General features: G+C 27.3%; 1 protein-coding gene and 2 long non-coding RNA genes across 4 annotated transcripts; 2 read left to right on the top strand and 1 right to left on the bottom strand.

Annotated features, from left to right (window-relative positions):
- The first annotated feature begins 7,410 nt into the window (after window positions 1–7,410).
- On the top strand, window positions 7,411–9,411 carry LOC132927566 (uncharacterized). The gene is made up of 3 exons (XR_009661763.1): window positions 7,411–7,954; window positions 8,050–8,503; window positions 8,897–9,411. It is a non-coding gene; the product is annotated as an uncharacterized LOC132927566 (long non-coding RNA).
- Window positions 9,412–12,106: 2,695 nt separating this feature from the next.
- Window positions 12,107–12,716, bottom strand: LOC132927721 (uncharacterized). Its single transcript, XR_009661814.1, has 2 exons — window positions 12,581–12,716; window positions 12,107–12,443 (listed from the first exon to the last, which is right to left on the bottom strand). It is a non-coding gene; the product is annotated as an uncharacterized LOC132927721 (long non-coding RNA).
- Window positions 12,717–21,337: 8,621 nt separating this feature from the next.
- Window positions 21,338–63,224, top strand: LOC132926559 (alpha-tocopherol transfer protein). Of its 2 annotated transcripts, none has more exons than XM_060990928.1 (8): window positions 21,338–21,499; window positions 54,903–55,085; window positions 58,386–58,480; window positions 58,580–58,733; window positions 59,624–59,817; window positions 60,706–60,816; window positions 62,092–62,242; window positions 62,847–63,224. In XM_060990928.1, the coding sequence occupies exons 1-8, from the start codon at window positions 21,472–21,474 to the stop codon at window positions 62,873–62,875; spliced, it is 945 nt and encodes a 314-aa protein (XP_060846911.1). In that variant the 5' UTR covers window positions 21,338–21,471; the 3' UTR covers window positions 62,876–63,224. The 2 variants fall into 2 exon arrangements, with proteins under 2 accessions (XP_060846911.1, XP_060846912.1); XM_060990929.1 differs by lacking the exon at window positions 21,338–21,499 and adding an exon at window positions 42,334–42,523.
- The last annotated feature ends 334 nt before the right edge of the window (window positions 63,225–63,558 follow it).

The following is a 63,558-nucleotide window of genomic DNA, read 5'->3' as shown; positions in this document are numbered from 1 at the left end:
ATCTTGTTGTTGAAGATCATCGTTGCTTCAACATTATTCCATTACTGCATTAGCATTATCAATCACCGTATGATATCGTATGTATGCTACACCGGCGAGTTTAATTTTTGCTACCGTTCCAATCAAAATATCTTACCTGCGTACCAGAATTCAATTAATATGTTATGTATAAGTTGTGTTTGATAAGGTCAAAAACAGGTCATATAACCTACTCGTGTCCCAAAAATCGGTTATTTAAATCCACAATCGACAGCGACGTCGCTAAGTCTGTACATGTAACTACAATTAAATAAATTGATTTTTCAAGTTCATATAATATATTATTCACGGTTGTTCACACAAATTCATCATTTTTAAAAACCAATAAGTATTTAAAGTAGGTATTATAATTTATATTTTTATTATTTTTTATGGTATTTATATATTTTATCTTAATATGTTAATGGCTCATTATTTATTACAATTTTAACTCTACAGTAACACTATAAGATTACTTAGTATAGGTATACCTATTTATTTTTATGTGTAATGATATAAATTTTATAAAATGTATAGGTAGATTTTTTTCTACCTGAATTAGTGTAAACTGTCCGCGGTTCATTTTTTTAAATGACCGTACAAAGTGTTCTACGGCGACTACAATTATTAAATTTACCTTAATTACAGTGCATCCCAGTCGACTCCCAAGTACAGGTGTTAATCACAGGTAGTATACTAAGTGGGTCCATGATTTTTTTAAATATTTTTTTAATCAGTGCTTCTCAAACTTTTTTGTCATGGCTTTTTTGTCCTCCTAAATTTAATGTCAAGGCTCCCTTAATCAAAATCATTAATTATTTTACGGTTCACCTGTATTACGTTGTGTATAATTTATATTATATTATATATTTCACAAAATTGGTAATTAGTGCTATTAATTATTATTTATTAATAAAATATTAATAATAATTTTTATACTCGTGTATATATATACCCGACCCAGCGAAAAAATACTGCGGCATCCAACGAAAATCGGTTCCTCTGCGTAATCCTACCAGACACTCTGCCACCGCTTTTCGTTGGACAAAATTGAAAACATCTAATCTATTCTGTAGTTTTATTTTCGAAAATGAAAACAATAAGAATATCCACTATAATAGCTTAAAAATATTTTTTTTATTTAATTGTAAGTTGTTGTTTTAAATTGAAATAAAATACAAAACATAGTTTTATCAAGTTATCTATTAGAGGCAGTCAAAATGTTTGCCCCCACCCCCACCACTCTATTTAAAACTGGAGCGACGCCACTCCGCACCGTCTAGCTATCACCACTAGATGCACTAATTAATGGTATAAATAATTATACGCTTTTTCATAAATTCCCTTTAAGTTCTTTGAATCTTACGAATTCATGAATTTAAAATGTAAGTAATAAACTAATAAACAACCGATAAAGTGATAATTTTATTATGTTATGATGGAAACTGGTTTTATAAAATCAATAGAGTATTATAAGTATTAATTTCCAAATATTTTAGAAAAATAAATACAATTCTCAAAAATTGATTTCAACAAAACATAGAAATCATTTTCACATTTCCAACAGTAATTACTTTTGTGTGAATATTTATTTAAAACTTTTGAACGTAACATTTGAAAAACAAACGCTCTATTTTGTTACAAAAATAGTTGTGAAGTCTAATTAATTTCTTATGGACGTTTGAAAATCAAATTGTGACGTAAGTTATTAGATTAGTATTTATAAGAAAAATAATGACTCGTTATTAACATATTATTTGTATATGCTTCTCCGGTCTCCGTATGCAGTATGCTGAAAAAAGAACTTTAAAAAAAAATGTATTAAAAATGTATCTTTATACGACATATGTGTACGGCGCGCGGTATCGTATATGTTATCATATGCGTAAAAGTTGATAATGTAAGGACAGTCTTATTTGCCATTAATGATTAATCATTATAATTATATTTTAAAATTTATCGTGTATGTATTTGCGTTCATCTCTAGGTATATACGTTAATATTATGTTGTTCAGTATTGTAACATAATAATATTACCGTACCCAGCAGTTAAAATCGAGTGCATAAACTCGGTTGCAGGATATTTTGTATTTTGTGTTGGTGAATTTCTAAAGAATTGCAGATGGTTTTACAGAGAACAAGAAAACGTCAATTTATCATTTCAGTTTTAGACTTTGAGTACGGTCATATTTTTTTCACCTGTTCTAAGTATTGTTACTCTGTATCCTGTTTAATTCAATGAATTGATTTCTTATCCTTTTTGTTCACAACAACATATTTTCAACTGGTCACATTTATCGTTTTACCTAACTTAACTCAGTCCGATAGAAACCTATATTATTTCTGCACCATCAATCATGCATTCGTGCAGCTGTTGGGAATCAGGAATTTGTTTTCTTATATTTTTCCATACGGCATATGCAATCACCTTGAACAAGCAACAGCGTTAAAAAAAATACTTTTAATATAAAGGGATTTAAATAATAATAACTTATATGAACTTAAATCATTTTTAAATAAAATATTATTTAAATTGATAGTAACAAAATATTATCCAAAAACAACTATTTATAGTAAAGTATTTGAAATAATTTTCTAGTATAAAAAATATATAATATTTATTTCTGAAATAGCGGTAACTTTTGTGATAAAAAAAAATGTGTTTATTATAATTAAAAAAGATCTATAGAATCAATTATAATTGAATAAAAAAAATGAATGAAAATAAAATATAAAAGACTTCATATTCGTGAAGATTATTGTACATAAACAAACTCAACGATTAACACTAAACAAGATGCGGTCAACGAAAATGAATATTACTCGCGAATCGCAATAAATAATAGTATAAGTAATATGTGCGATGTGTCACATAGAAATATTCGATTACGATTTACACATAATGACATAATGTCGATAATATAGATTTATATAAAAGCGAGTAAAAGTGATCATTATCTAAAAAAAAACAGTTAAAATTAGGTTCATCTAAACTCTGCCACTAAAAAAAAATCATGTCAAACTGAATTCATATAGACGCGGCCAGTGAAGAAAATCAAGTAGTAATATAAAATTAATATGATATATAATTTAAAAAAAATTATAATATAATAATATAATATCATATCGTTCACATTAAATATTTAAAACAGTGAAAAAATCATAATAAATAATCGTTATACCTAATAATCCAAAAATATATAGTTATGTCATGTATGTAAACTAAAATGATGTGATACAATTTGTAAATATTCTAAGTCTTGTATTACTCTATTAATGCACCTATTTATAGCATCCTGTAACACTGTCATTTTCTTTTTTTATATCGAATTTTTTTGATTTGATGGAGTTTAAATATACCCTTTTCAAGAAAGAAAAAAACTGGCGGAGTTTACAATCGCCCATGGTATTATGGTATATATATTAGGTATGCAGTATATAAGTCTGGTCACTGGTCAGCAACGTCTCTCCACCTTTGTTCATCTCGCCCACTTTCTAATAACCTTAAGCACACCTTGCCAAGCAGAATTCAACGGCGATGTCCATATCATGTATATAATTATGTTTTTATTAATTGTAAAAAAATATAATGTCAGATTGGTTGCATACAGTTCTTAAAATAGGATAGGTTACTATACTAAAATTAATTGATTTCGCAAAATAAGATATTACATACATTTTCATTGAAATTTATAAGTGGGTTGAGTGGGTAGACGGTTGTCTCCTATGATGCTTCACCACTGTTAGTATTTATGTATAAAGGTGACCGATACACCTGCAGGGTGTTGTTGTATTGATTCCCGTTTAAAATTGAAACAACCCTGATATGATTGTTCGGTGCGGCTGTTCCTAGGTACCTAAAGTATTCAAGTATCTACGCACATCCTGTAAATAATATTTTAATACTTATATACTCGTATAGGGCCCGTAAGTTCAAGCATTTGCATGTTTTTACTGAATAGACCAAAAATATGGTAGATCAGCTACTATTTGAATTATATATACAAATACAAGTAAAAAATTTTATTTTGCATTTAATTTATTGAATTTATTCATATGTTTTTCAAATTGTTCGTTGTTAACTGCATATTTTAATCAAATATTACATAATATGTAATAGTCAAAATAAATTACTTCTATAGACTAAATGACTAACGATAAATACAATATTAAATTTGCTTAAAAATTATGTTTGAAGGCGCGTCGCCAATCAAAGTATTTGATTGTGAATAACAATATTTAAAAAAACATGTTAGTTTTTATTATAATTTTCTATTCAAATCAATTATAGCTATTTTTATTGATTGACTATGTATTTGATTATTAGATAAATTATATGCAAAATATATTGTATATTTTTAAACATAAGCATACATGAATATTATATTAATTTATATGATTAATTATGTAGGTACATTACACTGGCCTCTCTCACTGAACTTATTTAAAAAAACTAGGTCACTAAATAGTATGGATTTATACGGCTAATTTTGGAAATTGCACGACCCATTTTTACAAGTAATTTATAAAAAACCCCGGGGGGCTGGCATAACGTTACATCAGCCCCTACAAGTGATCACTTTTTAACCTAAATAATTTTTTTTGCCAAACATTAGCACGCTATTAGTATGTATTTGCACGACTATTGCCGCGAAGTCAGCATTTCACGACTTTCCCGGGAAAACTGTTTTTTTTTTTTAATAGTCGTTAAAATAATTCAAAGTTCATTTTTAATCATTCTACAGAGTTTTAAATATTCATGCACTTAAGTTATTGGACCATAAAAAATGTGAGAAATATCTAAAGGGCGTCTGAGTTTAAAAAGATTCTACCTATTCGTAAATAAAGTTTGTGTATATTCCAAAAATCGGTGACAGCCGTGTAAATAAAAGGGGTATTGTTGAATGAATTAAATTCGTTTAAATTTAAACGATGATAAATAAATAATATTATGATTATCGACAATGATATGGCATAAACAATAATAATAGCATTATTATTTTATTTTGTAACTTTTTCTGTTTGTTAATTTGATTTTTATTGTGAAAGTAAAACTATATAAATTAGTGAAAATAATTTTTGTGCTATAGAGTATTTATAGACAATTCTTATTTTTTAACTTGCTGATATTTGTTATTATTTTGTATTTACATATTTTCTACAAATTAAAAAAAGATTTACAAATGTATTAAATATCAAAAATACTTCTTCATACGATATACATTTACTGCGTGAGATAATACATAGAGCGAGATGGGTAAAAAAGTATATATTTTTTATCTTAAATACTCGATCATGGTTATTTGTTAATTTGTTATACATATATCATGCTTGTGTTCCATTGACAAATTTGAAATTTTTATGAAGTTGAACTGTGTATCATTCTTTTCTAAAACTAATAATATTTTGTATTTTTGTACGATAATCCTAATTTTGAATTTTACTAGGGGACCTTAGTTACGTATATTATTGACGTACCTAGAGGCGTATAGCATGGTTGATTTTTTTGAGGGGGCTATAGCCTTTTTTCCTCGAAAAATCAATGATGCTACTAGAACTTCTTGTGAATTATTTCGGCGAAGGGGCTATGTCTATAGTTAGGGTACAAACATATATAGGTACTAAAAATTTAACTAAAGAAAAATTTAAAGGAATAAAATATAAAAAGAACTAAATAAGCATATATTAAAGTTTAATATAAATAAATAAAATACCATATATCATATTATCAAATATTGTTATTTAAAAATTATTATTATTTATAGACATATATTTTATAATTGAATTAAGTGTAACAAAAACATTTAAAATAGGAAATTATTACCTATAATATCAAGTTTAAACGTCTACTTTTTTTTCGCAAATATATTAAGAACATCTTCAGAATTAATAATATTAGCTAAGTCCCTTTCAATACGAAGTAATGATAGGTTTTCAAATCTATCATTAGTCATAGAATTTCTAAGCCATGTTTTTATTCGCCGCATTACTGAAAACGATCTTTCGCATGACGCAGAACTTACTGGAATAGTAAGTGGTACTTGTAATATTTTATATAAATTTGGAAAAACTATTTTGTTAATTTCTAATACAATAGAATCTATATCGAAATTATCTTTATCAATACAATTCTTCATAATTAGCATTTCAGCTTTAAGTTGGTCCTTATCAATACATAAAGCTTTCTAAAAATAAAACCTTATATTAACATAAATAATAAATATTATAATATAACAAAAATTATTATTGCTAATGATATCGATGTGATATAATATATAAATAACTGAATAATTTAAAATTTGAATTATCAAATAAAATATTCTTTGGAAATAAAAATAAAAATAAAACAATTCTTCAGTTCTCATAGTACATGGACCATGGACGTATAAAATAGTACATTTTTACACAAGGGGCTAAGAAGAATTTTAGGAGGGCTTAACAAAATTCTGGGGGGGCTATAGCCCCCTTAGAACCCCCCCCATTCTACGCCTATGGTATCTAGTAAAATTATATTTATTATCTGATTGTTGATTTATACTTACAATAACTTCCGGAGAACCATGTGTTCGGTGACAGCTTTAAATAAAGAGTTGTCGGCACAAACAACTTCATTTATTGATTTTCCATAAACTTTCCACTAGTACCAATAGAACCTATAATTATTAGTTTACTTATTGTCTAAATGACAAAACAAAAATGTAAATCATTCTGTTTTTATAATAATCATATAATCGTTTGAAATATTCACCAATTTTATTTAATTGTAGAGTTCTTTAATTATCTATACATAATAAGGTGAAAATGCATGATATTATTATGGCTACCTACCTACCATTAAATTCAAAATTGTCAAGATTCTTTTAGAAATATCGATACAACTAAAAAAAATCGTAAATATTATAACATTTTAGAACTAAATTGGATTGTTTGAATTTATCATCTATAAATTGACAAGTATTTTAAACGATTAAAAAAATATATACAGCAACGTTAACTGTAAAACGAAAATGTATATTAAATTATATGAGTGTCGTTATTATTATTTATTATTATTATTTTTTTTTTTTTGGTAACAAATCTTTTATAATTATTTATAATATCTACAGTTTATATTCTTAAAACATGTAAATAAAATGCCTAAAATCCTGCAATCCGAAACGGAAATAATATCTCATGGGCGGCACACGATAAAATTGACGTCCGTCAACGCGACGGGAAAGAGGTAAGTATTGATTTTCGGCGGGTTAGGTCGTCGGTGGGGTGCCGCGACACCTGCACCACCGCGCTATTTCGACGTGTCAGTAAATCACCCCGTCAAGTCCTATACTGACTATACGTCGGTTTGGGGACCAGCCGATCCAATGAGCACGTGGACGGTGGAGCAAACCGTCCGTCACCCAAGCCACCCGACGCGTCTTTGTGCGCGCCCCACGGTGGCGATTGGTATCGCAAAGATCCGACCGCAATTCAGCATCCTTCATTTCTTCCCGTGTCGTGCCATCGTGTGTAAGTGTCCGATATTGCAGCCGATTGACGCTCCGTCTCCGCACGTCAGCGTTTCTTTGTTAGATTAAGTAGGCATTATTTTATTGGGCCGGTCCTCCGCCGATATCTGTAATATTTTTATTGTATGATCGAATTTTACCGCTAAACGTGCTTTCGGTGATCGGATTGTATTTGCCCGATAATACTCATCGCATCATTAGTGTATTAGAAATGCAGCTATTTCAATTCACGCGTATTTCGGGGTAGCAAACAGAATTGAACACGGGGCAAACTCTCATCGGTTGCGTGAAGTACTTTGACCGGGAAAACGTGTCGCCGCCCATATCGTGGAAGTCGTTGACAACCTCGATCTCGTCTTCGCTTCGGCCATCATGGCGTCGATAGCGTCATAGCGACACAGACGACCTCAACCCGGGCAATTAAAAAGCAGGTCAGTATATCAACGATACAACTATTTCAATGTTGTCATGTTCGATATTTATGAATATATTTTTTTAGTTATTATAAATATTTGTCAATTTATAGACGATACATATTTTACACAATTCAATCCAACTTCCCTGTTGAAGACTTCCGGGGTCCTTGAAAATTCACTAGCCGATCGATTCTACCTGCTATGGATGAAAAACGTGAATCAAGACGACTGCAGGTCCAATACACCTATGGTTCGATGAACATCATCGATCACGTATAATCTGATTGTCGGATACGCGTTAAACGGTTCCAAAATCGATTGGACGATGAAGACAATTACAAATATTGGATTAATGAAGTAGTGAATACACACTCTAACAGAACACTCGCGTGCGGAGTTACGTGTCGTTGATTTGCTACAATATCGGACACGAATATGCGATGGCGCGGCGCGGGAGGAATAAACAAACGTCAGTCCGGTCGATGCGGCACCATTCAGGGTGGCTGGCGACCGTACAGCCTATCATTACAATTGACTACTACACAGATTTTATTGGAATATTTGGTAATATATATTTGAATTACTTTATTTTTCTTATTAAATTTTTAATGATTCATTTTATTTTATTGTGCGTTATTAGTTAAGGTTTTGTTGTCTAATTATTTTATCATGACTAATAAGTAATAGCCAATAAGATAAGCCAACTCATTTAAAAATAATTAACTAGTCGTAGCCACAGTTAAGTAATACATATAGGTACAAATTATTTTAACTTAACCTATTATTTTTCAAATTAACTGGGAAAAGCTAAATTATGACAATGGATAAAAACTTTAACTAGTCAAAAAATTAACTAACTTTAAACTGTTTAATACCCTTGCTAATGTTGTTATGGTTAAATAAATATTAGAAATTTTTAGATTCCTAATGAAAATTGATTAATTAATTTATTTATAGCTATGAGTCAAATGAAAAAGAAAAACATCATCTTCCTACTATTCAGTTTTGTTTTTCAAAATGAACCATGTCAACATAATCTACAAAATATTATGTTTGATAATAAATTTAAAATAGAAGAATTACGGAGTCCATGTTATGCGATGAAATAATTTTATTCCACATCCAATGGCATAACGACAAGTACAGCAGTAAAATTTTATTTATTTATTTATTAAGTTAAAACTATTTATCAACTAAACCTACAATAAATTAATGGTCAATGATTAAATAAGTACATGCCTAATGTGGTCATACCTTTATATTTAAGTATTGAAATATGAAAAACTTTTTTTTTATTATCTATTATAAAACATTTTTCATTAACTGTGTTTAAGATAAGAATGTATTTTGGTGACATTCAATTAAATCCATTTATAAACTAATAGGACTACATTACATTTTCTCATCTTCAGTTTGTGAATATTATTAATTTACTGATTGTTGTCAAAAAAAGTCTGTAACTACAAAAAATATATGTTTATGCTAAGATAAGATAAATATTATGCTATTAATAATAAATGTAATCTCCATTTTTTTTTTTTTTACAAAATTGAAAATATAATCTGAATTATTTTTATCAATAGTTGTGTTTTTCCTAATATTTATTTTGTCTATGATTATTAACAGTACTGCAGGTAATAGTAAGTAGCTAAGGTAACTTAAAAGTAGTAAAAAAATGCATATTTTTATATACATGTATGAATATGATCAAATAACCAATTCCATTAATTTTTTTAGTTGAAAATAGGTGAGTACATAAGCTTCTAACCAAAATTTTAAAATTAATAATAAATCTGTATTGGCTTTTTTTCAATTGCGTGTACTAGCACTATTATTTATTTTCATCAATGCCAGGTATGTAATATGTTTTATGAATTGTATATTTTATTGAGAAACGAACAATTTATTTTTTCATAACTAATAACTAATAACAATCAATTATTTTATAGTCATTATTTTCATTGCTAAACGTTATATTTTACTTCATTCATATTTTTAAATAAAAGCAGTTATAAATATTAAAAAGATGGGTATATAGGTACTGGTTTGCTATAAAGTAGGTAGCGCACTGCATGTAAATAAATAAGTAAATAAAAATAGAAAAATACAGTTTATGGTGGTAAAGATTATTAAGATTATTTACATTGTGTAAGAAATGAAAATGTGCATAAAAGAAATTATGATAAATAACTTATGACTTGAGGAATTTTATAATACATTTTCAAGCTATAAATATAAAAGTTGCACATTTAATCAATTGTCAAATGTTTATTAAAATAAATTGTACACATGTATTTTAAATATTTTTATAGATGTATATGATCAATTTTTGAGAAACATTATGTTACATTTTTGAATAATTTTACCCAACAAAAATTTAATCTATCTATTAAAAAACTAAAAATTTAAAGTATATAAATAACTCAAAAAAGTTAAAATATTTTAAAAATTGTATTAAATATAGAAAATGATTATAGAAATGTGTGGTAAAAATGTCAAGTATCTCGAGCGGTTCTTCTTGTATTATAACAAAATATCATTATTAAAATTATTAAATATGTCCCATCAAAGATACAACATAAAAAATATAAAAATATAAAGGTTTAATAAAAAATAAATAATTTTGGTTTTAATAGCTAAATATTATATAATTTAATCGAATTATGTAAAAAAAAAAAGTGAATCATAATTCGATAATAATTTTAAAATAAGTATGTTTTAAACAAATTAATATTTAAAATATTTTATTATAAATTGTGAACTCAACGGTACTTGCACTATCTAGTTTTAGGATCCATAAATGGGCGGATAGGCCATTTTTGGCCTACCGGGAAATTTAAAAAAGGGGCCCCCATGAAAAAAAAAGTCTAAAAAGGGCCCTATTACCGAAATACGAAGGGAGGGCCCACCAGGAAATGCCCGGTTTCCCGATAGGCCTATCCGCCCAGGGATCCATTACCTTATTAAAAAATAAATAAATTTTCAAATATCAATTATCATAGACAATACAACTTTATTGTTTAATAACAGAATATAAATTAATATAATATTGATATTGACAAGCAAAACATTACAAAAACATTACATTACAAAAATTATCATAGATTTTTTTTATTAAGGCACTATAATAACAATAATAATAATATAAATATCATATCATGTTTGTTGAATTTATTCTACATATTAAGATATTAAGAAATTAATCATCGACCAATTAATTTTGAATATAAGCAAATATTCAAAATAATTGATTATGAATTAAGATGTATTAGCAGTTAAAAAAATTGAGTTTTTATTTATTACGAATAGATTAAATCTATACATGGTGAATCAATTAATTATTTAAAATTAATTAGAATCATATTTTGAAAAAATTCATGTTATGGTTCTGCATGCAAAATTAACTAAATTCAAAATAATTTAATATGAACATTTAGTGTTACTGCACAATTTTTATAAATCTTCATCAAAAATTCTAACTCGATTAATTTAGATTCAAAGAAATATTTAATGCTATATGAAAAACATATATAATATAAAATTAAAAATAAATTAATTAAATAAAAAGTAATTTTAACTTCAATCTACACAATTTTTATAGTTTTTTTGTTATATCTTTTCATTGATTTTAAGATTCTATAATAGCTAGTTATAATGTTATTTAATAAAAAGCAATTATAATTTAAACTTCAATTGAAAAAATATTAAGTATATAATAATTTAATACAACTTTACATTTTGTTTAAATCCAATGATTAATCCTCCTGATAAGAAATAATAAGTATGACAAATAATAAATTATTGAGTACATAATATTATGAAAAAATATTTTTTTTTCAAATCTATATAATTTAAATTAAATTGCTATAACATATTTAATTACTTTTATGAACGATTGAAATAAATCAGTATTTTTATTTTAACTCTACCACCAATATTTTGTAAGATGTCTTCTAGTTTTATTAGTATATATTTTCATGTGTAAATGCAATGAAAATAGACATGGCAAATCTTTCAAGTTTTTCATATTGATTTTTAAACATTTAAAAAAATATCAATCCTGGTAATATTTTCACTTTTTTTGTGACACAAAAATTTATATTGTTTACTAGTATCAAGTATCATTGAAAGATTGGGCGGCAAGGGAAATCATTAACTTCATAAAAATAATGTACAGAAGTAATATATTTTGTTATAATTTTTTCTTCCAATAATAGATATTTTTTATTTAATTCACTCACTTTGGCATTGGATTTTAGTAATTTAAGTATGTATTAATAGCTTGAGTGTATGCTGCACTTGAAACCCTATTCAAATAGTCAAATCAAAGATCAATATTTGTACTCATGCCCAAAGATATGCTAATGGCATTCAATACACTTTACTGGTTGAATGATGGTGAATTCTAATCGGTTACTCCTTTCAAAATACTTCATAAAATAATAAATTGCTTCATCCAAATGTATCAAGGGAAGTAGCTAATTCAAATTATTCTTGGTTGATTCTAAACAAAAATTAACATCAAGTTATTAACAATATAAAATAATATCTAAGTGCTGTACTTAAAATTCGATAAGATGATTAAATGGCACCTATTTATAACAATATTATAGATTTATAAAATTACTACAAAAAACCTACAAAGGTCCAAATGCTTGAAACAGTGATAAAATCAGTTGTGTACTGTATTTGTAGTAGATACTCTTGTACCTGTCCGTTGTTGTCGTCTGTCGATGATTTATATTTTTTGTTTAGGTATTAGTTAATTTTTTTAATTTTTGTCTATAGCACGTTATCATGACTCGTATCAGCACGGGTATAACAACAACGACAAAATATGATAATAAGGTTATGATAAGTTCTGGCGGAATTTAAATTTCGCGTTCAGACGGACACAACTTTGAGCTAATTAAAAAAAAAAAAAAAAAATTCAACAAGCAATAATGAAGTATGATAAAGTTATCGTCGTGGTATTTCAGTATTTGTATAATTAATACACAAATAATAAGCAAACATGTTACATGATTAATAAATATTATAGCAGATGTATACTTACCGCTAAGCTGCTTAGGAGTAATACAAGTACACGGTACACGAAAAAACAATTTCTCATCTTGGCAATAAAATAATCTCATCTAACTTCTAAATAGGTAAGTAAGATTATTTACAAATTCTATTGGGCTGGCCGAGGCTGTGGACACAGAATAATATAACATATAGGTAGGTACAAAAAATGTACAATACGTAGGAAGTGTTAAAAATAGTAACTATATAAAAAAAATATGTACCTAATATAAATAATATAATCTACCTTATAGACAAATTTATAATTGTAAATTTAGGGCATGGATTTAAATGCCCTAAGAACTGACATAAAATGCTTTTAAAAAATAGCAGAAAATGCATTGCAACTGAAATAATGTAGGTACACAATGAACCAATTTTAATTTTTTTATTTTTACAAAAAAATGTAATGGATGAGTTATTCATTTTAAGTAATTAAGTTGAATTAAGTTTATGTTAAACTATTTTACAGATATTTACGAATTTTGAGTAATGCGCATTGAATGATATAATCATACAATTTATTGATCGACAAATGACAAATTTTTGGAACAAAAATACTCGAGCTAACATTTTAAATTACCAATTAAATTTTATCTAAAAATTTATATGATGTATAAATATGCATTTAAAATTAATAAAATTACTTAAAAATTACAAAAAATGCAGAATAAATCTTTAAGTTTTCAATTATCTAATGAAAAGCATTGCCTGAGACTTTTCAAAAAATAATGCATTTTTCATTCAAATCTGGGTTGGCTCTATATTGATAAAATGATAACTGATATGGTTATGTAAATTATTATATTTTAAAATGTTTATAACCGGCCTACAAATTTAAATATTGTAAAAACCAATATGTATCTATAATTACAGAACATTTTCATAACTTTAAGTTTAATAATAGGTATATTCTCTATAATATTAAAGCTAACTGAAACTCAATGTATGATCATCTTAACGCAAATTTGCTATACCTATAAATAATAACAATATTAATAATTCAAATCTGACGATACGACTACCTATTAATTGTTGTCAAGAAAAACAATAATTATACGTTAGGTACTAATTAATAGTCCAGTATTATGCGTAGATACGTGTATAATAAACCATGTGTCTACAAACTATAATAAACGTATATAATAGTAAATAGTTAAATAATTAGTATTGGCATTAGGCTAGTATAGGTATAACCAGTAACCACGCGTATACCTATGTCAAGTAAACTTTCGTAATATAGCCTTTGAGTAATATATATTATATGTATTTATATAATTTATTTATCTATATACATATTATACAAATAGTTATATACTTATATTATATATTCGATATATAATAAAATTTATTATAGTTAGATACTTATACTTTCAAGGGCGCTCGCAGGGGGTGGCTGGGGAGGCATGCTCCCCCGCTATTTTAGTTAATAATTAAATATTAATTGTTTTATTACATAAAACATTATTGTTTTCTTGCATGGCTTAAGTAATTATATTTTTGACTTTGCCCCCCCCATTTGGTTTATATTTCTGTGGGTGCCCTTGTATATACTTTATATAGGTACATGGTATTGATATATAATATTATACATACTATTGTTAACTATTGATTTGATAAATACCAGTTTACTTCCAAGGTGTTTACAAGCGTTCGCTATGTAAAGGCAGGTAGGTACATCCAATTATTAGTCGCACTACTCACTTTTATTCTATTTCAGATGGTTTTTCGTACGTATATACATCATACGTGTAAGTATATATGTATTTATTTTATAACCATAAAAGTGCGTCATTCTCTTCATCACATAATCTCTCCCACTGCCTGTGATGTTAACACATCGTGACTTACTGGACTTACCATTATTATATTGCACAACATAAAAATAATAATATTACGATGTACCTATCGTGTGATTCATGTTGTATATAATGCTGTATCATGATAACAATAATTATAAAATTGATTCAAGGTCACGTTCAGCGGAGTCGGATTTGTGGTTTAATATGAATATAAATGGTCATATCCGGAAAGTCAAAGTGATCAAAATTATGTAACATTCCCAATTTCTGGTTTCTCGTAAAAGTTTTGTCAGATATAATAACATATTCTTGCGATGACTGATGAGCATCTTTTAATCGTAGAATTTATGCAGCTGGGTGTTTGAGTGTAAACTTAATGATACTGCTGAAATATAAGTAGGTACTACTGGCACCAGGGACCTACTATTTATCTACCATAACAATATAAACGAATTTAATATAACTGCTGTATATTAGATATGATAAACATGACATAAATAATTAACTTGGTAAATCAACGTCTTTATCACATCAAATTATCTTATAGTCTACTTAGTACCTATATTAGTATTAAATAGTTCTAAGTTCTATTATACGTAAATATTTTAAATTGATGAAAATATTACCTAATTATGCCTTTGAAGTTCTTTATATTGAATTCATAATTATTATACGTACCTAATTAATATGGTACTGGTTTGAAAATCCAATTGAATAAAAAACGTGTGATGTGTATTACGTTTAATTTCAAAATATGTAGGATGTACCGTTCAAATATACAATGCATGTGAAAACGTTTAACACGATAATATTTAGAATACGAATATAATATTATGTAATATTTGAGTAAATTACTCAACATGTGCCAAAAATAAATAAATACAAAACATATACCCACAAAAATTCGTGTTTTCAAAAGTGGGCCTCACACTTATACTTAAGAAACATAGTATATCCGAACAGTAAAACAATATGTAACTAACGCCTTATTATATAAGAACTACAGGTTGTATATACCTACATTGGTTGATTTTAATTTGCATAGGTAATACACTTATGACTTATACTCGTGCGTATTTGTGTTTTCTAAAACATTATTTCCTACAGGTTCTTAACCAGTTATAGGTAGGCTATTCTAAATATTTAAATAAAATTACTTAGTAATCAATTCAACTTAACATCGTGTAAGTCATTAAACTTTATTTCTAAAATCAAAACTTTTCTCTTCAAATTAAATGCATTTTTGAATTTTGTGCGTATACTACGTAGTATGGCCTAAAATACAATAGACATGTAATCAAATTAAAATTAAATACCTAAAGAATAAAACACGAATATCAATAAGTTACGGGGTAGCAGTTTAGTATTTTAAGTTTAACCATAAAGAGGTATAAACATATAAAATATGCAATCACGTCCTTTAAGTAGGTAAAATAATAAATAAACTTTGAACATTTCGATTCCGGTGTTAAGAAATAAGGCCGTATTCACCATTTCATAAATATCGTTAATACGGTAACTATATATAGTCATCACGGGATAGACCAAGCGTGAATACCTAAACTTACTAATAAACTATATAATAAAAAATAAAATTTAAAGTCGGGAAACTTACTTCGACTACGTATAGTATTGTTTTAGTACCTCATCATTGAGTATAGAAGATCACTATACTAAATATTTAAATATTTAAAGGAAGAACAGCTATAAATGGCGTGTGTGTGGGTGGGGGAGGTTGATCATCCTCTAGAAATGTACTTATAATTTAAGTCATTTAAGGTCAAGAAGCATATTTTTTCTATAAACTAAATAGATATTCATTTTAAGAGGGCGTCACACTTGCATGTGTTGTCTCCGTCTTACTACGAGTACGTAACAGCAAATGTACGCTCAGCAGATCACGTTTAGCTCCATCAGTTTAAAAATTAGAGTGAATCGACCTATTATGAAACTCGATGGTAAGAAAATTATCTGTGTTTGTATGTTGGTTTTTTACGATAGTTAAATTTTTTAGCAAGTTATGCGTATATAACATAGCGTAAATTAAAAATGCTCATAACTCACTTAAAAACTTAATAATCGTAAAAAAACCAACATACAAACACAGATAATGTTCTTACCATTAAGTTTCATAATAGGTGGATTCACTCTAATTTTTAAAGTGATGGAGCTAAACGTGATCTGCTGAGCGTAAATTTGCTATGTTACGTACTTGTAAGACGGAGACAACACATGCGGGTGTTGCGGCCTCTTAAAGCCACAGATTAACTGTTTCATCAAGATACCCTAGAAAACATTTATAGTTGTGCTCCACTATGTGTTAAATGTGAATTTAAATAAATCGTTCTAAAAGAAAAATAATTCTAATCGTAAACAGTGTGACGGCTTCTATTTCAAAGTATATTTTATAATATTATTATATTTACATAACTATAAAAAAATTATTTTCTCTTAAAAATAGGTAGGTTACTCAATCTAATATTTTATTATAAATTACCATATTATACGTATAATATGTAATATTGTATATTATTGTTATTAATAACATAGAATATGTCAATTATTAATAAGTTCGTGATATAAATAAATTAAAGTTAATGGTGTAAATATTTTGAAATATTTGAAAATAATAATATTTGTAACAATGAAAAGTTTCAAGCTTCTACAATTAATATTTTTTGAATTTCAATAAAATAATTTTTTTTCATATTATTTATTACGAGTATATTATATTCAATTATATACATTATAATTTGATTTGCAAATACATAAAAAAATTAATGTGACTTCACACTATTTTTTTTTATTGAGAGGACGCTATACCCGCATGTGTTGTCTCTGTCTTATACACGCGTAACATAGCTAAAAACTGTTTTGCGCGGGACAACTTTACTCCCTCGATATTTTAATCAAAACAACCAAAATTATAAATCCCATTGGGAAGAACTTTACCTGTGACGTAGCGTTTTAATTGTTTTGATAACATGAATGCAATTAAAGTTATCGGTTTGAGAACTTTAGGTTTTTTTCATTTAATTATTAAAAACTATTGGTTACCACTATCAAAAAAATTATAACGCTACAACACAGGTAAAGTTCTTCTCAATGCGATTTAAAATTTTCGTAATTTTGATATAAATATCAAGGGAGTAAAGTTGTCCCGCGCAAAACAGTTTTTAACTATGTTAATAAGACAGATACAACACATGCGGGTATATCGTCCTCTTAAGTATAAAAACTCTATGAGAAACATATTGTATTAAATTTATTCGTTTCTTGAATTTAAAGAAAAATTAATATCAACAATATAAATTATAAATTTTATTACTCGAAAAAAGGCGAAAGTTTCAAATGACTATATTACTCAAAAATGAGAGTCTAAATATTTTTACAATTATATAAAAATGTATAAAAAAAAAAAATACTATGATATAAATATTATTTAAATATTTCAAGTTCTATAGTTCATAATTTTTGATTTACAATAACAACAAAAAAAAACAAAATTAAATTTGTCACAAACTGATGTTGCATATATTTTCCAAAATTTATTTTTAGTTTTTCCAGATTTATTTTAAGTGTTGGGATTTTTACTTTAGGCCTCATAAAGTATTAACTAGATCTAATTCTCTACCAGATACCACTCACAAAATTCAATAATTTTTCTTGTTCCTAAACGTTTAGACAGAAAAAAAATTAAATGAAAAAAATATATATAAATATATAATCCTAAATCATAATAAAATAAATAATATATTACTTAGTTTAAAATCTAAAATTTAAAAAAGGAAAAAAGTCGACATAATAAAAATATATTATATTTGCTAAAATTTTTTTGAAAAGTATTCTTTATAAGACTATAGTGTGTAATGTGTATACAGTATACACATAAAGTAATGACCATTTAATTTTTGCACGTACATTTAATTTAAAAATGCCAAAAGAAACAAGTAATTCGTTCATTTGAACTATTTGAAGGATAATTGTAAAATAAGAAAAAGAATAACGTGAACTAATAATAAAATACCGGTACCTACATAATAATATAGTATATACCAATATACCTATATATGTCCACTAGTCGTCATGTACTCATGTGTACATCGACTGACTCGATTGACCAGTATAATATGAGCCGTTCGATCTACATCTGATTGCAACTCGAAAAATGAGAAAATTATTGTAATTTTTTCCGATATTATGATTATGATAAAATTAGGTAGGTACTAGATAGTATAAGAACATATAATTTAAAACGCACAATATGACTGGACGACTCTTAAAATTTATTTTTGGATATTCTCGAGGTAGACTGCAAGATTAGTAGGTAGTTATTAGGGTGATAAATTAATTTTGCATCCACAGAATTGATTTTCTTCGGGCACCTCTTCTTCCACTTCCCTGTATGATATATTATGTACTTTACACGGGACACAGGTAACTACTTTTTTGTTTTGTTTTTATCTAGAGTGGTAGAGAACGTACTATATTGTCAACAAGTGAAAACTACCTATGACTATACATTTACAGCGTGCAACAGGTGTATTATTTATATTTATAAAACAGGCGAGTGCATCAATGGCGTCATTAGGAATATGTGCAGAGATGCATTGGCGAGCATTTACAGTGCATTCTTTAAACACTTATATCTATAGCTTATAATATAATATTAAATTGCATACAAATACGTGGGTACCTATCGTTAATTTATGACGAATTAACGACCAGTCATGGCATCAGAAAATTATATATTTGTACCTCAATATCTCACGGAATAACGTGAAATCACGCCACTGCATAGTGGCTATAAAAATTCATTGTCCTGCATCTATACATGCATCGAGTTCGACCCTTCCACCCCGGTGCGGACGTCATCGTGCACATGCTCATAAGTCATAATAATATATACATCGTTATTATACACGAGTGCCAAGTGGTGACACGGCGCGGTGTGATGTATAATCGCGGTATAATATGTATTATATACCTATACCGAGAGCTCGGTATAAACATATAATACAGCGGCTGCGGTGCAGTACACGCGTCATTACGAACAGGAAATAACTGACACGAAACACGCATATTATACGACTTCCATTATCATATAATTATATACATATATGTGTTATTATGCGGTGTATGATATGTATATAATAGGTACACGAGTACACGTCCATTAATATTTATAGTATATAATGTTACTATCGACATTATCGCGTATATATTATATATATAGGTACTAGGTAGGTATACCTATAAAAATAGTCAAATCGTATAGCCGCCGCCGCGCTTATATTTAATAATATAATAAACGATATTCGCAGTCATAGCCGCGTCACTTATATACACATATACCTATATACGTATACCTATATCATTATATACACGTGTCAACGCGCGACCAGAGACCTGTGGAACTCGACTGCAGCGCGCATATTATTATTATATGTTGTATGATAATATTAATAGTACAATTACCTAATAAAGATAGTAATTATATTAGGTATACGATCGTTTTTTCAATTTAAGGTGTAAATATATATATCTATATTGTCTTGGCGGTTTTTTTTTTATGCATTTCTCATTATTATTTTTTCAGTCGTCATTCGACCTTCCCTTTCGCTTTCCCTATATATATACCGTCACATCGTACAATGTAGTTCGACTGTGATATTTAATAATTTATTCATTATTGTGTCATCACCGTCGGACGGATAATATTATTAAAATATATTCTATATTATATCACTAAAATAAAATCGTCACTCTTCAGTTCCGACAAAATGGATATAATTTAAACGTAGTGCCTACATCGCTGTACAGTAATATAATATTACAATTATTATGTAGGCACCGCAAGTATTCTACGCATCATGGACGTGAAACTCTATGATGGTTGCTGGTATGATGCGAAACGATTGATACCAGAGAGTGTGTTGGACGTTAAGTAACAACCTCCGGTCACTCGTTATTATACAAAAGATTTAATATGTTACATATTATTATGATTCATATGTTATGCAAACTATGATGTATACACGCCATACACTCATACGGTTCTATTATTTATATTTGATATTATTATTAAGATCGCAGAAAGCGGAAAACGTGTGAGCGCTCCTCCCCCCACCAGGTGATATTAAATAAGTACTAAATTAAAACGCGTCCTTAAAAAAAAAAAATCCTGGCTACGCGCCTGCACTCCGAAACAAAATTAATACAGAGCGCGAGATCGCGGACGATAAAAATTCTAAAAATTTTTCAAACTATTTAGCGAGCCCGCGAGGCGTATAGATTAATAGATGTTGATTTTGGGCGCTGAGGAGGTAATGTGTGTGTGGGGGGGAGAAGCTAGAAATACCCCTCCCCGCACGTCTTCACAAGCGAGCAACGTCGAGATGCGTCGTCGCGTGCAGCGTTTACTCACTATTTTTTTTTTGTCTGTTGTTTCATTCCCTCTCGTCGTCGTTTGCGTCATTCCTCTCTTTCGTTCTGTCGCGGCGGCGGCGGCAACGCGCGGCGCGAAAACGCGCGCGCCCACCCGCGGTCGAGCGCGCAAAACGCTACGCACACGCGAACAGATACGCGAGGCATACGCGCACCGCCTGGACGCACCGCACGTCTTCGCTCTCCGACCGAGTGGCCCGCAAACACGTGCAGCGCGCGATGATTTCACTGGAAAAGATACCGCCGGGTAAGTACCTACACACCACTGCACGCGTATATTATTATCGTAATATATTAATTATTAAGCGCCGTTTGTAATACGCCCAACGGGCCGTTGTCAGAGAATATCTATATATATCATAGTATTATCATAGGTAGTGTGTTTGTGGGAAATTTCCGTTTTAGAAATTTCAAAAACGGAAATACCGCCGTTACGAGACAACCTTTTAATGATTATTTTATGTTTTTATAAGTTTCATCGATATTTACGATTGATTAAAGGATATACCTATACGGTCGATTTCAAAAGATTAAAATATATAGATTTATAATATGAGAGACACTATATAATAGGCACTTAATATATAATATTAAATTATTTATAAGATTTATTTAAGATTAATAATAAATTCATCAAATTAATGAAATTGGTATATTTCTGAAATTAATTTTAAAATATTTCAAGTACCAATGGTCTAATATAAGGCTGTAGTTAAAATAAAGAATTAAATGATATATACATTCCGGAAATGTCTAGAGCTTTTTGAAGCTTAATATTTTTGTGTAAAAGCCATCATTAATTAGTTATCACGCTCAAATATTGTCAATAATTGCAATACTATTAAGTAGGAATATCCGTATATAATGCCTGTATAATATGATTATATATATATTATACTAAGCTACTATATAAAATATACATTTTACGTATATACAATGATTTATTACATCTACAGTGTATTAAAAAAATATTAGGTTCCCGGTTTTTAGCTGTATATATGAAATACGTCAGTCAATTCTTGTCATAACAAATCTCAAAGGGTATAGAAAAAATTTAAATAATTCAAAACTCATTTCTATTATACTTAAAATACTAATATTGATATACACGCCTATGAATTACAATATTTAAAAAATTATTTTTTTTTTTTAAACATCCGTCATTAATGTTTATTTTTTATTGCTTTTTTTCAATGATGTTTTCCAAATTGTATAATACAGAAAAAGCGTTATCTTCTATCATATATTTGTAGTAATCTCAAACGAACTTTATCTAAAATTTTAAGGACGTATTTTAATTTACCTAGGATTATTATTTTCCATTTCATTTTACCGGATATACTGAACAATTTTTTTTTATCGTAATACAAATGTTATTTGTATTGGCACCTATTTGTGATAAAAACGAAAATTTGTTTTTTCTACAAAAAATGATAAATTTTATATCGAGTTATTAAGAGTACCTAAAATGCTATTGAGCTTGAGTGTAATGGTAGTTCCAAGTGGATTAGTAGTTCAAAATTACTAATAATTCGAGATAGTGACGTTCGGCATAAGAAGTATCTACTTAATATAATCTATATGTACCCATACTGGTCCGGATAAAATCATTCATAGTGGGTACTTGGGCGGGCGTTATTAGGAGTTGGGCGCCGGTAAATTTCTAAGAACTGTATGTTTGAAAAATGAAAACAATTTCAGCAATAAAACGTGAAAAGAATCAAAGGAACTAATTTATAGGTACCTACTGCACAATTTATGTAAATATATGTTTTACTACGCTGTAATTTTTTTTTTTATTATTATTCATGGGCTCGAATCTTATTAACTATCGTATATATATAGTGTTTACATTCTTTATACTGTATATCTAATACCAGATACTTACTTAGTAAGTACGGGTATAGGTTCTGCAGCGGTGTTTTTTCGTAGATCCTGGATGTGACTAATGATTAATCCAGCTCTAAATAAAAAATAATAATATATGTATCGACTGCATGTGAGTATAGGCATAAAAGCTTTGTGGTAGATACCTAATTTCTGGCTTTATTATAAATTTCTAGCGCGCTGTATGCGCACTATAGTGAACTGAAATTGAACAGTATAAAAACAATAATGTTGTTGTTGACTTATATTTATTATTATATATTATTCTTTTGATTTTCAATTTTTAAAATTCTTATTCCACAGACAATATTGTCAAAACATTAATTTTAGTGTGTGACATCAGTAACATCTTGCTTTGGGCAATAGGGTAACATATTTAGAATCAAAATGCCTTATGAGGCCTTTAAGGCTTTAAACTAAACATAATATGTTATAGTTTACATTATTATACAGTTTAAGGGGTAGTAATTATTGCTTTCTCTGTCGCTGTCGGTCCCTATATACAACGAATTTACGTGATATATACATATAATTATATAAACATCATTAATTGATTATGTTGAAAAATATTATAAATATAAAACATGTATGCAGTTAGTACATAATATATATATATAATTATATGATACGGTACTACAGCTACTTCGGTGATTTCAATATATTTTTATTATATAGGTATATGCATTATAATTTTTGACTGGAAACGCTGAATTAATTATCTCGTGAAATACGATGACTGATTTCTAGTATATTTTTTGTTTTAATATAAATTTGACGTGTCAAATTGAATTATATGATTCATGTAGCCCGATAATATTCAACTATTATCGCTTAAAAAATTGAAGTATATTTCTACATTTTGAGCTTAGGAGGCTTGTATTACCTTATTCGATTTGTTTGTTTTGTATGACTTAAAACTATTTCTGATAACAATAAATAACTATAAACTAATATTTTATATAATTTATAAGTATACTATAAATAATAACTGCTTAATATTATATATTATTATTATTATATTGCTACAAAATCAAAGTACATATGAATACAATATGAACATTATTATTCTAACTAGCAGCAGCTATTATTAAAACATAAGTAGATATTATGCACAGACGCGTAGTGCGTATAATATAATATTATTTATTTATTGTGCCGCTCAAATCGTACCTATGTGTCATGTCTGTTTATTTCTATAATAGGTATGCAACTATAATTGTCTATAATATTCAAAAACAATAGCATATATTTTTAGCACCTATCGCATTAATCAAGGGCAATTTCTATAAAAATTGATTGTTAAATAGGTATACATTAACAAACGCTGAACTACCTATATCAATGTTATATTATTATAACCTGCAACTTGTGGTATTTTTATATAATGTCAAACAGTGTTATACCTAAGCCTAAAAATTCATTAAGATACCTAAGCACAAAAATCTAACTTATGTGTTGTTAATTGGAAATGTATATGATTCAATAAAAATTTAAACTAATTTTATTAGTAGTATTGATTATTCTATATTGCGTTTTAAAATAGGCAACAGCTTTTTTTTTTGTCAAGGACAAAAAGTGAGAAGTTTCAGTATCTATTAACATAATGTACATAACACATTACTTAAAAAAAAATATCACTATATATTATGTCAATAGTATTTTGATTTAGTTTATACTTCACATTTACATTTGTCATTTGTGTGATATAAAATTATGTTACCGTCAATAATGTGAGTTTCCACAATCAGTTACGATAAGCCATAAGCCCACAAGTATCTATGTTTGGTATACATAATATAGAATACTATGTCTGTGTCTGTGTCCAGTATCAAAAGTGTCATATTATAATGATTAACATATTTTGATAATAAATAGTACACAAATAATATTATAAAATATCTTGTACGATTTGTACTATATAAAAATAATGTTTTTATATCATCTATTTGGTATTTATTAGAATACATTTTGTGATTCGCGTTAATTAGAAATTAATGTTGTTCTATATAAAATATACTTAAATACGTAAATCGGGACAGGGACATTATGTTGAACTATAAAATAATATTAGATACTTAGACGAATAAGAAAAATATTGTTGATAATAGGAAATATAATGGTTTATAAAATTAGTTTTTGATATGTAGGTACTTATGTTACGTTAAAACCAATTTAATTTATTTTTAAATTGACTGTTCACATTTCAACCCGCTTATAGTAAAAAAAATATATAGCATTACTGAAAATGATATAGGTAAGTATACTTAATACATTTTATTGGCGTATACATTACAGTAAAATTAATGGTTATTATTAATCATTTGTAGGTAATAATAATAGGTATTATATATTTTCACGAAAAATATACTACATCAAAAATTATATTTACTGAGCTAACAGGAAGCATTCAAAAATACAATACTTAATGCAGGGAAATATGATCCTAACTATTCTTTAGATCACTATTAATTACTGCTGATAGTATATTGAAACACAAGTTATGATACTAATGTTACACTACAAATCGTGGTTGAATATAATATATAAACCAACGTGTATTTTAGCCTTTAGGAGTTTAGGACTATAACTGAACCGGAATACAAAATTTAAGTGAATGACTGAATGACTATAGTTAGTAGATAGTTACCTACCATTCATTTATTTGAAAACGAAATGAACCTTAAGAGGACGCTACACCCGCATATTATGTTGTCACCATATTATTACATACCCATAACATGGCATTGTGTGTTCTAAATAATCCATTCAACTCTGTTATAGTATTAAAGTGAATTGACTTATTATCATATTTAAACGTAAGAATATTATCTCGTGTGGCTATTTTTTTTTATATTTTAATTAAAAGAGTTATAAGCATTTTAAAGCCAACAAACAATTTACAATTTTGTAATTCTCGTACAACTTTAACATATAATAATATATAGATATACTTACGCGACTCACTTGATAATATTCTTACTTTTAAATTTAATAATCGGTCAATTTACACGAATATTAAACGTAATAGAATTTAAATGGATTATTCAGAACGTATAATTTACAATGTTTGCGTTTAATACATGAAAACGCATTCCAGTGTATCATCCTAATGGTATTTCAATATTTGACATCAATTTAAACTATAGGTTGTTATAATTTATTTTATATTCTAATATTATTAATATAATAATATAATAATATAATAATATAATATTACTAATCCAAGATTTTAGAATTATAAATTGAATATAACATAATATCATATAATATTAAATCACTGATTTGAAATCAGAATGCCTTGATGATATTTTAATTTTAGGTATACCTAGGTGGCTAGGTAATAAATAATAATATAATTTTGTTTATAAAATTTAAAAAAAAGTCCAAATTCTTTTTAAATTCTTACAAATATAAAATATTATACTTCGTAGATTATAAAGAATAGCCTATTTATATTTTCGGTAATATTGAATTTTAAGTAATGATAAATAAAATAATTAAAATAAATTTTATTTCAAACAATGTTGTTGTATATTATTTGTTTTTTCGTAGTGTTTTCCTGAAGTGTATGCCGATTTGTCTAAAAAATAATAACGGGGTATTCAAAATTTTAAAATATTAAAATTTGATCGAGGTGTTATTGGAAAATTTGATTCATTATATTTTCATAAAGAATGTTTTCGGAAAAAAAATTCATTGTAAAACCATTATTTAAAAATTTTTTTAGCACCGTTTATCTATAATATCTTAATTATTTGTTGGTCTTCTAAGCTCTCAAAACATTTCCTTTATATTTTTTTTTGTCATCAGTTATTGTATTTTCAAAGAGTTAATATCGAATAAAAAAGTCGTAAAATGTCATTGCCTATTTTTATTTCATCAAAACTTTAATTAAAAGTCATGTTATAACATCACATTATTATATGAGTAATATACAAGCATTTAGACTGACAATGATACATAAAGTCGACGAAACCCTTTACTTTTACTTTCCCGTGGGTATTACAAATATTATGGCGTTGCTTTGATTTTATTGTACAATAAAAATACTGATTCAATATAATTTATGAACAATTAAAGAAGGTGGTCATAAGGCAAAATCCATCAAAACAAGAATTGCAACAACAATTAATTATTAATCTCTGTAATTGATATAGTCGATGTAAAACATAATATTCGAATTGTGTAAATGCTATAAAAAGTATCTATTATTTTATATGGCTCATAAATATTTTACAAGTCTATTATTATAAAAATATTTTAATAAATAAAATATTTTTTTTTTTTAAACAATGAAAGATTTCTACTTTATGATTTATGAAATTATGAAACATTTAATTATGACACGGATCGTTAATTACGTTCTTCAGATGCTCAATTCAAATGAATATAATAACTTGGTTTCTAAATAGAAATGTTTATAAACTAAGATAGGTGCCATTTGTTCAAGCATTGATAAGTATTTGAGATATAACAGTTGACAATAGCAACAGTGTACAATTATTAAAACAAATTCTAAACACCGACAAATAATAAAAAAAAATTACATCACAGGATATAAACGAGTTGAAAATCAGGCATTGTCTTACGCACTAGAATAATTGGCCAGCTTATTGTCAATAATTAGCTTTTTTTAAATAAAAATATGTATTTGACATTTTTACTGTACATATTAAAATGTCTAGATAACAATAATTATAAATAGCTTCATGCCAATATGAATGCATTTTGTGCTTATATTTATATAATTGTACAAAGAAACAATTCCAATGGAAAAGATATTTACGTGAAATTTTATAAAATGTTTAAATTTATCAGCTATTATTCTCAAAGTCAACTATGTACCAAATAACAACAAATTTGTTATGATGATAATATTAATATATAGTAATAGTAATTTAGTAAATTAGGTTTAACGATATTATGTTAACTACACATTTTGTTATTGTTTCGATTTAAATAATACTTATACAGTGCGTATACTCAATATTTATAGAATACCTATTCGAATATATTATAGTTATACCTATACCTTCAACCTACTTTTTATTTTTATTATTCGTTAATATTCGTTAATATTCAAATTAGAAACATGATGTTCAATAACGTTTTGATAAATTATGTAAAATTAATTCAATTCTGATTATTATATAACTAAATAAGCTATAGGTTGGTTGATAGAAAAATGTTGATAATTGTTCACGAAGAAAAAAACTATCACAGTTTATGCTGTTTAGGTTTCAAGTATATACTTTGTCATTCATTACAGGTTATTTTATTAGATGTGTTAAATTTGAATTTGAAATTTTAAAACTAGTTTTGTGTAAATTCCTGATTCATAATGAATACTAAGACTTACAGTTCTTACAATAGTCTATAAATATATAAATACATTTTTTATTCAATCATAATACATAAAAAATCTAATTTGCTACCTACCAAAAATCATTGTCAAAGTAGATTTAAGTATTTTTATTGCCATTAAATGTGACGTAAGATAAAAAAATAAAATAAAAATACCCATCATTTCAAAGTCAATCAATTTACTTCTTAAATAAGTACGGCGACTAATTTGTATAGTGTTATACTGTTGTTGATATATTAAAAAGGGAAGAATTTTTAAAGACTAATGTAAGACAATTTATAAAATAAAATATTTATAAATAGGTATATAGGTACAATAGGTACCTACAACATGTATCTTATAATTATTATGATAAAAACTAAAAATTGAATGTCGTAATATAAATAATAATAAGAAACATAAACAAATAGGTATAAAAAGCTTTTATTATTGATATATTATGAATACCTGCTAAGAAAATAAACCGTGAATGTCAACAAGTTTCGCATACGAAAATAACAAATATATATGCACGTCTTAACGTTTACAATATCTGCCGCGACACGATTACGCTCGTTTGATTTTTTTACACGAAAAAACGCAACAGAATTGCGTTGCATGGTCTTTTATAATTTTTCTTTCCAATTCAGTTTATGACATTATTACTTTATTTGTACATACAAATGCACAATTTAATAATATTAATATATAAAATCTATATACGTATTTTATATTATAAAATACCTGATTATTATAATATTATATGACTTATAGCTTACACGATATCTGCCTTAGACATTTCAAATTTGATGTCTTTATTCTATATATTGGGAAAATACAAATGTTTATTATATCATGTATTGATATATTTTTTAAACTGTGGATTAATAATATATTTGTTAAAAATACAAAACCTAACCTATATTTTATGAACCGCAATTATGTTGCGTTTTTTCAAAGTAAAAATATAAAACGGGCACAATCGTGTTACAGCCCTGCAATATTATTATACTCCTACGACATAGTTCTGCTGAGTCAGAGGTCAAGATAAGTTTATTTATTAAAATGTACCGTAGGTACATTGCAACTGTGGTCAGTGCGTAATTTCAAAATACGTGTTTTATAGCAAAAAAAAATGTATATCTTACACAATAAAAATGTATACACAGATGAACAAGAATCAAATATAATATGTTACTATGATTATTACAAATTAACTAAATTATTTATTATTTATATAATTGAAGAAAAACTACAGTTGATAACATTTTATTCATTACTTAATTAATATTTGTTAGCAATCTATAAAGGTACGTATGTCTGATAAAAAAAATACTAATATAGAATAATCATTACACTGTGGGTATTGGGTAAATGTATTTATTTACAATACCATTAAATTTTCAAATGGGTATTACCTATGTATTCATAGTTATATATAATTATTATTTTAATAAATGTATGTACATATAAAAAATTGATACCAATCAAGAATTATTATATAAGTTCACGATGCATGTACTATGTATTAGTTATTAGTAATACATTATTGCCTTAAATCTGATACGGTTCAATAGGTTAGCAGCATATCTATACATTATGACATCTGTTTATTTTATTAGAAGTACCTATTCTTTGGATTTATATACCTAGCTATCTTTATTGCTCAATTAGATATTAGTGATATTACTAAATAGTACAAATAATTATAATAACACTTATAATATTATGAACTGTTTGAACCGTGTAATTTATAGGAGCTACCGTCAACCTAAATATTATTGTTTAGAAAATATCCAGTAAATTAATTGTAGCTATCTGTGACTATGTGAATGTAACCATACCACAACATGCAAATCTGATGAAAATCATTGCTATTTTCAACACAATTTATATATAGGTATACATATTCATAACGTCATAACAAAATTTAACATAATATTTTGTTTACAGAAATCACAATTCATTTAAAATCAATAAAACGATTTAATATCTTCTAACTGATTTATAACTATTTATAATTGAACCAATAACATTTTTTTTTTAATTATCCAAAAAAAGTGTATTATTTTTTGTATTTTGTTATTGTATGTATACAATCGATACAACCAACATGTTGGTTTACTTAAAATGAAATATACTTATTTATTTATGTATTTGCTTATTATGTATTAAAAAAAAAAAACTATTCATAATTTCTAATATTTATGGCTAGTCTGTTAAATAGCTAAGATTTTTATCAAATAGCTATAAGAATTAAGCTATAGTGATATGAGTATAGTACTCCGAGTACTCGTAATACAAAATATATGTAATTATAATACCTATTTGTTTAACTACGCGTATTTTGTTCGGTATTTAAATTAAAAAGATTAAAAAGATAAAATAACGTAAAATATTATAATTTTGACATTGTATTAACTATTATGTATAACATAGGTTAGGTATACGCAGATTTTTTTATATAATACTACCGGTTGTGTATAGGGTATATTATGTAGTAGGTATCTACGTAGATGTTAATAGTTGGCAAATATTTATTAATTATTATTATTTTTTGTTGGTTAACACGATCACAAATCATTTGAAAAACACAATACAATTGATATACTGAATACACAAATATAAAATACAGTGTTAACCACAACAGAATAGTTTCGAAATCATAATTTGGTAACTTAGATATTTAGCTAATTAACTATGTAATTATACAGTCACATTTAATAGAACCATATTTGATTACATGTACTTATTATTTTAGACTGCATTATTGTAAGCGACAAAAACATATATAATAATAATACACGCATAATAAATACATGTAAATAATTGTGGTAAGTGGCAATATTTTCCCATCGACTCTAAAATAAATGAAAGGCACCAAATTATTTTAGTGCGCAAGATAGCAGAGTGATGATTAAATCTGGCACTTATTCGTTGATCTCGAAATAATAATATATTATTATAACCACATAAATATGAAATAAAAAATGTACCAAATCAAAATGTGTGTATTTATAAGGACGAGTTTATACGCAATAACGAACTAAAGATGTATCGTTCGTCTATGTATAAATCGTTAAAATACTTAGCTTTAATCGATATACAAAGATATTTGGTATATATTGACGATTTCTTAACTTCCCGATATGGAAATTCCCGACGGGTAATTAACACTAAATATATTAGTTGTCGTGTTGCCAAACGGAAAATATTGTATTTATTGTTTTTACAAATATATTATATACAGAGTGATTCTTTTAACATTAAACACTCATGATCTTTAATATAAAGTTTTTGGGAAATATTTTTTTACACGATTTAAAATCATTACCGCAAATAATATTTTTAATTTATTATTCTAAAGCAGAATAGTTTTTGAGAATTTTAATAAACTTATAAAAATCGAATTTTGAGAGTATAGTTAATTAGTAAAAGTTCAAGAATCAAAAGTAATTAGAGTTTAAATGGTGGAGTGGAATGACACAAGTGTACCTATATACGTAGCTAAATATTGATCTATTTTAAGCTCATAAAAACCTTAAAAACGTATAATTTATAACTCGTTCAAATTTGATTTTCATATTAGTATAATAATATACCAGCAATTCTTTGTAATTTCAAATTCAAAATGTATTATGTATATTGTATTTAAAAAAGTAAAAATCTTAAATAAATTATATTGTAAATGTATATTATATAAATACTTTATCTAATTAATATTATTATTACAATTTTTATTAATTTAATTTTAATTTAATTTTAATAGTATGTATTAAATAATAATATTTAAAATGTTTGAATTTGAATTTCTAATAACTATAAATATTAAATCATGTATTTTATATATAGGTATAATCCTTATAAATTCCAGTTTATACTTATTGAATACTACCTATTGCCAAATTTATTTAATTTAATTGGATTTTATTTCCGTGAATAAAGATTATTATTAAACAAAAAAAAAAATTTCATTAATGTTGTTTTGTAATTATTTATTTAAATGATGGGGACAAAATGTTTTTAAAAAGATTTTGTAAATAATATCATAAATTGGTTCAAAATTAAAATATCAAAAGAAAAGCATATATCTACTTTGGGATAATGTTCTTAACTTATTTACTATAAATATAATATTATACAAGCAATTTTTAAATTATATTGTATTTTTTAAATAGGTACTAAAAATAACAGTTTAAATAGGATTTTTTTAAAGTTTGATATTATAATACTATTTAATATTTTGTATATTTTATCAATGTAACTACTACTAAAAGAATCACCCGATATTGTTATTTTTACTATACCGTGTTATGAATATTGATAACCTAAAGGCTGTAATAATAATTTTCAAGTAAATTATCATTCCTCTAAGGTGTGCCCAACCTTTTTAAACTTATGGGCCACATTCAAAATTTATATTTACTTCATGGGTTTTTTTTGTTCATTCTAATTAAATACAATATAAATATAATATTATCTTTCTTCATTTATCAAATTTATGACCTTTGCGATTGGTTAAAGAAAAACAAACACCTGTTTTACACTAATTTAAGTCAATTAAATATTCTAAAATCTAAAATATTATTTTTTTGATATTCAAATTAAAAATTATTATAAGATATTTTGCAATTCTTAAAAGTTTATTATAATAACATTTTAGATTTCAAACGAAGCGATAAATGTATTGATTTTATAATAAAGTGTATTTTTTTATGTCCTTATACACAATAAGTTGTCGATAAAATGCTTTAATTTTCAATTTGAAAGTGGATAGTAATCTGGTTCTATGTCGTATTTTAGAGAAGTTAAAAATAAAAATTCCCAGTACATTTTTTTATAACCGCAAAAACAAACAAAAAATTAAGGAAAAACGTTATTATTGTTCAAATAATTGTCTTGTAACTATGGTTTCCAAAATTTAGACAATCTTCCCATGCACAGTAGAGCGGTACCCATTTTTTTTTATCTTTTTCTTTTAAATTATAATTATAATTTTTATTTATAATTTACAAATTTCCAATTTTATGATAATTATGTTGACATGGCTGGTTGGAAATTTGGAACGCGGGCTGCAGGTTGGGTACACCTTCTCTGAAGGATAAAATAATTTTTCGATTTTTAATTAATTATGTTATAATGATATATAATTATTATATAATATGTAGTATGTACCGCGCAATATCTATAAGGCTATAATGGACGAATTTCTCGTGATGAAAGGTTCCGTTTAGTATAGGCAACTAAAATTACAACATGATAATTACATACGTAAAACCCCTTATTAGCTGTCAGTTATGAATTATGATCCACAATATTATAATATTATTATTATTATATTTTCAATGATATAAATTTAATATATAATACCTACATATACTTATTATTTTTTCTTGGAATGTTTAATTAATATAAAAAAATTGTTTAGATTATGAAAAGCCATTATAATGATACGCTCACAATAAATAAGGTAAATAACTAAATATTATGCGTATAGTTAATGCATAAAACGTTTTCGAATAAATAATGACGGAATTAATCATGTCCTTCGAAATGTTTAATAATAGGAATTATTTTTTTATCAATTAAGTTAAATGCTTATTTTGTATAAATGCCGATTTAATATTTAATTATAGATACTGTAATTTTGAAATAATTCAATGATCGATGTAGAGCGATTCTAAATTTTATATTTAAATAATTTATTATTCTACGCATTCGGTGAATTCATACGTAGACGTAGTAATATATGTTATTATTTTCCATTTATTTTACACGTCGATTTTTACCTTAGTTTTTCTAATAATATTTTTTTTGAAGATTATTTATTTTTATAGGTGACTATGTCCGTGTTTTTTTTATTTGTTGGTGATTGAAATTAAAAATATCTAAAATTGTTTTCCACATGTTTCTATAAATGTATTATCTCATCGGAGCAATGCTGCATTTTTTTTATATATAAAACTATAACTATAACTACTTTAACTACACTATTATAATGGAATGCTATTTTCAATGTATTAATCAACATTTGGATATTTTTATGAACATTTGACATTTGATTTGTCTTTTGAATATATTTAAACGTATACTTACTCTATAAATTGAATTGTTTTGTACTGTATATGATCATTAAAATCTATTTATCTTCATTTATATAATTTTACAAATGCAACTATTTTATAAATCTGATTTTATTCAAAAGTGAATTACTATTAAATTACAAAATATAAATGTTTTAACAACTTTTTCAAAAATTATAGTTATTTTGTTTTTTCTATAATATTTGGTTTTTGATATCAATTAACGAATTTATAAGTGATGGGACAACAAATGCATATTGTACAGGGTTAACCATTAAGTTATTTAACAATCTATTTTATTGGGTACGTAAAAATTATATACACTTTGTAACATATACATTAAACCTTTTTGGTGTTTAATTATTATTAATGTTTGAAATCCATTAACATATTTTACGAATATTGTATATTAGATTCATAACTAGAATAAATATTTATTTCTAGCACTCTAATTATTGTGTATAACGTATTGGCGCTAATTACATAATTCTATAAAAGCGTATACTTTAGCTTTAAAACGTTTTGAATATGTCATTAAAATGTCAGTTTTCATAATTATTATTGTTAATGTAATTAGAATAATATTACTATAATCAAGACTTAAAAACCTTGGGTAATTGAACTAAGAATTTCATTTTGTTTCCAGTGAATAATGAAAAATGAAAAGTAATCTTGCAATAATATGTTTGAAATCGTATATTTACCTACTTATTGTTTAACTATATGAATACGTATTTTATTAATTGAATGTTGTCTGCTGTGGCGTATAGCGTATTATAGATACTAATATTATATACTTATGGGTTTATAATTCATAGGTGGTATATATGAAGATATTTTAATAATCGTGAAGCTTAGAATATGTATTTAATACTATTTTTAGGTAAAAAACTATTTAACTATTTTCTCTCTCGACTGAGTCATAAAAATGTAGTTTATGTCTTCGTTTGGCTATAAATATATTATAATTTAAAAATATAATATATTTTTAATAATGATAATTCATCATCTTATTGAGTATAATATGTATATTATTTTAATATAATGTACTCGAGTACCCATGTAAGTATGGTATGAATTTTTTAAAATTTCATAATTTATTCACAGTCCACATTATATGACTATACACAGTATACGGTTCACGCAATTTTTATTTGCGACAGATTACAGTCCGGCCGTCCGGGTACGCTCAACCTTCCGACGACTACAATATTATACACTAGTCGTTGTTTTAATTTTCTATTTAAATCAATTGAGTATTTGAGTGTATACACTGTTGTGTGTGTTCGTGTATATTATTTTATATGTTACCGCGCGCGATGAGGACAATTCAGGAAATAATTACATTCCTTAGGTAATGTTTGAAGTGTCAAGAATTTTTAATCAATACAGTAATTATGCAGTTTAAAGTTTTCGTCTAAACGATGGCAGACAAAGTTATATAGGTAGTAAGTTTTATGCGCTTACATCTCTATGCAATTGTCGTACTACTATACATTTATAATCTTCAATAAGCTACAGTCTGGACTCGACCGGGTTGTCAGACCGCCTTATGTCTACTCGTATTAATGTATTATGCAATTCGTTCGGTACAAAAGGAGATAGCTAGGTCTGCGGAAATCGGTGAGTTTGAAAGTGTCGCTGGACTTTAATAATCCAGCTGAATTTAAACATCAGATAGAGCATATCATATTTACATAATATATTTGGCGTTATGGCACCTAACATAACAAACAGTGATTTAATGTCGTTACACGACGGGCATTTATTTGATGTGCGCCTATTTAATAGTTATCGCCAGTAAATATATAATAATATGTGCATGGTTGTGTCTCTATTATGTGTACATTGTACGTACTAGTGACTTCTCACATTGATAGATCATTTTATCGTTTTTAATTTGATAAACATTGAACATTCATGTTCTTCATTTTAAATTAAATATTTTTTAAATTATTCATGTTATACTGGGTGATTCTTTTATCGAACAACACTCATTATTTCATAATCTACCAACGTTATTGAAAATATTTTTTGTTTCCATAGTTTCCAGTCAAAAGAAGCATGTAAAAATCAGTATCCTCCTTGTGCATTGGTACTTGAAATAATATAGGCACCTTTCAATAGGTACTCAATAAAGTGTATAGTATAAAGAACTTTTTCTTTTGAAATATTGACATAATTAAAAAAATATTACAATTTATATACGTTAGTATATATCAAGGGCGGACAAACGGTCGATCGCGAGCAATTACAAAGTCGATCATGTTAGAATTCATTTTAGTAATTATAAATTAGTTTATTATACTTGTTGTATGCAATAATTATAGTTATTTAATAGTAAAACAATTTTCTACGGAAATCGATCCTCAAAGGTGAAGTATATTTTTAGTAGATCGTGATTCGTGACCAAAACAAGTTTGGTCACCCCTGGTATATATTATTATGTTTACACAGTCCATTGTCCATCTTAAGTTTTAATGTCTAAGCTTCTTTCTGAATTGATTTTTTTAAATAACTTTTAATCAAGTTGATTAATATTTACAATCACACTGTGAGATTCTTTTTATTCCGACACCAATAAAGTAAATTGTGTAAGGTATATTTGTTTTGGCACTCTTCGATAAACTAATAAAACCTACAAGACTTGTAACAGGTTTAAAATATATACAATTTTTACTATGTCTACCTGGTTTTTTTTTTAATTTAGCAAAGTTGAATCTACAATTTACAAGACTGTATAGACTTGTAGTGTAACATATTATGCACAGTGCATTATACCAGTACTGAGGCATGTACAGTATCAACGTAGGTATTACTACCTCATTTAAATATTTTTAAACCAGAATTATTGATTTCCTACGTATTCTCCTTAATGTTTCGTTTTAAGAGTATTGCTAGAATTTTGATTCCATCCCACCTATACTAAATTTGTTTGTTTTGTTGTAAACTATATTTTATATTAATTTTAACAAAATGTTGATTGACTTTCAAAACTCAAAGAGTTTAAAAACATAGTTAATATCATGACAACTAAAATTTCAAATGTGGCGATCGTTTTATAAATGTATGGTAATTGGTGATTTATTAAGAACGTTGTTTAAAAGCTATCAGATTCTAGATAAATTAGGCATGTTTTCTTAATAACAGGTCTTCATGTATCAAGGATAAATATACGTGTTCGCAAACATTATTTAATTAGGTAATCTTGACCTAATTAATGTAAACTTGTATACATTTAATGTGAACTTTAGTAGGTACAAAAATCATCTGTGTTAGGTAATTGCTTTTATTATTTAAATGTATCAGGCCACCCACGTTTTGGCCTGTGTAAACTATAAGATACTAAAATATACATGGACTTTCCTGATAAAAATCATATTAGAAATTGATTGAACAGTTACAAGAATATACAATTTCGTTCTCTAAAAAATGTAAAACTATTCATATTTTTCTATTAATAGTCATACATTTGAACAAAAATTAACATATATTTATATTTAACTAAGCGTATAGTGCCGTAACCCGTATGCAGTACTAACTTAAATTGAGTATCACATTGTTCATAGTATACCTACAACCTACTATAATAATTACTTTAACCATATAATATAATATTATCATATATTCATATTTCATAATATATATATGTTTATCAACCAAATCCGTCATACAATTTTCACAGATCCCACTGATATTATTCTTTTTGAAACTATTTCCGGTATTATACCTGTAACAACAATACTACATATGTGTGTACCATGGAATATTAAATTATTTAAAAATGTGTATTCTGTAAGTACAAATTATGCATTTTTCCATGTATATATATTGTGGTGCACAACAAAGAGCCTATAATTATATTGCCTAAAATAAATTTCGAAAAAGTATAAATAATATTATTGTTTTGCAAAATATAATATTATGAGGTCCAGATTTTTATCGGTTTCCTTATTATAGACACCTATATAATGATGTATTTTATTAATGTTACTGCATTAATATGTTTATCGAAAATATCTTCCGTGTCTGCGGCCTTCTCACAAATAGAATATTGCTAAAGTGTCTAAAAAAAAATTGTATATAATTTGTAAAAAAATTAATGTTAAATTTTCAGTTCGCCATTGATGTAGTGGCGTAATATAGGGATCAAAGAGTGTTGTCACATTCAAGTCCGAACGTTTAGGTGGCCGGAAACGTACAGCTTTTTTTATACATAATTTATTTTATTTTAATATAATTCTATGTATTATATATATATATATTTTTAATAATTCAATACGGACAATTGTATATTTTAATTTTAATTCCATGAACCGATTGTATAAAATGTTTTGTGTAGTAGCTCTGATGAGTACAATATTGTCTCGTGTACGGTGAACGATCTATACATTTTATGATATCCAGTCTTCCAGAAATTCGAAAGTTTTACGAAAAATTTACGAAAAACTTAAAAGTATTTATACGTACTTTGCAAATAACATTAAAAGATAGCCACACTTAAAATCCGTGAATTCTTTATCATTTTTCTTCAAAATATTATGACCATCTCTCGTTGGTCTTCTATTCTTCACAAAACAATATATTAATTTTATTTTAAATGCCTAAATATAAATTTTCTAAAAAAAATATCTAATTGTGAAAAAAATGGGTTTCTATTTGAAAAATAGAATTTTGTATAACCAAAGGACTATCCAGTAAAACAAAAAAAAAATACATAAAAAAAAAAATGAGGATGGGCATCCTTGGAGAATCATTCTGTACCTATATATAAATAAACTATGTAATAAAAATGTTCAATGACATAGTTATAATTTATAAATTAAAATAATTATAATCTTATAAAAAAAATATAGCTATATATATATATATTATGAGGAAAATAAAATTAACAAGTTACCCATAAGTCACTTTCCATTCAGTGGATAGCGTTAACTAACATATTCTAAATATTTAAATAAATTAATTGAATTTTGTAGTCATATATTATTATATTTGTTTTTAATGCTTATTATTTTGTTGTTTTGTACTATTTTTTTTGAAAAAATTTTTTTTACCTTGTTCCACGTCTAATATTAACTAAAAATACATCTTCGAATTTTTTATGACTTATTTTATAAATTTATGTTCAACGGATTTTGTTATTTAATTAGTAAAATAGTTGTAAACATAAGAATATAGGAATAAGGTATAAGAATTTTATACAAGAGTTAACGTGTAATAAATATTATAAGTTATTATTTACAATATTTATTATTTTTAGGTAAAAGACATAATAAGTAAAATAAGTAATGATAATAATTAAAATTAATTATAGTTAGGGTGGAAATTACGGGTATTAATGACTCTTATTAATGGGTCGGTTATAGAAGTTCATTAATCGAGTAGTTATGTAGAAAATATCATATGAGCTGATACTTTTATTTTTGACTTTAAAATTGATTTTTCGGAGTATATATCTTTGAGTAAAAACAAAAAGATTGTTAAAAAATGAATTTAAATTGATAGAAGTTTATATGGATGTGGTTAAGGTTGCTGAAGCCACCTGGAAATGACTGGAAACATATAAGAAAAATGTACCAAAGATTTTCTCGATCAATAATAATTAATAATATACCATAATGCTTTATATTTATCTAATTATTATAAACATTTTATTCGTTAGTGAACTAATAACTAAAGATATATCAATACATATTACTGTAAAGATATATCAATACATATTACTGATATTACTGGCTTAACGGGCACAACATGGCTGTTTTAAATTCAAGTATTTAAACTTATAGAAAAAATTGTGTGATATATTGTTTTAGAATAAAATTATTGATACTTTCTAGAAGCGCTATTCGTTTCTTTATAACGGAAATTGTAAGTTTAAAAATTAGGTTTAGAAAATTATGTATATTTTTTTGTATGTTGTGATCACAATTAAGTGCAACGTAGGTAAGTATAAAATAGATATATCATCAAAATATTAAAATAATTCTTATTTTTTCAGTTATTTATATCTATAAAAAATAAATTAAACTATAGTTTTTATTAAAAAAAATATATACACTAAAACAAATAAAATTGTATACACTTATTTTCTCAAAATAAAATTTCTGAGTATAAAGACACGTAAAGCAATACACAAATTGGTTAAAATATTCCCTCTATAATGATGTGTCACGCTGTTTTTTACATTTTTAGTACCACTGAGACGTAAATTAAGTTGCCCTAATGCGCCCACCAAGACCAATTTATTTAAAAATTGCGTGATGTTTATCGTTATTCATTAGTCATTTTGGTACCATTTTGAAGTCGTTATAGTTACACACTTTTTTATATCAGACTAGTCCAACTGAAAAATAATTTTCATAATCTGAAAACAAATACAAAAATATTTACTAATCATTTGCAAAATAAGTACCTAATTACATAATTTTTAAATCAATTAGTCGTGGAAAGGGTACGTATGCCATCAAGCATCGCTTAGATATGACGCCAAAAATGACAAAATGTATATAGCCCATTCCATTTTAGGTTAAAAAATTTGATAAGCAAACGCGGTGTATTTAATTCTTATTATTCTTTGGTAAATAAAAATCGAAATTTGTAAAATTCGAAATTTTCAAAAATCGATTTGAAATTGTTTTGAATCACTCTGTATATAAACATTTAATTATTTTATAAACCTAAAAAATGTTTATTTATTTTCTAAAATTTTTTATTTTTTTGTCGTTTACATTTATTTATTATTTTTACTATAGAATTATGCAATTTAGTAATTAATAACCGTAACGGAAATCCAGCCATGATGATATTAAAATATTATTATATAATATAACGGCAAGCAGTTATAATTATACAAGACGTTGTCTTGGGCCATTATCTTAAAGTTTTTATGGAAAAAATAACATAAATGATATTAATATTCTTATACTTTAATTACAAAATAATTTGTACATAGCACATGCTAAAGGGGCCGGATGCGTGACATCCCCTCGCACACGTCGCACCTATACGCAATTAAATCGTACTTCGATTGCTAGCAGGGACAACCAAGGGACTGTAACGCGAAATCTGTCAGGAATAAAAAGTCGTACCCAGCGAAAATACAAATCCATGTTAAAACACTTAAAACTGAGTATATATATATATATGTATAAACACGCCGGGACACTGTTTAAGTCTATACAAACTTACATACCACTCAATGTATATGTAGACTGAGCGGGTCTCGCACTCGGCGAATAACACGGTAGGTATTATACGAATAATAAAAAGTACAAGCGAAAAGTTACGGCATTCGATGGCATATTATATAAGTTATAATAGTATATCAATATCACTATACGTTATACCTTATACAGCTTTAGAGTTGATATTATATCTCGGACGGTGTATAGTCCTTTCGCGCGGGCAACGTCCGTCCGGCCGACGGAGTTATTATGATATTATTGTTTAAAGGTACGCAGGTACGAGCGCGTGTCAAGGATGCGTAAGTGGGCCGGCGCGGGGTCGGGAGGCTCGATAACGAAAATAAAAATAAAAAAACCTCACGAGAAGCAGTTCCCGTCCGCGATAGTGTGTGTTTGTGTTTGTGTGTGTGTGTGTGTGTACAATAAAAACAAAAACAAAAATACACTAATAACAAATATTATGCACATACAAGCGTGTTTGTGGTCCTTCGCGCGCGCACACACATGATTATAATATGCCATCGCCGCCGCCGCCACCCGTCGCACGCCGATCGCTCGCCACCAAATACGAACCGACGACCAGTTTTCTCATCAGTCGACGTACGCACGGCCGTACGCACTTTTCCGCCGCCACACTCTGAGCGTGTAGTCCACGACGAAACCGACCCGTAGCCCGTCTTTATTAACAGTCGTTCTTCTGCTTTCCGACACATCCGGTCGTATCCTAACCGCACACGTACGCCCGATTTTCAAGATGACCAAGAACAAAGGTAAGTGACGTTGCGCGCGACCCCATTTCTTCCGTTATTGTTCCGTCAAAACAATATTTACGTATGTGCGTCGTTTGTCGTTTACCAGTATCCTAAAATTTAGTGTAAACACATTGTCCAATATTTCCTTTGAACGGTATTCCTGTATAGTGTATAGGACGTGCAGCCGTTTTTGTTCTAACCAAAAAAAAAGGTCTTCACGACTATGACTTTTGTTCCGATTTCCAGAGCAATAATACATATTATATCTCATCGTTCTTGCGACGGCCATGAAAATAATATAATAAAAAATATCATAAAACTCTTAGCGCTCTAGCAATGAAATATTTTTTTCGCAATCGGAATTTCGATAACCCAATTCATGTCGATATCGCTGTTTTTAAATTATACTTACCCACGTGGTTATAATAAATGATAATATAGTCTTATTAAACTATATATGATGTTATTTTGCTTTTCATATCGCATTGCGAGACTATAATCAAATGACGGTTTGGTGGTAGACGTTGTAGTGCTGCACATATAATAATAAGGAAGTTCATGCGAACTGTTACATTTCGATTATTACGATATCAATTGTTTATCGACACATTGTGCATTTGCTTATTGTGTCTATGGTTAAATTAAAATTTTTAATTATCTAGGTATTAGATATTTTACCATTTCATTTGTTACAGAAAGTGAGAAAGGTATATTTTATTTGTTTGATCGGTTATAAACAAGATACGACAGTATTTTTCATTTAATATTCAATTAATAGATATATTTGATTTAACAAACAAAAATTACATAAATATATGAATCTTTCAGAAATTTATATTGTCTGAACAAGATATTTCCACAGAATAAATTATATTCTAAAGTACACGATAAATTATAAAGTCCGACCGAATTTAAAGTAAAAACTATATGTGATATTTCTAATATTTAACAAACTATTTACTAGAAATAAAAAAATGTTACAATAATTAACTATTAAAGTAGATATATAATGTATTTCTATACTCTATAAGTATTTCTATAACTAACATAACTACTAGATATTAATACTGCAGATTCATTAACAATTTCGCATTGTACAATTTTTTTTTTTTTATTTATCATTTTTTTATATAGTAAGGAAAGTCTCATCAAAATAAACACTCTAATGTATTTTTAATAATATTTTCAGATATTATACTTTCAGATACCATGTATGTTTACCTAACTTACATTTTTTACTATATGTAGGTAGAGTATGATAAATCGACTAAAATGTCTTATTAACAATAAAATTATATTCTAATTAATTAATGTAAATTTATATTATTATGTATTTGGGATTGATTAAATATACCTACCTACATTTTTTACTGTTAAATTCATTGTCTAAAATTCGGATTTAAGAACAAATTATAAATATTAAATTATTACTTAAAAATCACAAAATATATAGAATAAATATTGTGTTTCTGTTTTAAAAAATATTAAGTGTTTACAGTTTATGGACACAGCTTGTATTATTTAGATTATTATGACGATCATATATTGGACAATAAGATTATTGGAAAAATTAACTAATTAAACATGTCAATAATCAATTTTAAATTAAAAAATATTAATTTTTTCTAAAGTTCACACATTTGAGTCTGTTTAAAATAATGAATTATATTAAGTATATTAATATGTGTATGGTATATTTTTATTTTGTTGTGAATTTGAGTTTTAAAAAAATTCTTATGCTTTCCAACCTCGTTTTCGACGTATAATGAATGTTTATTGGTAAAGAATCTCTCTGTATGAGTATCAAATTTAAAAAAAATGTATCACATCTAAACATACACCTACATTCTACGTATATGCGAATATATGTGAGGTATCTCGTTCGCGATTATTGTTTTTTTTTTCGTAGTCATCGACCCAGACCTTGGAAGGTTATGTAATGATAGCGGCTGCTATGTTACCGTGCTGCGTGAGCTCCGTGCTATTATTGTAGTGTTCGAAAATTGTACTGAAATAGTGATATGTGTGTAGATGACCATTGTGCAGAATTATTATAAATTTCTATATTATTATGAGTTATTTTTTTCATTTATTTGAAATAAACATTTTGTACAAATTATAGCACAAAATTAGTATAAAATTATAAGTAATGAATGATGAGAATTGTTGAGATATTATAGATGTGAGTAACATGTGAGTAAGAGGTCACCCCAATTACATTATTACAAGGCACTAGACTTGGGTTATTAACTTTAATTTCTACTGTACATACTTTTCAGTTTTTATTATATAATACATAGACTTGAGATGACTCCAGTTAAAAGAGATTAATCTTATTAAAGATGACTTGGGTATAATGTTGAATGATGGTGAGAAGTTAGAATGATTTTTCGCCTTTTCGGTAATGGGTGACTTGCTTTTACATTATAATTATTATTAATAGTATTTTAAAAAGTTATTTGTAGTACTTACATTCCAATATTGTGATTTTTACGAAGTCAAAAATTTGATTCTTTGTTTGTATCCATGACCATCGGCTGGTGGTTTTTAGAGCATAAATAGAATATGGCAATAAGTAATAAGTGATTATAACCAATTGATCGCAAACCTGGCAATTTAAACATAGTAAAAACAATTTCCAAGTACAAAATCGGATTATGAGATTATTTGACTTTTATATTTTCATAAACAGCAATGAGATTGATTACAATATTTTTAGACGTTTTTCAGATTTTTCTAGATAACCGTTTAGAACATGGGTAGTGAAATATGTACTATAAATTATAATCATGAAAACTGGAAAATGCAAACGACGAGACAAGTTTATAAAAACTATTCTGTAAATAATAATTTGTAAACGTTATTACTTATTACTTTTTCAATTGTTATGTTTACTTTAAAAATATAATATAAGATATTATTTCAGAAAACTAATGTTTTTAAAAATATTTCTTTTACATAATTTTATGCCATTACTAAACAATATTTTTATCAATTTTTATCACTATTATATTTTAAATTTTTTCCTCTTTTGAATAACAGCATAATTTTTAATTTAATATTTTAAAACATAAAATTATAGAATATAAACACTACGCAGTACTTCAATCTATAAAAATCAAATAAGAAATTAAAAGTGTATTTTATTATACAGTCGTTTAAAAAATAAACAATTTGAGAAACAAATATTGTAATAAAAATTAACAAGAAATATATTGTTTTTTAAAACCTTAATGGTTTTTGAAATTATGAATGCTTTATGTTGAATTGTAAATAGATCACTCGAATTGGCCAACATAGAACTGTGTGAATTTTATCCATGCATCATATTATTGTATCTATTGTATATACATGATAACATTACCTTCTTAAGACCCTATCATCAGATTTCAAAAGTCCTTGTAACTCGATTTACAAATTACAGCAGAAACCTGAAATATAAATATATATATACAAGGGTATAGTATAATATGTATTTATACACCTATATACTTTGATATTATACTTACGAGTTTTTATTTTTTTAATAGTTACATCAATAGTAATTAATAAAACAATAACTATGACGCGTACTATTTCACGTCTATTCCAAACATTTTAAACGATATAATAAGCATTAAACAATTAACGAAAGTCATTCGTGTCATTATGTCACGTCCAGCTAAAAAGAATATATGTTACATTCCATAGTTATAACTTATAATTCCTTTAAATTGCCTATATATATATAAGTATTATTCCCAAGGGCGAGTCGAGTGATGGACCTGAATACTACATTATTGAAAATGTTCTGGTTAGATATTATTTATGTAATTATTTTTTTGGACAAATTTTGTTGTATGAGATATACATAGAAGAATAATGACTATACATATACTAAACGATTACGGTCTAAGCATCCAAAGAAACATTGGCTAAATTTATAAGCATTTACAGTATTTTTTTGATATTTTATAACTACCTGATAATTACTTTAATTTTTTTTGAATGAAAAATAAAATTTTAATGAAAAACATCTTTAGTACCATAGACCACCTAAACAGGTTAGGTAATTAGGCCTGCGGTCAGGTTTGTTGTTTGTTAACCTTGGTCACCCAAAAGTTAGACCGTCTCCGCTCAGAATAGTTTTTCATCGTGTAAATCATTTATAATTTAACATTATAGTTCATGACAAGGTACATTCGACTCCTACTTGTACAGCTGAGCGGTTATCTACTTCCCACATTTATTTTTATACATTTATTTAAACAAATTTTGTATGATTACTTTGCTCGAAAAAATAAATTCAAATCGAAAACCCAAAATAGTCTCATATTAAATAAAAATAACGTCATGATATTATGCACGAGTATTTATCAAAACTAATGTATGCCGCTGTTATAGCAGTCAGCGTAGATAAAATTATATTTGTTTTTCTGCAAAAACACATTGCTAATTATTGTCTGTGATTGTATAATGTTTTAATGTATAGAACAGTCACAATAATAAGGTTAATAAAATGACGTTCTCAAAGTTAGAATGCACTTTGTGCGTTATTTGCCCTAGAAAACAATACATTTATATCTATAATTATATAAACGTGTAATATTAACGGTAACTGTACCTACGTTATTTTTTTAAGTTACTTATATAGCAGTGAATCGTATTTCTAGTTATACCGGTTCTGTGTTGTTAGGATTATACCTAGCATCGAATGGCCCCGATTTAAAATTTTCTGAAAAAATATCACATTATAATATTACGATAAAGTCCCGAGTTGAAACTATATTTTATATTTATGGTATACGAGTATATAACGGGCAATATAACTGTTACATATATTAATAGTATCCAGAACACTGTATGCATTTGTCTGTTTTATTTTCCTGTGTGTAAAAAGTAAAAATATATAATTTACACGAACTTAAAGCATTGATATAAATGAATAAGTACTTACTACAATAGTTTTTGACGATATATTGAATGTGCTGGTTGAAACTTGAAAAAATATTGTAAAATATGTTCTACAGTTCTACACATAACCGCGGTATAGGCGAATCGAACAATAGTGGATGCGCATATTATTGTAAACTAAACTAGACATATGTGAGTACAAGTATATAATATGAATATACGTAGAAGTTAAGATGTTACGGTTACTGCGATTGATCACGATCAAAAAGTTAAGATAATATCAGTATGTACTATATTATAGTAGACACATATAGTTTAATACAGGGTGGGGCAAATCAAACAGTGCAGTTTTGAAAGGTTGGTACTTCACGTGTGGTTGGGATAGTACGATTATGGTGGTTTCATTTCGTCGGGCAGGCCATGCCGTTATTAGTCATTACCATGGTTTGGTCTGGCTACAGCACATACTGCTCGAGTTTCAATGACGAAGCTGCGACAGATGTTCCCTACACATCTCGTCTCTCTGAGGGGTGATTTGAGGTGGCCTGCGCGCTCACCAGACTTGAGCATTTGTGATTTTTTCTTGTGGGGCTACCTGAAGGAAAAGGTTTTTAAACATCGGCCTCACACGTTGGAAGAACTCAAAGACCGAATTAGGGAGGAAATTGGCGCTATACCAGTCGAAATGTGTCAAAATGCGGCAGAAAATTTCAGAAATCGCCTTCATCAGTGTATCGCTGCTGGCGGCCATCATCTTTCTGATGTCATTTTTAAAACTTGATATATAAAACGGCATGATGTACTGAAAAAAATTAAATAAATATAATTTTTGTAAGTTGCGTAGTTTTTTTTTAATAGCCTTTCAAAACTGCACTGCCTGTTTCGCCCCACCTTGTATTATCGTCAACAATAATAAGTCGAGAAAAGTATTTTCTCAATTCTATCATTTTTTCTTTTCTTTAATTAACAAGTTGCTATATACTGACCACCGTTGAGCTTATTTATTCGGTTTTTATTCGGCTCGTTAGGTAAAAAATATACTACATTTCGTCTTAATATGGCTTGCGTTCGAAACGTTTACACGCGTCTCGTATCCGGATGAGGTCACTGGCGAGTCGCGCGACTATTATAACGTACACGTATATACTCTATATACGCTATGCGTTTGTCGCACTGACGTGTCCCTCTATTAATTATCATACACAATCCGTCGGGTGCGAGGATAAAATGGATAAAATTCAAGAAAATGTATGCATGATATACGTATGGAATAAGCTAAAAATCAACGCGGGACGTTTTGTTGTTTCAATTTTTTTATTTTTTTTTTTTTTTTTACCAAACCGACCGTTGCATATACAGTACACATAATACGCGCGCATGCCGATAGCACGAAAACAAACACAGCGGACACGTATTATAATAATTATATTACCACACGAATAGATCAACGGTCGGTTAGCGGTATGCGTCAGAGGAATCGTGTGTGCGTGTGCATGTGTGTGTGTAATATATTTCCATAATATTATGCGACAATCATACGAGTATGTAGTGCACAATCCGTATAAATATACATAAGAAATAGGAGTAATATTATATTGCCCACACGCTTTGATATAAAACCGTATATATATATATGTTATATTTTCTTTGTTCGCGGTTAATGCTGAATCGCGTTTGCAATACGAAATATAATAATTTGATTGTGCTTTTCCGGCCGCCCGTGTACGATTTCGTCGGAAATCAACTTTAGCGTAACATAATATTGTGTAGTTATCAGACAGACGTCGGTTTGGCGGTCCCGCGGAATAATGCCATACACTATTATATAAATGCAAAACTTTTAAATATACAAATATAATTATATATAATAATAATAACAATAATTCGTGTTGTTAATAACGTGTTGTTTGTGTACTCGAAATATTTTGATGACGTAAACGACAAGAGGTATTATACTATATATATATATACGTGTGTGATATGGGATCGGGGGGATCGCAGTATCGTGAAAATTGCGCCCACGCGTTCTCGCCGAAATCCTCCCGTGTTGCGAGTAAATAACATTTAATAATATGATATATGTATTATATTATGATATATTTGTGCGACCGTGAATTTTTCGTTTTTTCGATTCGTTAGTTTATACGCATACTCAGACCGTTAAAGATCAATAATAAATGTGCATATAAATAGCGTATATAATTTTTATATCGTATCGACGTATAAATAGTTATATACAGAGATATAAAAAAAACATACGAGATAAAATATAAAATATGTAAATTATAATAACTCATAACTCTCTCGTGAGTATATGAATTAATATATGAGTGGTGAATGTATAAATTCGCTAGCAAAGTAGCAATCAATATTTTCGAGAAGTAAAAACTATATTGTAGTCGTGGGTTCATTGCACAGCACGTGTCAATATAGAAATAATTTTAATAATCACATTGCACAAAACGTCGCGCTGATAAAGAGCAGGACACGTGCGTTGTCTCTTCTTACAAATAAACAACATAAGAAATTTTCGTTCAGCAGAACCAATTTTGTGTTGCAGTCAGCTGTAATATATTATACCGAGTTATACTGCAGTCATTAAATCGTATACATTAACTGCAGTGTTTGTATGTTGTTTTTTTTTTTTACGGTAACAGCTACTCAAGCGATTATGAGTAGATGTTATGAAATAATTTAATATTAATTTAGAAATTAATGTTCATTACTCGGAGAGTAATGTTGACGAGTACCTAATTGATAGCTGCTGAACAGAAATCTTCTGTTGTACGTTTACAGGACGAGGACATCACTCGCGGGTGTCAAACGTATTTTTCTTCTCTTTTTTCGTATATACGTATGTTATACCACTTATACCTACTCGTAGAGGTGGGTGCGCGACAAAAGAAATCACTATATATGCTTATTACGAAACGCGCACGTGGTTATTTATAATATAGTGATAGTGTGTGATGCGTTATTGTTCATATTATCATTGTTTGTATATTATGTTTGTGCATATAAATATGTTATAAGTGCAACATTCACGACCGTGGCACGCCAAACCGGTGTGCTTATTATTTATATTGTACGTCGTCGTCGCTCGATCGTCAAAATAATAGTATACAATATTATTATAATATACTATACATATATGCACGGCTAGTTGTTGTGCGCTATTTGTAAATGTTGACGTTACTGGTACAATCACGTACGGTGCACGGCAATAATATATAATATAATATACAAACCATACAGTCGTATGTCCTTGGCGTTATCCACAAAACGACATCGCCGCCGCACAGTATTTTATAATAATATATTATAATATGTTTGGTTCGCCGGTCGTCTCCGCGCGGCGTTACGATATCTGTGTTTTTTAAATTATTACATTGTCTCCACGGTCAACGCGGACCGCCGCGATAGTGACCGTGCTACATTAATTAAATCGTGTTTTGCTGCGTTTATATTATTATGGCGATGTCAAAACGGCTTTGGATCCACGGATATTCGCATTCTTGCTGACGATTTGAGTACATAGTTTTTATTTGCCGGTAAAAATACGATAAATAATTCGCAGATCTACGAGACCCCTTAGATTTCATCATAATATCAACAAATATGGTAATCGTCAACAGATCGCTAAAGATTGTTAATGTTTTTTTTTTCACTGTTATAGTGTCTGTGATTAAAATAGGCTTTTTAATTTTTTACAAGTCTGGATGTATAAAATATATGATTATAACCGTTATTATTTCTGTTTTACTCGTTTCATTTAAAATTCGAAACGACCTCGGATAATCCAGCAACTCCAGTTCGTCCGATAATGTTGGTGAATACCCACTAATTTTATAATCACATATTACCATATAATTACCATATAAACTAATCGATTAGTGAAAACTATAATAATATATGGTTGGTGAAAAAAATATTAGTAATTAGTAAAAAGTAACTATACTAATCGTGTACACGCACAATTAGGTAAAATAATTTACATTATATAAAACCTATAAATTAATTTTATACTGTCTATATCAGCGTTTCGTATTATCACTGTAGTTTACCTTGAACGCAATGACTTACAAGGATCAAGGAATACCGATTTTAAATGTGTACCTACGACGTTTTCATCGCATAGTCATGTTTGAGTACTATTATTACTATTACTTTTATTACCCTTTATTCTTTATTAGGTTCGAATTTTGTCCAATGTCGACTGAAATATGTTCAAATTTTATTCAATCTATTTAAATGATATCTTAAATGTTTATTTTTAAAAATTTACTAATTATTTTCATCTTAAGTTTTTATATTTCAACAGGAATACATTTATAACTTAATTGTCTTAATTAGATCACTAGTCAATTAATTCTAGTCGGAAAAAAAATTAGATTTTTATTAAAACCACTTTTATGCATCGTTCAACATTGTGTCTTTATTTACTATCAATTTACATTAGATTAATTAATTGCCCAAACAACTTATACAAAAAAAAAAAACCATAGGAAGTAATAATAGTTCATAATAATACACAAAAATCAACTGTATCCCTTGCCGTTGAATTATTCAACTTGAATATCTTAATTTAATTTACAGCACATACCATATATGCACTTCAGTGCCTTATCGTTGTGCAATAGATTTTTATAACAATTTGTCACGTTTGTTCGTCAGAAAATGAAGTACGAAATATGAATGAACGTTTTTACGAGCTTGCGATTACCATAATATCTAGATAATAATGAATGCAAATTACGTATGTATAGCACACAGTAGGTCAAGTCCCAAAACGATAATTTGATTTATATCAGTCTGCAGAAGTGCAGACACAATAACTACATAACCAGATGATCTTTTCTGCTTCGCGGAGTCACGTGTATAAAAACTGTCAGAAATAAAACTATTATAAGTATTATCACACTCGTGCTTTTGGCATACATACATTTATCAATCATAATAATTGATTTAGAGTACGCTGCACGTTTAAAATAATAATCGTTAGCCGAAACATTTATGGCGCATTTATGCTAATTCTAAAAAAAATTGACCTCCCGAATAATCTAATAGAACAGGTTATGTAAAACGATCGAATAAAATGCCACTCTTCGGCCTCGTCGAAGCGACATAATATTATATTACCGAGTTCGAATACGGATCGTTTTTTAACGTATAAAGATGAAAAAATAAATCACACTAGTTCGATCTGATGTCGACATATCGGCTTAATCGATAGATACTGCTAATAACATAATGATAATATGATTTGATTATAATCTGTAGCAAGTGTACGCCGACAGGCTGTGCTTTGGTCGAGGTGGAGATGACGAGAATCCCCACTGTATTTTGATCGCAAATCGCATCACTACATCATTACTTGATTTTGTTTTTTTTAAGAAGTCTAGTGTCTATACGTTATACGAACACAAATAAAATATGTGTATACACAACTTGCATAATACAAAAAAAAATGTAATAACTATTTATGCCAACGAGATTTTTCTCTGTATACCTATACCTATTATATGTATGTGACACTTCCACAAGCATCTGTTCTGTTCTTAAGCCACTTCGACCGTCGACTGGAATTGTTACATGGGACGAATGAACTTGGCTTCTCTGCTAATTTGCAGATTTGTGGACAGTCATACCGTACAACGGAAACAGAACCGGTTCGATCCGACAATATAGTATTGTGCGCATACAGGGCGATTAACCGAGCATACTCTCCGCGCGCCTTTTTTCTTCAATAAAATACAGTTATTCAAAATCTGATTTTTAACATTTTCAAATATACTTAAAGAACATATTTTTAGATTTTAGAGATTTGTTTCTACTACTTAAGGAGTGTTCTGTGGGTACATACGAACTTCTGTTTTTAAAATGAGAACATCGAGGCTATGACGATTTGACAATTTATTAATCCATTAATATTTATAATTTGTAAAAATTATGATTCAGTTTAATAACTACTACGTCCAATAATACATATTCTATTTTATATTTCTATAAAATCATTTTTAATGACTAAAAAGTCAATAAAAATTAGGTTTCCATTTGGTAATTTAAAGTTTGTATAACCACTAGCCACTCAAAAAAAGAAAAAGAAAAAAATCTCAAGAATGTGAAAATATGTTTTTTAAGTATATTTTAAATTGTAAAAACCAGGATTTGAATAAATTCATCATTAAAGAAAAAATGGGAATGAGAGTTCTTGGTGAATCACTCTGTATATATGTATTAAAGTTTCCGTCAATATTTTTAATATAATAACATAATATTATATGAGTCGGCGTGCGTGTCATTCCTTTGGCTAGTCAGACGAGTTATTATATTATGTACTATATGTACGTATATAATACATATATATATATATATGTATCTTAATACAACTACACGGGCAAAATATTATTATACATGTTACCACGTTTGCAACGAAACCGCATTTTGGTACCGATCTCTACCTCATATAATGGGTATATAAGTATTATGTACATATTATAAGTATATTAAGCACCGGTTTCATTCACGTCGGTGATTGTGTTTTTTTGTAATTTAGCCGTCTGCACGCGAACTAAAAGTAGGAATAAAATATGTAATGTACCTATGTATGCCCATAGGCCAGTTCAGGTGTGCCCAACCTTTTTAAACTTGCGAGCCACATTTTTTTCGTAGCATTTTATCGACAACTTATCGACTATCGTGTACTCGTATACACAAAAATACATCATTGTAAAATTAAAATCAATACATTCATCGCTCCGCTCAAATCCTAAAAAGAAAAATTGTTTTTTAAACTAAAATTGGGGTGGATTTAACTCTGGAGTTGATATTACATAATATACAGTAGCATAAAAATATACAATTTGAAAGGCCACAGATTATTATTGGTTCTGTAGATATATCTAGTGGGTACTATTTATAAGTTGTTACAATTTTAAAATATCATTGTAAATATAGTCGATAAAACACGCTAATTGAACAATTAATAATTGACATTTGAACAAGTTAATTGTTCGATAGAATACCTGATGATTTTTAAATTCCTGAATATTATTGACTTTAATTTCAAACCTATACAAATAAATACAAATTAATTATTTATAGGTAATCTAGTAATCTGATATACTCGTGTTTGTAGATATATTACACTATATATATAGTATAAAGTGGTTGAAAATTATTCGCTTGATGTTTAATAAATATTAAATAATTGTATTTCTTTATACCAGTAAAATATTACCCATTGTTAATTTAAACATATTGGAATTTATTAGGTAATACGAAATCTGTTATTGTTATTATTATTGCCTATTAGTTAAATGTATATCTCATAGTTTTAGAATTTAAATATATAAATATATTATATTATATTAAATATTAATATATTAATTTATATATATATTATAGATTGCGGCATTGCGCGTACATAAACTCAGCATGCTCACCTGAGTGTTTTTCTACTCAACGACTTTGTTGTAATACTTTTTATTATTATTGTTTACAGGATGCGAGGCATTTTTATCGGATTTGGATAAAGTGCCGTGCATACAAATTGGAGAATTCAAGCTCCGTTTAGAACTGGACGACGATTTGTCACCAGAGTTGTTGGATGTGGCCGTAAAAGAACTCAGAGAAACGCCCGAGCAACAAGAACAATCTATCGCTGAGCTGAAAGCATTACTCGAAAGTACGCACATATCATTACACATCCTCTAAAACGCTATATTTTGAGTTTGAAATAATAATAATAATGTAAATCAAAACTATTTGTTTATTTGACGTTGATTAGAATAATTATTGTAGTATACAGTACATAACTGCAATAATAACAACAATAATCGTCACTCGAGATATTGTATACACAACTACACGAGACGTGCGACTATTGTAAACGGACCACAAAAATGTTTTTAGAGAGATTCAGATTACAATTTACAGGGACTATTGTGGCTTCCAAAATGTGTATTCTATAATAATTATACAATTTATTTGGTATCTATGACTCGTATATTATTATACACGATATCGTTGAAAATGAAAATGTATAATATAACTACGTATTTATAGTAGCAAAACACGAAATAAAATAAAAAAAAAATAACTAACAACGCCGTAACCTACTAGAATAGTTAGAACAAAAAATATAAACTATTTTCTCTCAAAGTCGTCACACGTGATACTTAGTACATACAACATGACTCATAATATTATAATTATATACTCATTATTAAGCCTTATAATGTACATCCGATGCATGTAATTTAACTCGAAAACGTTTTAGTCACTTTTTACCAATAACTTATTGGCAATAATAGTAATGGCATTGAGACTGTTTACCGTTTAGAGTGATCGATACACTTATTATTATGCACCTATTACTAATTACGCGCATTAATAAATCCGGTACGCGAGTGTAAAAATTAATAAAGTAATTCGTACAGACATAAAATTGTGTTCTATGAACCGCAGATTGCGACGACGGAATAATGAAAACAACACGAGATAATAATAGGCCATTTCTTTATATTTCATTGCTGTCGGTAATGTTTTTTTGTTCTTACAATGACCTATATTTGTATTTTATTGTATAGGTATATACTTTAACGATCTCAAATATGTATACATCACATTATACCAACGAACAGAAATAAGCAGCGTATATATTATAGTACATATATATATAAATATATTATCATTTATATAGCTATAGCCTATATAGGTTATTAAGTCATTTAACTATGCGTGTTATATCAATTGTCTGCGTTTCCTATTCATATCTTTGTTTTTATTCTTCATTATTGATTTATAATAATATATTATTAATTAAATAATACAAGTTGTATTAGCCAGTTTCACTCGTGAAAAAAAAATAATAATGTTGAAATTATTAAATTTATGAAATATTATATACAAATGCCTCGACGAAATTCCGGTATCTACATTAAAATACAACATGACGTGTAGTCCTTCCGTTGACAAAAATGGAGAAATGTCGATATTGTGAAATACTCCGGGGTAAGGGGCTTATATGAAAAAATATGAGAAAAAATCGTGAAATTATTCAAGTTTTCTCGGAAAAATGGAAAAACGAAATAAAATGTATACCCTGCTTCCCTTACTAGCCTAAAATAAAAAACCGTCCACACGGGAGGGGAGTATTTAGGACAGCTTGTCAATTGGTAAAAAAACATGTTCTTTTATACATAATAAGCGCATATGCATATGCAGGATAATATATTATTAGAAATTTAGAATTCGTCGGTTTTTATATACATACTTATACTATATACATTGTGTCGGCGAAAAATGCAACTTCGGTAGTAGTATAGTATGGTTACTGACGTTACTGTATGCGAGTAATGAGTGTATACTATATATATATATTATAAAACATATATTCAAGGTTTAGTTGTAGTTGCGTATAGCGGTTCAATATTAATAGCCTATATACATTTATAATAAGCTGAATAAAAGAACAAATTATCAATAAAATATTAAACGTGTTCTACTTTCGTTGGATATTATAATATATATATACCTAATACGAGTAATACGTCTTATTTTTTAATTTTTCAAAGCGTTTTCCATTTTAATTGTAGTTTAATACATTTTATAGATGTTAATATGTGTAGATAATATACTATATTATGTGTATACAATAAAATATTCAAGGGAACTATATTCATTAATATACTTACCTACTTTCGCTTAAACCTATGATTAATTTAATCAATATAAAATACATTGTAGTATGATGTCCGATGATACATAACGCGATACCATACAAACATTTATTACCAAAGATTAATTAATTATTTATTTTAACGTGACGTGATGATAATATAAAATTAATAAAACATATTTCCATGGGTACATATCCTTAATCTATAATAAAATAAAATAAAACAAAATACTATACTTAAATTATTCATAAAACCAATATTTATTTATTTAAATTTGGTAGTTGAATAATTAAATATTTTAATGATTTTGATTATTAATAATATGGCAAGTATTATACCTACATAACACGATTGATGAAGGATACTTCACTATAAACTATACCTATGTACAAGTATTAGTATATATAGTTCCCATATATTTATTTAAAATACGTTTGTACTGTAACTAATATAACATTGACATTTGCTAAAATTGTAAATTAATAAAATATAATTGGAACCCAAATGGAGATTTTATTTTAAGAGTGAAACTTTGAAAAAAAAAACATTAAGATCGAATAATACCATTGCATAATTAATTATATTTAACATCTAATAATGTTGTAATTTATTAAAGCGTTTACAGATATGCGCCAATCTAATAGTATTTAGTATATGCATGTTAATAAGTTCTGAGATGAAAAATCAATTAAGATAAATAATTAATGATGTAGTATCTAATTTATCTATTTTATACGAACAAATTTGGTTGTCGTTCAATCTTAAAACCCATAAAAAATTGTTGTCGAATACTTTTTTTTAAGTACATACATTAAATAATTACAGAAAACGATTATTTAAACGTATTTTTAATTGTATTTTAATACGTCTAATATCATTTTAATTTATACCTATGACTTATCTATATTTTATAGATATTTATTATTTTTTTTAATTATTTAAAACAACCTGTAGAACCAATAAATTATAGTTGTATATTCAAATATTATAATCGGAAGAGGTATTATCAAAAGATTTTAAAACATTCACACACCTAAGAAATCATACATTAAAACATTAATACATTTTTATCGTTATTCAAGTTTAAATATTACAAATATTTTACAAGCTACAAATCTGTTTTTAATATAATTAATATATAGAGGTGTTCAATAATGTACCTACAACCACGTGATTTCGACTATTCAATAAGTTATAAAATAAATATTATTGAACAATTAATATATTATTATGCTTCTTATTAGTTACTGTACTAAAAAAATAAAACCATTTTTGTAAATATTGTTGTTATTATTTTATTTTAGAGGACAATGATCTCAAAGTGCCCTTAGACAACAGGGCATGGCTTATACGCTTTCTTCGTCCAACAAAATACTATCCAGAAAGCGCACACAAGCTGGTAATACCACAAGGCATAGCTCATTGGGCTAGATTACCTATATCATATTTTATCATCTATAATATAATGTCATAATATACTACTTAATTTCCTTGCCAGATCAAACAATACTACCAATTCAAAGTGAAACACTCAAATATATACGATGGACTTTCGCCCAAGACTGAGAAAAACATTTTTGATCATGATATACTACATGTTTTACCGAAACGTGACCAAGGCGGACGCAGGATTTTAGTTATTGAATTAGGAAGTAAGTTATTAAATTTTGATAAGTCATCTTGTTGAGTCAATATACAGACTATTAAATTTAATTATTAATTACCTGATATAACTTCCCAAATGTTGCTTATAATCTAATAATTTTTTTGAATAGTCCGCGAGACCGCGAAACTAATTAGGTACTAATGTAATATGGCATATTAAAAGATAAAAGAAAAGTTTAGGTTAAAAACAATGGATGTAAAGGTTTTATAATGATGTTTTTTTTGTCAAAAAAAAAAAAGAAAAAGTTTTCAAGCAGAAAATATGCTTCAATCTTAAACTTTGAGGGTGGTTACACGTTATAAAAGTTTGATCTAGTACACTTTGGATTAAATATATAATTTTTTTTATAAATCCTCGGGGAGAGTAGACAGGAGAGCTATAAGAAGGAAATATTTATGCAACACCTATTCCGACGTATTTTAGTTTTATAAATATTTTAAATTTAAAAATTATTTTAGTACCATTTTGATAAATATTGTTAACATATATATTTTTTTTTGCAACAAACTTTTTTTTGTGGTCAAAATCTTGGAAGTATAAAACAAGACGCCTCATAAAATTTACTTATAATAATTCAAAAATATTTAAAGTACCTACATGGGCAATATTTTTTATATAATATTATCAATATTGTCAAAAAAGGCTCAAAAACGTTTTCCGTCTTACAATGATCTATTCAATGATGACGGTTCACTTTAATCTAAACTTAACAAGTTCTCTGGTTTTATTTCAAATATTTAAATAAATATTAAAATATTCTTATTCAAATTAACGATACGAATTAAACTTACAAAAAAAAAAGTGATCAATACGTATAAGCAGCTAATATTTAACATTTTTTATTGACTATATGTATTTATCTGTTTGGTTTTTCAGAGAAATGGAAGCACAAGAAGTGCACGTTGGACGAAGTATACAAAGGTGCTGTGATATTCCTCGAAGCAGCCATAATGGAACCAGCCACCCAAGTAGCCGGAGCCCAAGTAGTTTTCGACATGGATGGTCTGTCGTTGCAACAGACTTGGCAATTTAGCCCACCATTCGCCAAGCGAATTGTCGACTGGCTTCAAGTACGGAAATCTATATTACGCACACGTTTATAAACACATAAAAATTATTAAAATTAAATAATAATTTACCGTAAAAAAAAGTTTAATAGAACTATAATTTTCATAGGCATAGACCATAATAATGCGATGTGCTATGGTTAAGGACCAAAAGATAATAAAAACAAAGAATGTTGTAGTATTTTATATTTTTAAGTAATATGTGGTATACTTATATATGTTTAGTATAATATATGTAGTTAATAATTTAATATAATAAATCAAGCCCAATTTAACATATTAAAAATATTTTATGAACATACCTTGTCTTATTTATAACGACTAAATTACTTTTTAATTTTTATGTATTATTATTTTATAAATATATTTTATTTATTACCTATTTATTGGTTATAGCCTTATAGGTAGATACATCATAAAAAAAAACCACCATGTTTTAATTTTTAAAGTTAATTAGTTATGAAAATCTATACATATTAAAAACAATACCTACTTAGTTATAAATTATAAATTATAATTCGTATAGGTTATTAGTTTAAAATATTATGTTCAAAAATTTTGATTATAGTATATACTGTATATTATATTAGGTATTTACTATTTACGCTTAATTATAGAAAAATTATTTTATTATAAAAAAAATCATAAATAGACCATTTTTTAGTGTTCATTAATGAACAATATTCGTGTTTAAGATATAACAAATGTTACATAGGTTTAGGTTTTTATTTTCTACAAATTTTTTTGAGAATTAATAATAATGTCCTATAATTCCATTATGGAACTATATTTAAGTGTGTCAGGGCATGCGTGATGCGTATTCGAATTTATCCAGAAACATATTACCTATGCATATTGAAAATAATATTGTTGTGTTTACGTCGTTTTCAGGACAGCGTTCCTGCGCGAGTCAAAGGAATCCACATCGTTAACCAACCGATGCTGTTCAATGTCGTCTTCAACTTCTTTAAACCATTCTTGAGGGAAAAACTACGGTCCAGGGTGAGCTCATACATCTTAATACACGGAGGGGGAAAGAACGATTATATTCTCAAGGATGAGCCGTTTTCGAGTTGTAACATACCTCAATCACTGAAACTTGTCACATAGTCTTATGATGTCTATATCATATTATATATTGGTGAATGGTAGAGAGTCAAGAGCTGAGACTTAAAATTAAAATAAGACAGTCAAGATAATAATAATATAATAGTCCTAATCATTATATTATCATATACCTATCACCTATATATAAATATAGGCTCAACGAAATATCCTCGTTTTATTTTTATCTTATTGGGCAATGTTTCCCAATCTTTTTGTAATGAGGACCCACAAATTTACTGTTTATTGGGTACGTGGCCACCACTAAAAAAAGTTGCCTAGGTTTTTTATATATTATTATCAGTATAGTTGCCTAATTAGTTGACAAATACCACGAGTATTGCCATGATCCATCAAAAACTATTTCGCGACCCGTAAGTTGGGAAACACTGTTATAGGGTTTGAGGAAAGAATCTATTTTTAATTTTTGAGTGGTATGAGAATTTACCATTGTCAATATTGTTTTTTTCAGTTTATTTTAATATTTTTCAAGCGTATTTATTTTAAATTTATTAAAATTAATAGGTACTCGATATATAGTAACAGTTTATACCTGTATAGTACCTGTATTTTGGTTATAAGATTTAAAATATATTTAAAACAAAAAGAACTAGAGAACAAGGAATTTAATTTTTAAATTTAGTTTTATTTTTCATATTTTTTAGTGAAATTATAAATGTACCTATATAATTCATAATTTTCTATAATTATTATGATTTACCATTAAGAAACTACTGACTTAAGTTGGTTTTCCGCGTGGTTTTAATTTCTACAAAAAAAGAGATCATGCTGCGCAATATGCATAAATTGTCTTATTATATTTTGCTCTTTATAAATTTATAATATAATAATATATTACTTTTACCTGCAATTTTCTCTTGTTGATTTATTAAATGTCACAGTGGAAATTTATTTGAGATGAAAACATGCAAAAATAGAAAATACTGCTCGACGTAAAATTGAAAACTTATGCTGGTGCTTTCATTTTATTTCTAGTGGACCAAAAAAAGCGTCTTACAAAAAAATAATTTAACGATTCACGTCCTTCGCCTTTCTTCCCAGTTTTCCACTACTAATTTATACGCCTAGAGTGATTATTTTGCAAACATTTTGCACAGCAGTGCGCATTATATTATTAATTAATGAAAATAATATACTATTAAATGGTTACAGATCATCTTCCACGGTAACGACCGACAGTCTTTGCACAAACACCTATACCAGCCATGTCTACCGGAATGCTATGGTGGTACTTTGGACGTACCTCGTATTACTGGACCTCAGTGGCACGAACTACTGATAACAGTAGAAAAAGAATTTGACGGTACGTTTTTTTTCTTTTTTTTTCAATATACAATCTCTACTTATGGACACGGTGTATTATACTGTATTAGTACACGGGATAATATATTTACATATTAATATTTAAACCGTTTGCATTATAATACAACAATACAACACACTATATGCACGTGTATTAAGTGTATTGAGTGGATAATTGTCCAGACTTGCGAAACGATATGTTATAATATAGTTTCTTTCCAATATCCGGATCTACATCATTTTTCTCTTCGGCCTTCGCTATTTGAATTTGAAAACTTCAAACCTATAAAATCAATTTTCATTTTAAGCTATTTGTTCATGCCCAACAATTCTATCCTCAGTACATAATCATTTTTAAGAAACTATATCATTTGTGCAGTAAAGGCCAATATCATGTTTCGACGAAATTGAGCTTATATTTTTAGTAAACAAATTTTAATATTAAATAACAATTTTATTTTTTGGCATTATAGTTTTCTAGCGCAAAGCCTATAGATATTTATGTAGGCATGTACACTATTGTTTTATTTGGACTAAATTATTTAAGATTTCTCATATTGAATGTAAACGAAGTGATATCGATTTTTGTAATTATTATTTTTCAGTTATAAACACTTACGGTTATGGAAAATGATTCCAGAGAATGGCGTACTGCAATATCAGCAAAGACAAAGTGAAGCCTTCTACGCGTCTTTGAAAATTAAAAAACAAAAACATTTTTTTATTATTTTGGTGTATGTCGATCATTTATATAGAAAAAAAATATTTTTATTATATAAAACAAATAAATTATTATCGTCTTAAGTTTATTTTTATCTATAACTTTGTATGCTAATGATTTCCAATTTATTAGGACTTATAAAGTACCCTATAAGTAAAATTGTAGAGATTGTAAGTATGTTAAACAATGTACCAACTCGTATACCATATTGTTATAAATTATTTATTCTTTAATTATACTATTGTATTTATTTATTAACAAACATTTTTTCTTTTTTTAGTACCCATTCACTTGTTATACCTATTATTGTTTCATTCGATTTTGTAAGAGAAATATCGTAAATATAATATGCATAAATAATATAAATATGATTCATATTTAACAATGCTATTTTTTATATTTTAAAATAATCTTATTCACTCTATGGTTTTAAGAATTCTGTATCTATTAAATAACCTTCTAAAAATAAGACATAAGTGTACGGGGAATGTATAAGTGGGCGATCGGTAATTGGGCCACATTTTATCTACTTATGCTTCATATAAAATACAGTGAGTTCCGCTTAATGTGATCACTGGTTTATAGAATCAACCGTT

The sequence above is a fragment of the Rhopalosiphum padi genome, chromosome 3, assembly GCF_020882245.1.
Source record: "Rhopalosiphum padi isolate XX-2018 chromosome 3, ASM2088224v1, whole genome shotgun sequence".
In the NCBI taxonomy this organism is placed as follows: domain Eukaryota; kingdom Metazoa; phylum Arthropoda; class Insecta; order Hemiptera; family Aphididae; genus Rhopalosiphum; species Rhopalosiphum padi.
This window is presented reverse-complemented; position numbering and strand designations above follow the sequence as displayed.

What these genes read in the sequence shown, in the direction of transcription:
- LOC132926559 (XM_060990928.1), top strand. Translation starts at nt 21,472, where the DNA reads ATGATTTCACTGGAAAAGATACCGCCGG. An exon ending in TTTAGTTATTGAATTAGGAA is followed by an intron (nt 58,734 to 59,623) that starts GTAAGTTATTAA and finishes TTGGTTTTTCAG; the next exon opens with AGAAATGGAAGCACAAGAAG. An exon ending in GGGAAAAACTACGGTCCAGG is followed by an intron (nt 60,817 to 62,091) that starts GTGAGCTCATAC and finishes AAATGGTTACAG; the next exon opens with ATCATCTTCCACGGTAACGA.